At 46.5% G+C, this 72089-nt stretch overlaps 1 protein-coding gene and 1 pseudogene across 1 annotated transcript; one reads left to right on the top strand and one right to left on the bottom strand.

The window, feature by feature from the left end:
* The first annotated feature begins 28415 nt into the window (after window positions 1-28415).
* LOC123091095 (probable beta-D-xylosidase 7) lies at window positions 28416-33173 on the top strand. Its single transcript, XM_044512495.1, has 4 exons — window positions 28416-28914; window positions 30758-31212; window positions 31334-31431; window positions 31629-33173. Exons 1-4 carry the CDS (start codon window positions 28474-28476, stop codon window positions 32984-32986), a joined length of 2352 nt encoding a protein of 783 aa, XP_044368430.1. The 5' UTR covers window positions 28416-28473; the 3' UTR covers window positions 32987-33173.
* Window positions 32969-36995, bottom strand: LOC123091096 (thioredoxin-like protein 4B; annotated as a pseudogene).
* Between the last annotated feature and the right edge of the window lie 35094 nt (window positions 36996-72089).

Here is a 72089-nt window from a genome sequence, read left to right on the forward strand (position 1 = left end):
AACTTTGGTGATGATGAAGGGGCCTTCCCAAGTAGGGGTGAGTTTATGTGGCTTCTGTTGGTCCACTCGGAGGACCAAGTCTCCTTCTTGGAAGGATCGACTCTTCACATTTCTGGTGTAGAATTGGCGCAGGTCTTGCTGATAGATGGTTGGTCTGATCATGGCCATCTCTCTTTCTTCTTCCAGAAGGTCGACTGCATCCTACCGGGCTTGCTCTACTTCGACTTCAGAGTAGAGTTCGACTCGCGGTGCGTTGTGAAGCAGGTCACTTGGTAGAACCGCTTCAGCTCCATAGACCAGAAAGAATGGAGTTCTCCCAGTCGACTGATTTGGGGTAGTCCTCAATCCCCAAAGAACTGATGGAAGTTCGTCGACCCACGCGCCTGCTGCGTGCTTGAGATCACGCATCAACCGGGGTTTCAGTCCTTTGAGAATTAGGCCGTTTGCTCTTTCTGCTTGTCCATTCGACTGGGGGTGGGCGACTGAAGCGTAGTCGACTCGTGTGCCTTGAGAAGCGCAGAAGGCTTTGAATTGATCAGAATCGAAATTTGACCCATTATCAGTGATGATGCTATGCGGAACTCCATATCTGAATATCAATTCTATGATGAAGCTGATGGCGGTGCCAGCATCAAGATTTTTAATGGGCTTGGCTTCGATCCACTTGGTGAACTTGTCGATTGGCACCAATACATGGGTGAAGCCGCTCCTGCCAGTTCTCAGTGGTCCAACCATATCTAACCTCCAAACAGCGAAAGGCCAGACGATTGGAATGGTCTTCAAGGCTGAGGCGGGCTTGTGTGACATATTGGAGTAGAACTGACATCCTTCACACTTGTCGACTATCTCTTTCGCCATTTCATTTGCTCTGGGCTAGTAAAAACCCGCTCGGTATGCTTTAGCCATGATGGTCCGAGAGGACGCATGATGGCCACAGGTCCCCGAGTGGATGTCGTTGAGAATCATTCGACCCTCTTCCGGCGTTATGCATTTCTGGCTGACTCCAGTCGCACTTTCTCTATACAACTGTCCCTTCATGACAGTAAAGGCCTAGGATCGACGGACGATCTGCCGAGCCTCTTCTTCATTCTCTGGGAGCTCTTTCCTTAGGATACACTATGTAAGGCACTGTTCAGTCGAGAGTGATCACTTCCATGATTAGGTCGACCACGGCTGGGACCTCAACTTCAGTCGGATCCGTGGCACTTTTTGGCTGCGGGGCTTCTTCGGTGAAAGGATCCTCTTGAACTGATGGCACGTGGACATGTTCCAAAAACACGCCACTGGGAATGGCTTCTCTCTTGGAACCTATCTTCGCCAAGTCATCAGCTGCTTGATTTTTTAGTCGGGGTACGTGATGAAGCTCTAACCCCTCGAATTTCTTCTCCAGCTTTCTTACTGCGTTGTAGTAACCAGCCATAGCTGGGCTTCTGATGTCCCACTCCTTCATCACTTGGTTAACCACCAAATCCGAGTCGCCGTAGACCATGAGGCGACGGACGCCGAGCGAAATGGCCATACGCAACCCATACAAAAGTGCTTCGTATTCTGCTTCGTTGTTGGAGGAATCAAAGTGAATCTGGAGTACATACTGAGCTTATCTCCTCGGGGGGAAACCAACACTACCCCCGCACCGGAACCATTCAGCATTTTAGAACCATCAAAGAACATGGTCCAGTGCTCCGAGTGAACTTGAGTCGGCAATTGATGTTCAGTCCACTCGGCGAGGAAATCTGCTATTGCTTGGGACTTGATAGCTTTCTTTGCCTCAAATCTAATATCCAAGGGAAGGAGATCAATCGCCCATTTTGCCACTCGACCAGTTACATCCCTGTTGTGCAGAATCTCTGATAATGGGGCGTCGCTGACGACTGTGATGGTATGGTCAGAGAAATAGTGAGCAACTTTCTTCGTGGTCATATAAATCCCATATACAAGCTTCTGATAATGAGGGTATCTTTGCTTTGATGGGGTCAGGACTTCAGAAATATAATATACTGGGCGCTGAACTTTGAAGGCTTTCCCTTCTTCCCACTCGACCGTAAGTACTGTACTGACGACTTGTCCTGTGGCTGCAATGTAAAGTAGCAAAGGCTCTTTGCTAATCGGGGCAGCAAGCACCGGCTGGGTAGAAAGCAGGGTTTTTAACTCTGCAAATGTTGCATCAGCTTCAGGAGTCCACTCGAACTTGTCTGACTTCTTCATCAGTCGGTAAAGAGGCAATGCCTTCTCACCGAGACGAGAGATGAATCGGCTTAAAGCGGCCAAGCAACCAGTAAGCTTCTGAACATCGTGCACACGCACAGGTCGTTTGATTCGGAGTATAGTGCCCACTTTCTCTGGGTTTGCGTCGATTCCTTGTTTGGAAACGAGAAAACAAAGTAACTTTCCACCAGGAACTCTGAATGTGCACTTGGATGGATTAAGCTTGATATCATACCTCTTGAGGTTGGCAAATGTTTCAGCGAGGTCAGTCAGTAGGTCGGAACCTTTCTGTGACTTGACCACAATGTCATCCATGTATGCTTCCACATTCCGATTGATTTGAGTGAGCAAACACTTCTGAATCATCCTCATGAACGTGGCTCCGGCATTCTTGAGGCTGAATGGCATGGTGCCATAACAGAAGCACCCGAATGGGGTGATGAAAGCTGTTTTGATTTCATCGGGTCCATACAGACAGATCTGATGGTACCCGGAATAAGCGTCTAAGAAAGACAGTCGTTCACATCCCGCAGTAGAGTCGACTATTTGGTCGATGCGGGGAAGAGGAAAATGATCTCGCGGGCAGGCCCAATTGATATGTTTAAAGTCAATGCACATGCGAAGTGACTTGTCCTTCTTGGGGACCATGACAACATTGGCGAGCCACTCGGAGTGGTAAATCTCTTGGATAAACTCTGCTGCTAAGAGCCGAGCCACCTCTTCGCCAATAGCCTTCCTTTTCTGGATGGCGGACCATCACAGATGTTCCTTGACAGGTTTTGCCTTTGAGTCGACTCGCAGACGGTGCTCAGCCAGCCCCCTGGGTACACCCGACATGTCAGAAGGTTTCCATGCAAAGATGTCCCAGTTCTAACAGAGGAACTGGATGAGCGCTTCTTCCTATTTGGGGTCGAGTGTTATGGAGATATTGGTCGGAGCAGCGTTGGGGTCGGTCGGGTGGATGTGAACTAGTTTTGTCTCACCGGATGACTGAAACGCTGATTCCGTAGTGGGCTTCTTGGCTCGCAACAAATCACTCGGGTCTGCATTTCTCTGGTGTTCCTGCCACTCTTCTGCCACCATTTGAGCATCGGCGATCTTTGAGCCTTTCTGAAAGCACTCTTCCGCCTTCTTGCGATTACCAGTAACAGTGATCACGCCTTTAGGGCCAGGCATCTTCAATTTGAGGTACATGTAACATGGTCGAGCCATAAAACGTGCATAAGATGGCCTGCCCAAAATGGCGTGATAGGCAGTTTGAAAATCCACAACCTCAAATGTCAACTTTTCTTTGCGGAAGTTTTTGGAATCACCAAAAACCACATCGAGAGCAATCTGGCCGAGTGACGCGGCCTTCTTGCCAGGAATGACTCCATAGAAGCTCATGTTGCCTGCGCTGAGTCTGGACATCGGAATGCCCATCCCTTTCAGCGTCTCAGCCTACAGTATATTCAAACTACTGTCGCCATCCATCAACACTTTAGTCAGTCGAGTGCCTTCGATGACTGGGTCGACCACCAGAGCTTGCCTCCCAGGGGTGGCTATGTGCGTCGGGTGATCAGACTGGTCGAATGTGATGGCCGTCTGAGACCACTTCAGATAATTGGGTGTCGCCGGAGCGACCATATTCACCTCTCGGTTTATAACTTTCAGTCGACTTTTGCTCTCAACGTCAGCAAAAATCACCAAAGTGGAATTGACCTGAGGATATTCTTTGTCACTATCCTCCTTGTCCTCAACTTTATCCGACTCTTTTTCCTTATCCTTGGACTGTTTCCCCTGGAACTGCTATATCAGGAGTCGACATTGTCGAGTGGTATGCTTCGGGTAAATGAAATTACCCTCTTCATCTTTCTTCGTGTGGATGTGACATGGTAAATCCATCACGTCATTTCCCTCTTTATCCTTCACTTTCTTGGGGTTCCAAGGCCCTTTGGGCTTTCCTTTAACTTTCCTTGAGTCACGGCCAAGGCTTCTCCAGGAGCAGCTGGCTCGGCTTTCCGCTTTTGCTTCCGACTGGAGTTCCCTCCTCCGGTTTCCTGGGCGACTGACTTGTGCTTGCCACTCCGGAGCCTATCCTCTTCCTCACCATTCGCATATTTGGTGGCTATCTCCATCATTCAACTCAGAGACATGTCTCCGGTTCGACCGAATTTTAGGCTTAGCTCTATGTACTTAACGCCTTCCTTGAAGGCGCAGACTGCCTGGTGATCAGATACATTCTCCACCGTGTGATGTAATGTGATCCATCTCTGGATGTAATCCCTCAAAGTCTCATTCGACTTCTGCACACAAGATTACAGCTCTGTCAGTCCTGCTGGTCGCTTGCATGTTCCTTCAAACGTTCTAACAAACACTTGGGAGAGATCTTCCCATGTGTAGATGCTGCTGGGTGTCAACTGATTCAGCCATGCCCTGGCTGATCCCTCCAAAATAAGAGGCAGATGTTTCATGGCCACCTCGTCATTTCCGCTGCCAATCTGGACAGCCACTCGGTAGTCCTCAAGCCAAGTATCGGGCTTAGACTCACCGTTGAACTTACTGACTCCAGTCGCCAACCTGAAGTTGGGAGGAATCACTATAGCTCTGATGGCTCTGCTGAAACACTCTGGTCTGGAGAAATGCACTCGGCTGCTGGTGGGTACATCTCTGTCGTGACCCTCTCTGTGAGCTCTGTTCCGGTCGACCAAACCTTGAACGATGATGGATATTGCATCAAAGCCTGGTTCCCTGGGGTCGACTGGAATTCTTCGCCCGCCATTGTGCTGGCGTATATCATCCTGTTGTCGAGGTGCGTAGGATCCACCCCTTATGGGAGGGGTGGGCACTCGACGTCGATCATCGCGACCGAATCAGTGATCATACTGCTCACGGTTCCTGTACTGATCGTGCCGGTCTCCACGCCCCTCACGCCTCGGGGGCGATCTGGGGCTATGAGCCGACTGGACTGTATTCGCAGCCACGGATCTGTTGTGAATCCTGTTCCGCGACTATGATACAGCCAAATTCTGATCTCCTGCTGCATGGAGCAAATCTCTGATCTGCATCAAGCCTCTGCCAGCCTCTGACTGAAAAGGCTGAATTGACTCTGCTATATGGGCTGCTGCTGCTAGATTCTGAATCAGAGTTCGATATACCTGAGTCGGTGGTGAAAAGAGATGGCGTCGACTGGAGTCAGGAACCCGTTGCCGCGCGCGCTCGTCGAGTGCTCGCTGAAGGTTCTCCAGTCGAGTGCGCTCAGCCAGGTTGGCCAAGCGCGCGTCCTCTAAGGCGCGAGCCTCAGGGGTTTCTCCAATGATAGGAGTGTGAAGTGCATCCATGTTCCGGTGGCGAAGTTCTTCCCTCTGCAGCGAATTGAGGGGCTCGGGGAGGTATTCCTCATGGGCGTGCGACGGATCGCCTCCGCCGTCGCCTCCCTCGGCACCGGGAAAGTCGGGGGGACCGTGTGGTCCATTGACCATCAGGACCTCCGCCGCTGGATCATTGCTGTCGCACTCGGATGTAGTCTCTACGGAGCCAGTCGACAGGTCGAATAGGCCGTAGAGAGATTCGTCAGGCTCGATTGCCGCGACTTGGGCGGTGGTCGATTGGCGAGCCACCGCGTGCCTCACCCACCGCTGAAGCCTCGACCGGCCGGAGCGCTTGCGCCGGCGGGAAGCTGGGAGGGAGGATGACACAAAAACCGGCCGATGTTGGGTTGACGGTTGCCGCAGGAGGACGCCGCGGACGCACGTGTGAAAGTGCGTCGCTCCGTGGACTGGGAGCGCATCGACGTCGAGCGGAGCCTTCTGAAGCCAGGCAGAGTCGTTGGCGACGAACGTGAGCGCGCCGAGACGGATCTCGTAGCCCTCAACCAAAACTCCGCCTGAAACCATGATGAAGGAGATCGGAAAAAATTGCAACTTCTCCAATAAGTCGCTAAGACACCTGCCCCACGGTGGGCCCCAACTGTCGTGGTTCTAAGTCTGACAGTAGTGTAGGGGGGTACTAAAGGAGAGGCAAGATCCTAGCTATGGAGTAGTTGTACACGCAAGAGTTTTACGAGTTCAGGCCCTTCTCAGAGGAAGTAACAGCCCTACGTCTCGGAGCCCGGAGGCGGTCGACTGGATTATATGCGTGCGAACCCTTTATACTGAGGAGGGGTGTGGCTTATATAGAGTTCGCCAGACCCCTCCGGCCCTCAGTTATGCAGGGTTTAAAGTACATTAAGTCAGGGGGTTACTGGTAACGCCCTCATAAAGTGCTATGAAGACCATAAAGGCTACTTAATGACAGACCGTTACGTGCAGAGTGACTTTAGATCTCCTGGTTGTCGAGTGGTTAGCTTCATGGTCGAGTGGTTATCTTCATGGTTGAGTGTCCTCGAGTCCGTCGAGTGGATCACCTCTAGGTCGACTGACAGGTAGTTCCTTCTAGAGATGTCCTTGGGTAGGGTAGCTTAGACAGGTCCATGACCCTACCCTAGGTACATAGCTTCATCAGGGCTCCCGAGAAGTTTTTGGTGGCTACAGAGGCTTGCGGCGGCGGAACTCCCGATCTATCTTGATAATCGATGTTTTTAGGGTACGTAGGCTTATATAGGCGAAAGAAGTCGGTCGGGGGGGGGGTGCTCGAGGGGCCCACGAGACAGGGGGGCGCCCAGTAGGGGGGCGCGCCCTCCTATCTCATGGCCTCCTCGAGGCTCTTCTGACGTGAACTCCAAGTCTCCTAGGTGATATTCTTCCCAAAAATAATGCTGCCAAAGGTTTCATTCCGTTTGGACTCCGTTTGATATTCCTTTTCTTCGAAATACTGAAACAGGCAATAAAACAGCAATATGGGCCGGGCCTCCGGTTAATAGGTTAGTCCCAAAAGTAATATAAAAGTGTATAATAAAGCCCGTAATCATTCAAAACGGATAATAAAATAGCATGAATGCTTCATAAATTATAGATACATTGGAGACGTATCACAGCTAAGCCCCCGAGTGGAAGGATTGCTCTCCACTCAGAGTATTTTTTAACTTAGGCGATTACGGGGTCGCAGCTAAGCCTCCGAGTGGGAGGATTGCTCTCCACTCGAAGTGTTTTTAACTTAGGCGATTATGGGGTCGCAGCTAAGCCTCCGAGTGGGTGGATTGCTCTGTACTTGGAGTGTTTTTTAACTTAGGCGAATCGGATTCGCGGCTAAGCCACCCATTGGGGGATTTTAGACACGGATGTTTACGGGAAACCGATCATTATGATATTAAAAAATCTTGTCTTTGAAAAACAGACTAAAACACTTTTATTACAACTCGTCAGGTCGAGTAATCTATGTGTAGAAGTGATGAAGCAGCTCTGTGTTCCATGCTCGTGGCTCGTCTATCTTCTTGGCTATGTTGTAGATGTGGTAAGCTCCATTGTGAAGCACCTTGGTGATGATGAAGGGGCCTTCCCAAGCCGGGGCCAGTTTATGAGGTCGCTTCTGATCCACTCGAAGAACCAGGTCTCCCTCTTGGAATGCTCGTCCTTTGACGTTTCGGGCGTGAAGTCAACGCAGGTCTTGCTGATAAATGGTCGACCGGATCAAATCCATCTCGCGCTCCTCCTCTAGGAGATCAACGACATCTTCTCGTGCTTGTTCCGCTTCAGCTTCTGTGAATAGTTCCACTTTGGGGGCATTGTGTAGCAAATCACTCAGGAGCACGGCCTCTGCACCGTACACCAAGAAGAAAGGAGTCCGGCCAGTCGACCGATTTGGTGTTGTCCTCAGCCCCCATAAGACGGAAGGCAACTTGGTTAACCAGGCGCCAGTAGCATGCTTGAGATCACGCATCAGGCGGGGTTTTAATCCTTGGAGAATCAAACCGTTCTCCCTCTCTGCTTGTCCGTTCGACTGAGGGTGTGCAGCAGATGCATAATTGACCCGAGTGCCTTGGGTTGCGCAGAACGCCTTGAACTTGTCGGAATCAAAGTTGGAGCCATTATCCGTGATAATGCTGTGAGGGACTCCATATCTGAATATCAACTCCCTGACAAAACTGACAGCAGTGCTAGCGCTGAGGTTCTTGATGGGTTTAGCTTCAATCCACTTGGTGAACTTGTCGACTGCTACGAGCACATGGTTGAAACCACTCGTGCCAGTCTTGAAGGGGCCGACCATATCCAACCCCCAGACTGCGAATGGACAAACAAGAGGGATAGTCTTCAAGGCGGATGCTGGCTTGTGGGACATGTTGGAATAAAACTGGCAACCTGCACACTTGTCGACTATGTCCTTTGCCATCTCGTTTGCCCGAGGCCAATAGAATCCCGCTCGGTATGCTTTGGCCACGATGGTCCGATAGGACGCATGGTGACCACAGGTCCCCGAGTGGATATCATTTAAGATCATTCAACCCTCTTCAGGGGTGATGCAGCGCTGGGCTACTCCTGTGACACTTTCTCTATACAGCTGGTCTTTCATCACTGTAAAGGCTTTGGATCGGTGGACTATCTGACGGGCTTCGTCTTCGTCTTCTGGGAGCTCCTTTCTGAGAATGTACATAATGTACGACACAGTCCAGTCGGTCGTGATCACTAGAACTTCCATGATCAGGTCGACCATGGCTGGAATCTCAATCTCAGTCGGGTTGGTTGAACTTATCGGTTGTGGGGGCTCTTCCTTGAAGGGATCCTCTTGTATGGATGGGGTATGGAGATGTTCCAAGAACACATTACTGGGAATAGGCTTCCGAGTGGAACCTATCTTGGCCAGCTCATCCGCTTCTTGATTCTTGAGTCGGGGTATGTGGTGAAGCTCTAACCCCTCAAACTTCTTCTCCAACTTTCTCACTGCATTGCAGTAACCAATCATTGCAGGGCTCCTGACATCGCATTCTTTCATTATTTAATTTACCACTAAATCTGAGTCGCCGTAGACCATCAGGCGTTGGACGCCGAGTGAGATGGCCATACGCAACCCATATAAAAGTGCTTCGTATTCATCTTCATTGTTGGAAGAATCAAAGTGAATCTGAAGGACATAACTGAGCTTGTTTCCTCGTGGGGATACTAAAACCACTCCTGCGCCAGAGCCATTCAACATTTTGGACCCATCAAAGAACATGGTCCAATGTTCCGACTGGATTTGAGTCGGCTGTTGTTGTTCTGTCCACTCTGCGAGGAAGTCTGCAATTGCTTGAGACTTGATGGCCTTCTTTGCCTCAAACTTGATATCCAATGGAAGAAGTTCAATCACCCACTTTGCCACTCGACCAGTTGCATCTCTGTTATTCAGAATCTCTGACAAAGGAGTGTCGCTGACGACTGAAACTAAATGATCAGAGAATTAGTGTGCAACCTTTTTCATGGTTAAGTAAATCCCATAAACAAGCTTCTCATAGTGAGGGTATCTCTACTTGGATGGGGTCAAAACTTCTGAAATGTAATAGACTGGGCGTTGAACTTTGAAGGCTTTGCCTTCCTCTTCCTGCTCGACCGTGAGCATTGTGCTGACAACTTGTCCCGTGGCTGCGATGTAAAGCAAAAGAGGCTCCTTGCTGTCTGGAGCAGCAAGCACCGGCTGGGTGGAAAGCAGGGCTTTGAGTTCTTCAAATGCTGCTTCGGCTTCATCATTCCACTCGAACTTGTCAGACTTCTTCATCAGTCGGTAAAGAGGCAATGCCTTTACACCGAGTCTTGAGATGAACCGACTCAATGCAGCCAAGCAACCAGTAAGCTTCTGAACATCATGCACTCGCACTGGGCGTTTCATTTGGAGGATTGTGCCAATCTTCTCTGGGTTTGCATCGATTCCTTGTTCGGAAACGAGAAAACCGAGTAATTTTCCGCCTGGGACTCTGAATGTGCATTTTGATGGATTGAGCTTGATATCATACCTTCTCAGGTTGGCAAAGATTTCAGCAAGGTCAGTCAGCAGGTCAGAACCTTTGCGTGACTTAACCACGATGTCATCCATGTAAGCTTCCACGTTCCGACTAATCTGAGTGAGCATGCACTTCTGGATCATGCGCATGAACGTGGCGCCAGCATTCTTGAGGCCAAAGGGCATGGTGACATAACAAAAGCACCCAAACGGGGTGATGAAGGTAGTCTTGATCTCATCGGGTCCAAACAGTCGGATCTGGTGGTACCCGGAATAGGCGTCCAGGAAGAACAGTCATTCGCACCCCACAGTCGAGTCGACTATCTGATCGATGCGGGGTAGCGGAAAATGATCCTTAGGACATGCCTAATTGATGTGCTTGAAGTCAATGCACATTCTAGTGATTTCTTTTTCTTAGGAACCATAACAACATTGGCGATCCACTCGGAGTGGTAGATCTCGCGAATGAACTCTGCGGCCAGGAGTCGAGCCACTTCTTCAACAATGGCCTTCCTCTTCTCCGTGGCGGACCGGAGGAGATGCTCTTTGACTAGTTTTGCTTTTGAGTCGACGCGCAAACGGTGCTCAGCCAGCTCCCTGGGTACACCCGGCATGTCAGAGGGCTTCCATGTGAAGATGTCCCAGTTCTCACGGAGGAACTGGATGAGCGCGGCTTCCTATTTGATGTCGAGCATCGTGGAAATATGAGTCGGAGTGGCATTGGGGTCGGTTGGGTGGATGTGAACCGGTTTGGTTACCCCAGCCAACTGGAACACAGACTCCGATGCAGGCCTCTTGGCACACAACAAATCACTTGGATCTGCCGTCCTCTTATGCTCTTGGAACTCCACCGCTGCCATCTGCTCATCTGCTATTTTTGCACCATCTTGGAGGCAATCCTCCGCTTTCTTCTGGTTACCACAGACGGTAATCACGCCTTTGGGGCCAGGCATCTTCATTTTGAGGTACACATAGCATGGTAGAGCCATGAAGCTGGCATAGGCAGGTCTACCCAGAATGGCATGATACGCACTTTCAAAATCCACAACTGCAAATGTCAACTTCTCTTTGCGGTAATTCTTCTCATCACCGAAAACCACATCGAGAGCTATCTGGCCAAGTGACTCGGCTTTCTACCCAGGGATGACTCCGTGGAACCTCATGTTACTCTCGCTCAGTTTAGACATCGGAATGCCCATTCCTTTCAGAGCCTCGGCGTACAGAATATTGAGGCCACTACCGCCATCCATCAGAACTTTAGTCAATCGGGTGCCTCCGACAACTGGGTTGACCACCAGCGCATGTTGACCAGGGGTAGCCACTCATGGCGGGTGATCCGATTGATCGAATGTGATAAGAGTCTTTGACCATTTCAGATACCTGGGTGTCGCCGGACTGACCATGTTCACTTCTCGGTTAATGACTTTCAGTCGACTTTTGCTCTCGAGATCAGCAAAAATCACCAGGGTGGCGTTAACTTGGGGGTACCCACCCTCCTCTTCTTCTTTGTCTTCCTCCTGTTCAGAATCCTTATCCTTTTCGCGAGGTTGACCCTTCTTCTGGAAGCTCTGAATCAGGAGTCGACATTGTCGAGTGGTATGCTTGGGGAGGATCAGATTCCCCTCTTCATCTTTCTTGGTGTGAATATGACACGGTAAATCCATCACATCGTTCCCATCTTGATCTTCACTTTCTTGGGATTCCAGGGCCCCTTGGGCTTCCCCTTGAACTTCCCTTGGTTTAACACTGTTGCCTCGGCAAGCCCTGCTGCCTCAGCCTTTCGCTTCTGTTTCCGACCGGAATTCCCTCCTCCGGTGTCCTGGGCAACTGTTTTATGCTTTCCACTCCAGAGTCGGTCCTCCTCTTCACCATTATCATATTTGGTGGCAATCTCCATCATCCGAGTCAGAGTCATATCTCCTGTCCGACCGAACTTCAGATTGAGCTCTCTGTAGCGAACGCCTTCTTTGAAGGCACAGACTGCTTGGTGATCTGACACATTCCTCACTGTGTGGTGCAGAGTGATCCATCTCTGGATATAGCCCCTCAAGGTTTCATTCGGCTTTTGCACACAATGTTGCAACTCCGGAAGACCGGCTGGTCTCTTGCAGGTGCCCTCGAATGTTCTCGTGAACACTCACACCAACTCATCCCAACTCAAAATACTCCCAAGGGCCAACTAGTTGAGCCAAGCTCTGGCAGAACCTTCAAGCATCAGAGGGAGGTGCTTCATGGCCACCTCATCACTGCCGCTGCCGATGTGCACAACCACTCGGTAATCTTCAAGCCAAGTGTCGGGCTTCGACTCTCCCGTGAACTTGCTGACACCAGCTGCCAATCTAAAATTGTGGGGGATCTCCGCGGCCCTGATGGCCCTTCCGAAGCATTCGGGGCCAGATACGTGGACCCTACTACTGCCGGGTCTGTCTCTGTTCAACCCCTCCCTATATGCTCTGTTCCGGTCGACTAAGCCCTGAACAAGGACTAACCTTGCGTCGAACCCAGGCTCCCTTGGGTCGACCAGAACCCTGCGGTCATTACCGAATGGGTGCCTGTTTTCATACCGCCGGGGCACGTACGACCCGCCCCTCGGGAGGGGAGAAGGCACTCGGCGGTAGTTGTCGCGGGCAAACTCACGGTCATCATTTCCATGAACTCCTCCCAAATGCCGATCTTGACGGTGCTCACGATCTCTTTGCCTCAGCGGTGATCTAGGACTGTGTGCCGACTGAACGGTTCCTGTCCTTACCGACCGACTGTGAATTTTGTTCCGTGATTGGGACACCGCGGAGTTCTGATCTCCTTCTGCTTGGAGCAGCGCTCTGATCTGTTCCAGACCTCTCCCAGCCTCCGACCGGGATGACTGGATGGACTCCGTAATACGCGCAGCCACCGCGAGATTCTGGATCGGTGTGCGGAATACCTGAGTTTCCGGTGGAAACAGTTGTCCCGTGTGTCGACTAGATCCTGGGATCAGTCGACGGGCGCGTTCGTTGAGAGAATGTTGGAGATTGTCCAAACGGGCGTGCTCGACCAGCGTGGCCAGGCGCACGTCCTCCAAGGCCCAAGCCTTGGTGGTTTCCCCTATGATGGGGGTATGGAGAGCCTCCTCATTGCAGCGGCGTAGCTCCTCCCTCTGCTGCGAGCTGAGAGGCTGAGGCTGGTACTCCTTGTGGCCGAGTGACTTGCCGCCGTCTCTCTTCTCGCCATTGCGGCGAAAACCAGGCGGACCGCGATGGGAATCGACCATGAGAACCTCTGTTGCGGGGTCACAACTCCCGCTCTCAGAAAGTATGTCTGCGAAGTCAGTCAACAGGTCGACTGGTCCGCAGTGATATACATCGGGCTCGATCGCCGCGACCTGAGGGGTGAACGCCTGCCGAGCCAGCGCGTGCTTCACCCACCGCTGGAGCCATGAGCGGCCTGACCGCTTGCGGCGGCGTCCAGCGGAGCGAGAAGTCGACACGGGCGCCGACTGATACAGAGTCGACGGCTGCCAGAGGAGGACGCCTCGAGCACTCATGCGGAAGTGCGACAAACCTCGGATCGGCAGCGCCTCGACGTTGAGGGGGGCCTCCTGGAGCCAGGCCGAATCGTTGGCGAGGAACGTGAGCACTCCGAGTCGGAACTCGTGGCCCATGATCAAACCGCCGCCGGAAACCATGTTGATGAAGACTGAAGAAACTGCAACCTCGCCGGAAGTCGCTAAGACGCTTTGCCCCACGGTGGGCGCCAACTTTCGTGGTACTAAGACTGACAGTAAGAATAGGGGGTACGTAGGAGGAGGCAAGGCCCTAGCTACGGTGAGGTTGTACGCAAGTGTTTACGAGTTCAGGCCCCTCTCGGAGGAGGTAAAAGCCCTACGTCTCGGTACCCGGAGGCGGTCGACTGTATTTCAGTATATGCGTGTGTATTACAGGGGGTGCGAACCCTTGTCCAAGAGGAGGGGGTGGCTTATATAGAGTGCGCCAGGACCCTAGCTCCCCTCCGTTACAGAGGGTTCAATGTACATAATGGAGGGGCGTTATTGATAACGCCAGCTATAAGTGCCATCAATGTCCATGAAGACTACGGAGTAAATGTCCGACCGTTGTAGTTTCGTCTGAGTCCTGGTCTTCATAGGTCGAGTGGTTTCTTGTATGGTCTAGTGGTCTTGAGGAAGTTGGGGTATCCGAGTGATATGGTTGGTCGAGAGGTCTAACACTTGACGTCTTCCTTGGGTACTCCCTGTTATCTCTTGAGCTTCTTTGCTTCTGGGGTAGTGACCTTGGGTAGGGTACGTAGGTCAGGCCTATGACCCTACCCTAGGTCTATATCCTCATCAGCTACCCCAGATCCACTTTGGTGCTTTGCTTCCTATATCTCCAGAATTGATTGAACTGGTTGCTGGAATTTTGTCTATTTTAGGTTAGCCTAATAACAATTTCAGAAATTTCTAATAAATCCTAGAGACGCACACAGCCTATTCGTGCAAGGCAAGAGGTGAAACCAAAGTTTAGTCCACATTGCTAGTTTGGTGGGAGTTGGACCTCCTTATAAGGGAGGTTGTTTCCCACATGTATGAGCATGAGAATAAGAAGGACATTCACGCGCGCTCCTCCTCCGCCACCCGCCACGCCATGCACGACTGGTATACGAAAGGTCACACGGAAGTTGAAAAGATTTTTGCTATAGTGGAGACTGAATGCGAACGGTGCATCCCTTCGGCTGCTGGCTGTTCACTTCGTCTTCCTCTCTTCGTTTCACCTACCATCGCTGTCCTCTCGCCTACTTCTCTTGTGCCTGTAAAAGAGAGGTCGCTCCTCTCGAGAGATACACACCATAAGACCATCTCCCTTTCGCCACCAAGTTCCAATCTCTGAGTTGCTGCTACGATCTTCCTATCCCGGCTTGCGGCGTGCACCGCAGGTCGGGACAGTAGGCCTCCGAAACCGCACCTCTTTGAGTCATGTACGGGAGAATGGGTGATGAGATTTTCGGGGAGCGCTATGCGCGACTACTGACCGGTTCATCACGGATGCTCAAGACACGGACGACCACTTCCCCAACGACGACTTCTTCCCCGACGTCGACAACCTCTTTGACGACATGGCTGGCGAGGATGTTAACCCCAAGACCGGTGCTTCTGTTGCCGTACCGTACGTGTTCATCCTCTTTATGTTTGAGGTTCTGTCACAGTTTCTGGCTCTAGTGTCTGCTCTAGATATGTTTGGTTCTAGTTCATGTATACATATGCTATTTACCTTCTCTCTATCACATAGCATGGAGGTGTATCTGTCTCTCAGATCTTAAACTCAAAAGAAAGAAAAGAAAATTGAAGGTTGCATACATATGTACAAATTTAACTAGACTACATTCACATGTGACACACGGACAACGTGATACAAACTTAAGTCTTCCTCCACTTTTGGACTCTGGTCACCTTCTTCTTACTTTGACTCTAATGCCATGGTCCAACCGCCGGGCCCCGCCACCCATGGCCGGCGTCATGTTATTGCGCCCCTCACGCCCCATTCTGCCTGAGCCACTTCCTCCGCCAAGTTGCCGTCTTCCCGACCATCCCTTTATAACTCCCCGTGTTCTTCTGCGTCGACGAACACCTCCGCACCCACAACCACACCATCAACCCTAGAACTCGCTTCCTCTAGCGACTTCGTAGCCGGCTGTGCCTTCCCCATCACTTACTCGTCCCTGCTCGGACCCGCCGGCAACACCAGGGCTACCCCAGCTCCGCCTTGGTGCTTTGCTTCCTATCTCCGGAATCGATTGAATTGGTTTTTTTCTTTTCTCAGTTGCGCCTAAGGAATAGGAAATGTGTATTCTTTTTTCTATGAGAAAAGAAGTGGACAAATGCGCAAACACATACCTTGAACATTTTATTGCCAGCACTTTGGCTACAATAACATTGCAACAGAGCAGGGATGCATTTTCTTGCGTCGTTGAAAAAGAAGTGCATACGTACAAAATCTTCTCACGTGCATGCTAAGCTGCTAACCATGCATGACATGGAGGTGTATCTTTCTCTCGCGATCTTAGACTCAAAATAAAAAAGTTGAAGGTTGCATACATATGTACAAATTTAACTAGACTACATTCGCATGTGACATACGGACAACGGGACTGCAGCTTAAGGAAAACGGAGAAAAGACAGAATCGTGCAGAAGGTTTATGAGCCTAGCAAGGCTATTGGCATTGCATATGTCCAGTTTCTTGTTCTTTACCTGCTGTCACCGTTTGTATTTTTATCGCCGCATACGGACAAAGTAATCTCGAAAGTAATGACAATCAGTCTACTTGTTCTCTTCCCAAATGTCAACAGAGGAATCTGAATGCCCTTGCAATTGGACTCATGCACTGCTATATGCGAGACTTGGAAGCAAAAATGCTACTCCTACGCACTACTTCTACATAAAACTTAACGTACATGACCGTTCAGAAAAAAATAAGGATATAACCGTCAGCGATTTGAACTAGTGCTCTAGATTGTTTTGTGAATTCAGCACTAAGAGTACCATTGCTCGACTTCTCAAAATAGGCTTTCACCCTGCTTTATATAAAATAACATATCAAAGTACACGGTCGAACGATACAAACCTAAATCTTTTAGCGCCTAAGTCTTTGGAAGAGATAGTGCTTTTGCATTGCTCGACTTGGAAGAGACGGCGCGTACACACACGTAATTAAGTCTTTTAGCACCTTACGTACGGTGCCTTCAAATCAACATTGAACGTTCATATTTCTGTATATATCCAATGATAAAGGATTGATCAACACAATTGTTTATTTGTTTTCAAAAGCGATGGGAAAAAATCTATCTGGTTCAATTATAGTTAACACCAAACTTGTTCAAATAACTAGAGAAAAATGGGATAAAAACAAACATTGTGAAACATAAAGAATTTTAAAAACATGCAAAGGACAACAATATACAAAAAAGGCCATGGCACCGCAAACAAACACTCTACAAACACGCATGAAGAACCATGGCTATCGACGCTACCCATGAGCATCATCGTCATCATCCCACACTCATGGCTTGATGATTCCGACTCTGATGAGTCTCGACGCGGACACCACATAATACACACAAAGCCGACACATGACAACCAATTCCGCTTGCGACGGCCCGTGACACACCTTAGCTCTGACTTCTCCACATTGATAATTCTAGTTTGAAGCCAGTACATAATCTTATTAAAATGTAATGTGACCGATATATTTATACTACATTCTATATGTACATTGCTGGTGTCTTTGGTGGCAACCGCCATCTTCAAATGGATCCTCGTAGACTTATGGAATCAATGTCTTCTAGATATTTATCACATATTATTGAGGGTGGTCCTAGAGAATATGGTTGATTCCCTGGTGGGAACTTGGAAATGGGTTAGCAATCGTCATGTGATCGGTAGCACCCAAGGAACTTGTCCTAACCCCTTAGTACATCATTTGGCCATATATTTGCGGAATTATGCCCATGATAGGTGGCCCTATGGATTTCAAGGTAAGTGGTATCTGCTATTAAAAAAGGAATTTGTAAAAATAATTATTGTTGAACAATGCCAAATCAAATCTAAAAAAATATAAAAATCCAACACTCAAAAGAAAGTGAAGTAATTAATCCAATAAGAGAAGAAAAGGGACCAATACTTAGTTTTCGTGCCCAAGCGAATCTCATTCAGTCCTTTACTCATGGAAGGAATCGGTTCAAAGGTTTGGTATCGATCTTGTAATCGAGAGCCATGGGCCAACTTTCACGACTCGCCAACGATTATCGTTGTCTTGCTACTTACAAGCATTATGTTTCTAGTGTTTTCTCTACTTAATAAAATTGTCTAGACATGTGTTCTATTAAACAATGTTCACACCCGGTGTAGATGGGATATAACACAATGACTCATGTTCATGCACACACATTTTGATTAGGATCGTATCCTATGGTTACGATTCTACCAGATATGTCCTTTGCATCCATCAAAAAGCTATTTTAAGGTATAGGCGCTTATCACCTCCCTCTCTATGCCTTGCGATAATGACTCCTCTGAAGGAAATATGCCCTAGAGGTAATAATAAAGTTAGTATTTATTTCCTTATATCATGATAAATGTTTATTATTCATGCTAGAATTGTATTAACCGGAAACATAATACATGTGTGAATACATAGACAAACAGAGTGTCACTAGTATGCCTCTACTTGACTAGTTCGTTAATCAAAGATGGTTATGTTTCCTAACCATGAACAATGAGTTGTTATTTGATTAACGAGGTCACATCATTAGTAGAATGATCTGATTGACATGACTCATTCCATTAGCTTAGCACCCGATCGTTTAGTATGTTGCTATTGCTTTCTTCATGACTTATACATGTTCCTATGACTATGAGATTATGCAACTCCCGTTTACCGGAGGAACACTTTGGGTACTACCAAACGTCACAACGTAACTGGGTGATTATAAAGGAGTACTACAGGTGTCTCCAATGGTCGATGTTGGGTTGGCGTATTTCGAGATTAGGATTTGTCACTCCGATTGTCGGAGAGGTATCTCTGGGCCCTCTCGGTAATACACATCACATAAGCCTTGCAAGCATTACAACTAATATGTTAGTTGTGAGATGATGTATTACGGAACGAGTAAAGAGACTTGCCGGTAACGAGATTGAACTAGGTATTGGATACCGACGATCGAATCTCGGGCAAGTAACATACCGATGACAAAGGGAACAACGTATGTTGTTATGCGGTCTGACCGATAAAGATCTTCGTAGAATATGTAGGAGCCAATATGGGCATCCAGGTCCCGCTATTGGTTATTGACCGGAGACGTGTCTCGGTCATGTCTACATTGTTCTCGAACCCGTAGGGTCCGCACGCTTAAGGTTACGATGACAGTTATATTATGAGTTTATGCATTTTGATGTACCGAAGGTTGTTCGGAGTCCCGGATGTGATCACGGACATGACGAGGAGTCTCGAAATGGTCGAGACGTAAAGATTGATATATTGGAAGCCTATATTTGGATATCGGAAGTGTTCCGGGTGAAATCGGGATTTTACCGGAATACCGAGAGGGTTACCGGAACCCCCCGGGAGCTATTTGGGCCATAGTGGGCCTTAGTGGAAAAGAGAAGGGGCTGCCCTAGATGGGCTGCGCGCCACCCCCTTCCCCTAGTCCTATTAGGACTAGGAGAGGTGGCCGGCCCCCTCCTCCTCTTTTCCCCTCCGAGGAATCCTAGTTGGACTAGGATTGGAGGGGGAATCCTACTCCCAGAGGGAGTAGGACTCTCCTGCGCCTCCCCCCCTTGGCCGGCCAGCCTCCCCTCCTCTCCTCCTTTATATACGGAGGCAGGGGCACCTCTAAACACACAAGTTGACACAAGTTGATCCACGTGATCGATTCCTTAGCCGTGTGCGGTGCCCCCTGCCACCATATTCCTCGATAATACTGTAGCGGAGTTTAGGCGAAGCCCTGCTGCTGTAGTTCATCAAGATCGTCACCACGCCGTCGTGCTGACGAAACTCTTCCCCGACACTTTGCTGGATCGGAGTCCGGGGATCGTCATCGAGCTGAACGTGTGCTCGAACTCGGAGGTGCCGTAGTTTCGGTGCTTGATCGGTTGGATCGTGAAGACGTACGACTACTTCCTCTACGTCGTGTCATCGCTTCCGCAGTCGGTCTGCGTTGGGTACGTAGACAACACTCTCCTCTCGTTGCTATGCATCACATGATCTTGCGTGTGCGTAGGAAATTTTTTGAAATTACTACGAAACCCAACAGTGGCATCCGAGCCTAGGTTATTGATGTTGATGTTATATGCACGAGTAGAACACAAGTGAGTTGTGGACGATACAAGTCATACTGCCTACCAGCATGTCATATTTTGGTTCGGCGGTATTGTTGGACGAGACGACCCAGACCAACCTTACGCGTACGCTTACGCGAGACCGGTTCCCTCGACGTGCTTTGCACAGAGATGGCTTGCGGGCGACTGTCTCTCCAACTTTAGTTGAACCAAGTATGGCTACGCCCGGTCCTTGCGAAGGTTAAAACGGAGTCTATTTGACAAACTATCGTTGTGGTTTTGATGCGTAGGTGAGATTGGTTCTTACTTAAGCCCGTAGCAGCCACGTAAAACATGCAACAACAAAGTAGAGGACGTCTAACTTGTTTTTGCAGGGCATGTTGTGATGTGATATGGTCAAGGCATGATGCTGAATTTTATTGTATGAGATGATCATGTTTTGTAACCAAGTTATCGGCAACTGGCAGGAGCCATATGGTTGTCGCTTTATTGTATGCAATGCAATCGCGATGTAATGCTTAACTTTATTACTAAACGGTAGTGATAGTCGTGAAAGCATAAGATTGGCGAGACGACAACGATGCTACGATGGAGATCAAGGTGTCGCGCCGGTGACGATGGTGATCATGACGGTGCTTCGGAGATGGAGATCACAAGCACAGATGATGATGGCCATATCATATCACTTATATTGATTGCATGTGATGTTTATCTTTTTATGCATCTTATCTTGCTTTGATTGACGGTAGCATTATAAGATGATCTCTCACTAAATTATCAAGAAGTGTTCTCCCTGAGTATGCACCGTTGCCAAAGTTCGTCGTGCCCAGACACCACGTGATGATCGGGTGTGATAAGCTCTACGTCCATCTACAACGGGTGCAAGCCAGTTTTGCACACGCAGAATACTCAGGTTAAACTTGACGAGCCTAGCATATGCAGATATGGCCTCGGAACACGGAGACCGAAAGGTCGAGCGTGAATCATATAGTAGATATGATCAACATAATGATGTTCACCGATGAAACTACTCCATCTCACGTGATGATCGGACATGGTTTAGTTGATTTGGATCACGTGATCACTTAGAGGATTAGAGGGATGTCTATCTAAGTGGGAGTTCTTAAGTAATATGATTAAATTGAACTTAAATTTATCATGAACTTAGTCCTGGTAGTATTTTGCAAATCATGTTGTAGATCAATAGCTCGCGTTGTTGCTTCCCTGTGTTTATTTTGATATGTTCCTAGAGAAAATTGTGTTGAAAAATGTTAGTAGCAATGTTGCGGATTTGATCCGTGATCTGAGGTTAAATCCTCATTGCTGCACAGAAGAATTATGTCCTTAATGCACCGCTAGGTGACAGACCTATTGCAGGAGCAAATGCAGACGTTATGAACGTTTGGCTAGCTCAATATGATGACTACTTGATAGTTTAAGTGCACCATGCTTAACGGCTTAGAATCGGGACTTCAAAGACGTTTTGAATGTCATGGACCATATGAGATGTTCCAGGAGTTGAAGCTAATATTTCAAGCAAATACCCGAGTTGAGAGATATGAAGTCTCCAACAAGTTCTATAGCTAAAAGATGGAGGAGAATCGCTCAACTAGTGAGCATGTGCTCAGATTGTCTGAGTACTACAATCGCTTGAATCAAGTGGGAGTTAATCTTCCAGATAAGATAGTGATTGACAGAATTCTCTAGTCACCATCACCAAGTTAGTAGAACTTCGTGATGAACTATGACATGCAAGGGATAACGGAAACGATTCCCAAGCTCTTCGTAATGCGGAAATTGACGAAGGTAGAAATCGAGAAAAACATCAAGTGTTGATGGTAGACAAGACCACTAGTTTCAAGAAAAGGGGCAGAAGGAAGAAGGGGAACTTCAAGAAGAACAGCAAGCAAGTTGCTGCTCAAGTGAAGAAGCCCAAGTCTGATCCTAAGCCTGAGACTAAGTGTTTCTACTGCAAAGGGACTGGTCACTGGAAGCGGATCTACCCCAAGTGATTGGCGGATAAGAAGGATGGCAAAGTGAACATAAGTATATTTGATATACATGTTATTGATGTGTACTTTACTAGTGTTTATCGCAAACCCTCAGTATTTGATACTAGTTCAGTTGCTAAGATTAGTAACTCGAAACGGGAGTTGCAGAATAAACAGAGACTAGTTAAGGGTGAAGTGACGATGTGTGTTGGAAGTGGTTCCAAGATTGATATGATCATCGTCACACACTCCCTATACTTTCGGGATTAGTGTTGAACCTAAATAAGTGTTATTTGGTGTTTGCGTTGAGCATGAATATGATTTGATCATGTTTATTGTAATACGATTATTCATTTAAGTAAGAGAATAAATTGTTGTTCTGTTTACATGAATAGAACCTTATATGGTTACACACCCAATGAAAATAGTTTGTTGGATCTCGATCGTAGTGATACACATAATCATAATATTGAAACCAAAAGATGCAAAGTTAATAATGATAAGTGCAACTTGTTTGTAGCACTGCCGTTTAGGTCATATTGGTGTAAAGCGCATGAAGAAACTCCATACTGATGGAATTTTGGAATCACTTGATTATGAATCACTTGATGCTTGCGAACTGTGCCTTTTGGGCAAGATGACTAAAACTCCGTTCTCCGGAACAATGGAACGAGCTACTGACTTATTGGAAATAATACATACCGATGTATGCGATCCAATGAGTGCTGATGCTCGTGGCAAGCATCGTTGTTTTCTGACCTTCACAAGATGATTTGAGCAGATATGGGTATATCTACTTGATGAAACATAAGTCTGAAATAGTTGAAAGGTTCAAAGAATTTCAGAGTGAAGTGGAAAAATCATCGTAACAAGAAAATAAAGTTTCTGCGATCTGATCGCGGAGACAAATATTTGAGTTACGAGTTTGGTCTTCAATTAAAACAATGTGGAATAGTTTCACAGCTCACGCCACCTGGAACACCACATCGTTATGGTGTGTCCGAACGTCGTAACCGCACTTTATTTGATATGGTGCGATCTATGATATCTCTTTACCACTATCGTTTTGGGGTTATGCATTAGAGACAGCTGCATTCACGTTTTAAAATAGGGCACCATCTAAATCCGTTGAGATGACACTGTATGAACTATGGTTTAGCAGTAAACCTAAGCTGTTGTTTCTTAAAGTTTGGGGCTGCGATGCTTATGTGAAAAAGTTTCATCCTGATAAGCTCGAACCCAAATCGGAGAAGTGCGTCTTCATAGAATACCCAAAGGAAATTGTTGGGTACACCTTCTATCACAGATCCGAAGGCAAGACATTCGTTGCTAAAATGGATCCTTTCCAGAGAAGGAGTTTCTCTCGAAAGAAGTGAGTGGGAGGAGAGTAGAACTTGATGAGGTAATTATACCTTCTCCCTTATTGGAAAGTAGTTCATCACAGAAATCAGTTCCAGTGATTCCTACACCAATTAGTGAGGAAGTTAATGATGATGATCATCAAACTTCAGATCAAGTTGCTACCAAACCTCGTAGGTCTTCCAGAGTAAGATCCGCACCAGAGTGGTACGGTAATCATGTTCTGAAAGTCATGTTACTAGACCATGATGAACCTACGAACTATGAGGAAGCAATGATGAGCCCAGATTCCACGAAATGGCTTGAGGCCATGAAATCTGAGATATGATCCATGTATGAGAACAAAGTGTAGACTTTGATTGACTTGCCCGATGATCGGTGAGTCATTAAGAATAAATGGATCTTCAAGAGGAAGACGGACGTTGATAGTAGTGTTACTATCTACAAAGCTAGACTTGTCGAAAAAGGTTTTTGACAAAGTTCAAGGTGTTGAATACGATGAGATTTTCTTACTCGTATCGATGCTTAAAAGTCTGTCCGAATCATGTTAGCAATTGCCGCATTTTATGATTATGAAATTTGGCAGATGGATGTCAAAACTGCATTCCTGAATGGATTTCTGGAAGAAGAGTTGTATATGATGCAACCGGAAGGTTTTGTCGATCCAAAGGGAGCTAACAAAGTGTGCAAGCTCCAGCGATCCATTTATGGACTGGTGCAAGAATCTCGGAGTTGGAATATACGCTTTGATAAGTTGATCAAAGCATATAGTTTTTGTACAGACTTACGGTGAAGCCTGTATTTACAAGAAAGTGAGTGGGAGCACTACAACATTTCTGATAAGTATATGTGAATGACATATTGTTGATCGGAAATAATGTAGAATTATTCTGCAAAGCATGAAAGGATACTTGAATAAAAGTTTTTCAAAGAAAGACCTTGGTGAAGCTGCTTACACATTGAGCATCAAGATCTATATAGATAGATGAAGACGCTTGATAAGATTTTTCAATGAATACATACCTTGATAAATTTTTGAAATAGTTCAAAATGGAACAGTCAAAGAAGGAGTTCTTGCCTGTGTTGCAAGGTGTGAAGTTGAGTAAGACTCAAAGCCCGACCACGGCAGAAAATAGAAAGAGAATGAAAGTCATTCCCTATGCCTCAGTCATAGGTTCTATAAAGTATGCCATGCTGTATACCAGATCTATTGTATGCCATACCACTGAGTTTGGCAAGGGAGTACAATAGTGATCTAGGAGTAGATCACTGGAGAGCGGTCAAAATTGTCCTTAGTGGAATAAGGATATGTTTCTCGATTATGGAAAAAGGTTCGTCGTAAAGGGTTACGCCGATGCAAGTTTGACACTAATCTAGATGACTCTAAGTCTCGATCTAGATACATATTGAAAGTGGGAGCAATTAGCTAGAGTAGCTTCATGCAGAGCATTGTTGACATAGAAATTTGCAAAATACATGAGGATCTGAATGTGGCAGACCCGTTGACTAAGATTCTCTCACAAGCAAAACATGATCACATCTTAGTACTCCTTGGGTGTTAATCACATAGCGATGTGAACTAGATTACTGAATCTAGTAAACCCTTTGGGTGTTGGTCACATAGCGATGTGAACTATGGGTGTTAATCACATGGTGATGTGAACTATTACTGTTAAATCACATGGCGATGTGAACTAGATTATTGACTCTAGTGCAAGTGGGAGACTGAAGGAAATATGCCCTAGAGGTAATAATAAAGTTATTATTTATTTCCTTATATCATGATAAATGTTTATTATTCATGCTAGAATTGTATTAACCGGAAACATAATACATGTGTGAATACATAGACAAACAGAGTGTCACTAGTATGCCTCTACTTGACTATTTCGTTAATCAAAGATGGTTATGTTTCCTAACCATGAACAATGAGTTGTTATTTGATTAACGAGGTCACATCATTAGTAGAATGATCTGATTGACATGACCCATTCCATTAGCTTAGCACCCGATCGTTTAGTATGTTGCTATTGCTTTCTTCATGACTTATACATGTTCCTATGACTATGAGATTATGCAACTCCCGTTTACCGGAGGAACACTTTGGGTACTACCAAACGTCACAACGTAACTGGGTGATTATAAAGGAGTACTACAGGTGTCTCCAATGGTCGATGTTGGGTTGGCGTATTTCGAGATTAGGATTTGTCACTCCGATTGTCGGAGAGGTATCTCTGGGCCCTCTCGGTAATACACATCACATAAGCCTTGCAAGCATTACAACTAATATGTTAGTTGTGAGATGATGTATTACGGAACGAGTAAAGAGACTTGCCGGTAACGAGATTGAACTAGGTATTGGATACCGACGATCGAATCTCGGGCAAGTAACATACCGATGACAAAGGGAACAACGTATGTTGTTATGCGGTCTGACCGATAAAGATCTTCGTAGAATATGTAGGAGCCAATATGGGCATCCAGGTCCCGCTATTGGTTATTGACCGGAGACGTGTCTCGGTCATGTCTACATTGTTCTCGAACCCGTAGGGTCCGCACGCTTAAGGTTACGATGACAGTTATATTATGAGTTTATGCATTTTGATGTACCGAAGGTTGTTCGGAGTCCCGGATGTGATCACGGACATGACGAGGAGTCTCGAAATGGTCGAGACGTAAAGATTGATATATTGGAAGCCTATATTTGGATATCGGAAGTGTTCCGGGTGAAATCGGGATTTTACCGGAATACCGAGAGGGTTACCGGAACCCCCCGGGAGCTATTTGGGCCATAGTGGGCCTTAGTGGAAAAGAGAAGGGGCTGCCCTAGATGGGCTGCGCGCCACCCCCTTCCCCTAGTCCTATTAGGACTAGGAGAGGTGGCCGGCCCCCTCCTCCTCTTTTCCCCTCCGAGGAATCCTAGTTGGACTAGGATTGGAGGGGGAATCCTACTCCCAGAGGGAGTAGGACTCTCCTGCGCCTCCCCCCCTTGGCCGGCCAGCCTCCCCTCCTCTCCTCCTTTATATACGGAGGCAGGGGCACCTCTAAACACACAAGTTGACACAAGTTGATCCACGTGATCGATTCCTTAGCCGTGTGCGGTGCCCCCTGCCACCATATTCCTCGATAATACTGTAGCGGAGTTTAGGCGAAGCCCTGCTGCTGTAATTCATCAAGATCGTCACCACGCCGTCGTGCTGACGAAACTCTTCCCCGACACTTTGCTGGATCGGAGTCCGGGGATCGTCATCGAGCTGAACGTGTGCTCGAACTCGGAGGTGCCGTAGTTTCGGTACTTGATCGGTTGGATCGTGAAGACGTACGACTACTTCCTCTACATCGTGTCATCGCTTCCGCAGTCGGTCTGCGTTGGGTACGTAGACAACACTCTCCTCTCGTTGCTATGCATCATATGATCTTGCGTGAGCGTAGGAATTTTTTTTGAAATTACTACGAAACCCAACATCCTCTAGAATTACAACCTTCATCACAACGATGTCGTCCATCTTTTTCGAAATGCAAATTACATGGTGACCTCACCGAGCCGCCCGCCGGCTAGCCGGGAGGACCAACCGGCCAAGCAGACCCTCAGGGTGCACTGCATGCGCACGCTGTAGAATCTGTCGTCATCTTCTTCCGCAGTCCCATCTTTAGGAGCAATCAACACACTGATCTTGCCAGACTCTTCTGCTATCGATGGATCACATTATCTCGTGGATTGGATTTCACCTGACTGTCTATGGCTCCCTTGCATGTGCTTGGGATAGGCGTTTTGTATAAATGTTTCATTGTATTATTACGTATTCTCCTTTATTTTTTTATATGTATAGAAGTGGAATAGAATAACCCAGTTGAAGGGCAATGATCATACGCCTACAATGCACTATATAGTAGGCTATTGCATAGTATTCTTAGATATTGCAATTTGAATGTTGCAATAATTGATATTAAAAAAAGATAGGCAATTTACTTGCTAATTTGAATCCGACTATACAAATCGTAAAATTCTTATTGTTGAAGTCCAAAGTTCAAGTCTCTTAGCTCTTCTCAAGCTTTCTCACAAATGGGTTTAAATAGATTATTATTTTCTATTATATTAGAGTTTTCCCTTTTTTACATGTTAATGAATATTCATAGTATTATTATTTTTACAGAAGAATTTCATAGTATTGAAAGAGAACATGCCGCAATTCGGAATGCAAATTACATGACATCCATCAAGGCCCGGAACCTTTAAAGCACCAATATCAAATAGAGTCATACGGACATCCTTGCCAAAATAAGGGGCTAGGAGAGCATTGTTTCTTTCATTAGAAACCCTCCTACAAACAAGGGATAAGACATCCTGATTTTGATTCCAAAACTCCTTAGTGTACCTCTCTATTCCGGTATCCCCGCGACTAACACCTTAGTCACTATACCTGGCATACGATGTTGGATACCGTAATATCGGGTGGGCCCAGAGTGTATCTCTCCATCGCCGAAGGGTCAAATCTCAGTCTTGATCGTGTACCACATAATAGTTCCCTTCCACCTCCGGCGAGGTAGCTATCTAATTCGAGCAGGAGTCGGAGCTAAAAGGCCCTCCAATCACGTTGATCAAGTTTCTTCTCTGTCTCTGCTGGCTACACGGCAACAAGCCATGTCATTCCCATTACGGACGTAGTCTTAGCGAGGCCTTGCCGAGGAGTGAGGACACCATGGCCAGTTTACACCTACAATCTTTTTCAGGCAACTTATAAATAGTTGTTGCGAGCAGAAATTGCGTGTTTGGATATCTAGATTTTCTTTTGTGGGCATTTGGATGTTTAGATTGACAAGGATGCAAAGCAACGCATTCATGTAGATCCAACAACTAGCTAGCCTTACTTATCTCAATTAACCAAGGCCACGAAACGGATATGCCCAAACACCACCCCGCACGCAAGTTACATATCTCAATTCATGATCTACGCACCTAATTAATTAATCAAAAATCTACTAAATCCTCTCCTAAAGGAAAGAACAACGCGTACACGGGTGCAACATCACATATTCCACTTTATAGCATGCATGCGAAGGTGAGATTGTTCTTGCTGATGGGTAACACACTCCAGCAGCGTATCATATCATAGCATAATGGCATGGCAGTAGTATAATAGTTGTACGTCACACGCAACCCATGTCGATGACACGCGCCTCGCTCCCATTGGCCAGGAGCGCCTATTTAGGCGACCACTGCCTTGACCCATCCGTTCACGTGCCACCCTCCCCCCCTGCGCGGCTCCTAGCAAACTCGTCTCGCCATGGCCGTGCTGTCACACCACGAGGACGGCGCGGTGGTTGCACAGACGCTGCTTCTGCTGCTGACGGTGTCGTCGTCGTTGCTGGGGGCGGTGGTGCCGGCCCTCGCCGCCGACCCACCCTTCTCCTGCGGGCCGTCGTCCACCGCCGCGACGCAGGGGTACGCCTTCTGCGACGCGACGCTCCCGGTGGCGCAGCGGGCGGCGGACCTGGTGGCGCGGCTGACGCCGGCGGAGAAGGTGGCGCAGCTGGGCGACGAGGCCGCGGGCGTCCCGCGGCTGGGCGTGCCGGCCTACAAGTGGTGGAACGAGGCGCTGCACGGGCTGGCCACCTCCGGCAAGGGCCTCCACTTCAACGGCGCCGTCCGCAGCGCCACCAGCTTCCCGCAGGTCAGCTTCACCGCCGCCGCCTTCGACGACGACCTCTGGTACCGCATCGGCCAGGTAAGCTATCCGTACTGGCGCTCGCCGGCTCGTCCGTGAGGCCGGCCGGCCGGCGGACTGCTGGCGGTTTCTTTTCGCTTTTTCTCAACATAATGGCGTGCGGCAGTTTCATTATGGAATGTTGCGTTGGATCGCTGTCTCGGGCAGTTAGTTGTTCGGGTTGGGTTAGGATCGGGCCCAGGTATCATGCTGCATGCGCGCGTGCATGCGTCCATGCCATGCCATGCATCATGCACCGGCCATTTTCTTTCCTTTCACCGCGGGGGAGGGTTCCTTTTCTTGATCCGTGATTTGGGAACAGACAAAGAGCGCGGTTGTTTGTACAGTACGGGATGCTCGTGGGCTAAGGATTTGCTAGATGCTAGCTTTGTTTTCCAGTTTTAATCTTATTAGTATATAATGTATTACCCTCTTCTGCCTCAAAAAAAAAATATTACCCTCTTGTCAGGTGAGATGATTTTTCATGATTCTGTAGGGCTATTATGGTTTTTTTTTACTTGTACACTCTAGGAAAGAAATTATAGTGTCCTCAAATCTTCTATTATGGGTTTTTTACTTGTACACTCTAGTCCTTTTAGATATTTAACAAAAATCACATGAGATCTTCTTCCAACGTCGAAGGACGTGGCAAGAAGAAGAAAAGGCATACTTCAAGATATAATTTGAACAAATGTGATACTCCATACTCAGAGCATACTGCTGTATTTTACTTTGAACGAGTATGCATGATATATAAGGAATGCATGATTTGAAATGAGATAGCATCTAATCTGTCGAAGTTTTCCATTATCCATAAAAGCACGTCCACGGCTAGGTAAAGTGGCCGGAGCGTCTTCAAATTTCCCGACCCAAACAGGCTAAACTAATGAAGTATACGTCCAATTTCCAAAAAAAAATATGAAGTATACGTCCAAATTATCAAATTCCTTTAGTGTTTTTTCCCTAGAGACCGTAGGACAAACTGCCGTGTGTACATCAACACCGGAGGGCACCTAGAAAAGAGCTATAAAGGGTCAGCACGTGAGTACACGTAGTGCGGTTAGTGCCAACGACAGGGAGAAGAATGTTTGCGCGGGAAAGAAAAGTGGCGCCTTTTTGGTTGTGGGAAGCCGGCCACATGTGAGCTGAGCCACACACAGATCTGACACGAATAGATCGGGCCTTTTCCGTCGTACCCAACCTTTTGGTTACCCTGTTGTCCGTGGGTATGGACTATTGAGCGTGCCCACAATGCCACAAAGGTCATGCCTTACGGTACACAGCCCGTGCTTCTTGTTAGCAGGAGCTAGCTGGATCCATATGCATGTGATTTGATTCTGGCACGACTAATTTAAGATGGACATGTCGTTAACTTCATGTTGGAGTTCTACCAACTATATGTTAGGCCTTCCTGATCACTAATTGTTAGGCCGTATAAAGTCTGCAAAATCAACTAATTATTAGGTTTGTTCAGTCAAGCACCACTTGTTCAGTCATATATACCCGTGGTTCATGCAGGTGCTCGAGTAGTACTCCCTCCATTTCGAATTATAAAATGTTCAAACATTTTTCTAAATCGGATGTATATATACGTGTTTTAGTGTGTTTGGTCGCTCATTTTAGTCTGTGCATAGTTTATATTGAAATACCCAAAACGTCTTATAACTCGGAGGGGAGGTGGTAGCATACTTTGAGAAAGGTGTCGCCAACTTGATGGTCACCATGCAATGCAAGTTTGTGTTGCAAGCATGTCTTAATTATTGTCCAGTACGTGTATCTATATCTATATCTTTTCCTTTTCACGTTACCTTTATTGTTCACTGCCCATTGCCTGACACGTACACGTCGGCGCGCATGCGTGTAGGCGATCGGCAGGGAGGCTCGGGCGCTGTACAACCTGGGGCAGGCGGAGGGCCTGACGATGTGGTCCCCGAACGTGAACATCTACCGGGACCCGCGGTGGGGCCGCGGGCAGGAGACCCCGGGGGAGGACCCGACGACGGCGAGCCGCTACGGCGTGGCGTTCGTCAAGGGCCTGCAGGGGAACTCGTCGGCGTCGCTGCTGCAGACGTCGGCCTGCTGCAAGCACGCCACGGCGTACGACCTGGAGGACTGGAACGGCGTGGCCCGCTACAACTTCGACGCCAGGGTGACGGCGCAGGACCTGGAGGACACGTACAACCCGCCGTTCCGGAGCTGCGTGGTGGACGGCAAGGCCAGCTGCGTCATGTGCGCCTACACCGGCATCAACGGCGTCCCCGCCTGCGCCAACTCCGACCTCCTCACCAAGACCGTCAGAGGAGACTGGGGCCTCGACGGGTACAGCAATTTTTTGTTTTTGTTTCGATTGGAAGTCACATGCGGGACGGGAGTGCGGTCGTCTTCACGCGCTACTGATGCCATGGTCTACTCTTTTGGCTGCTTGCTTGCGTGCGTGCAGGTACGTCGCCTCCGACTGCGACGCCGTGGCCATCATGCGTGACGCGCAGCGGTACGCGCCCACGCCCGAGGACGCGGTTGCACTCGCGCTCAAGGCCGGTAAGCATTTGCATGGATTTGCATTGTATTCAGTGAGCACACGACTAAAACTCATCCACTTTCCTGACCTGTCAATTCTACTCTGGCTTCTATGTACTACAAGATACTAGTAGTTCACTATAGTATTGGACCCCGGTACGAGTTCATTCTTCAAAACGATAGTGACGTGGATAATTGTGTTTGTGCGTATCACCCAGGACTGGACATCGACTGCGGGACCTACATGCAGCAGCACGCGGCGGCCGCTGTGCAGCAGGGCAAGATCACGGAGGACGACATCGACAAGGCGCTCAACAACCTCTTCGCCGTCCGGATGCGCCTGGGCCACTTCGACGGCGACCCCAGGGCCAACATCTACGGCGGCCTCAACGCCGCCGACATCTGCACCCCGGAGCACAGGAGCCTCGCCCTCGACGCCGCGCAGGACGGCATCGTCCTCCTCAAGAACGACGCTGGCATCCTCCCGCTCGACCGGGCCGCCGTCGCCTCCGCCGCCGTCATCGGGCCCAACGCCAACAACCCCGGCCTGCTCATCGGCAACTACTTCGGCCCGCCCTGCGAGTCCGTCACGCCGCTCAAGGGGGTCCAGGGCTACGTCAAGGACGCCAGGTTCCTCGCAGGGTGCCGCTCGGCGGCCTGCGACGTGGCCGACACGGACGAGGCGGCCTCCCTGGCGGCCTCGTCGGACTACGTGCTCCTCCTCATGGGACTGAGCCAGCAGCAGGAGAGCGAAGGGCGCGACAGGACCAGCCTCCTGCTCCCCGGGCAGCAGCAGAGCCTCATCACCGCCGTCGCCGACGCCGCCAAGAGGCCCGTCATCCTGGTGCTCCTCACGGGCGGGCCGGTGGACGTGACCTTCGCCAAGACCAACCCCAAGATCGGCGCCATCCTCTGGGCCGGTTACCCCGGCCAGGCCGGCGGGCTCGCCATCGCCAGGGTGCTCTTCGGCGACCACAACCCCGGCGGGAGGCTGCCGGTGACCTGGTACCCGGAAGAGTTCACCAAGGTGCCCATGACCGACATGCGGATGCGCGCCGACCCGGCCACCGGCTACCCCGGCCGGAGCTACCGCTTCTACCAGGGAGAGACTGTCTACAAGTTTGGCTACGGCCTCAGCTACTCCAGCTACTCTCGCCGGCTGGTCTCATCCGGCACCCCCAACACGGACTTGCTCGCAGGCCTGAGCACAATGCCATTGCCAGCGGCGGAACAAGGCGTCGCGAGCTACCACGTCGAACATATTGGTCCCCAACGGTGCGAGCAGCTCAGGTTCCCAGCCGTGGTCGAGGTGGAAAACCACGGCCCCATGGACGGCAAGCACTCGGTGCTCGTGTACCTCCGGTGGGCCAACGCAACCGCCGGCCGGCCGGCGAAGCAGCTCATCGGGTTCAGGAGACAGCACCTCAAGGCAGGGGAGAAGGCCAGACTCACATTTGATATCAGCCCGTGTGAACATTTTAGCAGGGTGAGGAAGGATGGCAGCAAGGTGGTAGACAGAGGATCTCATTTCCTCATGGTTGACAAGCATGAGATGGAGATTACGTTCGAGGTTTGAGCTTTACTAGATTGATTGACTTGCAGGGAAGGGGTAGAGGTGGATACATAGAGTGTAATTCCCCCATTGTAGTACGTATAATTTTTATTTGCATTGGAGTGAGTTGAGTACCCTTGGAAACTAGGCTGTTGTAAGGGATGATGAGTTCGCTGCTTCTTCTAATAAAGATAAGATCAATCTAGTCCAACAAAAAGGCATGTCCTTTTTCCCCAATATCGTCCAGATGTAGAATGCCATGCAAATGTCAATTTTAATAATTGATTATATCACAAACAAAATATAACCAGACTTGTACCAAACTAACAGGGGTGCACCTAGTTGACCATTTAGTTTGTGAAATACAGAACTTTACAGACTAGAGAGGGCAAAACACCAATTGTTGTATTATTATGCTATAAGAACATAGAGAAACATAGTTGATGCAAACCAGTGCAAACGCCAACTCTTGATTGTTCATCACCAAGCTCATGCAAGCACATCTCCATATCCGCCTGCAGTGCATCCCTTGTGATCATTCATGTTGCAGAAAAACGAAAAAAGGAATAAGGAATGCACCAAGCTGGCTCAAGTACAACCTTTTTTGCTTACCACGAATAGTTTATTCTTTAGGTCTGGCTGCATGGATATGTATGCAGAGGATGGGGGGATGAAACTCTTCCATTATCTAAAAGACCATTACATATGTTGAGAATGTGCGCTTCTTGTGATTAGACATCCTTGAAAAGAAGCTGGAATCTGGGTATCCTCTCTGGTGGAAGTGGGCAAGACACTATCAGTTTGCCTTTCATCGCACCCCTGAATACTGCCTGCCATCAATACATCACAAAGAGGTGAAATGAAAATAAGTACTTGTCTAGAAATGGTGTATAGAAGAACCTGTGATACAGAAGGCAAACCATCACAGATGAGCTCTTCTGCTGCCTTGAATCAACTAATTTTTTTGTTGGGCAGAGACAATTGCATACCAAAAATCTCAGATAAAGGCAGTGTTAAGAAATAAGAATCAAGCCCAATGGACCACCATCCCTCATGGACTAAGGTCACCCACCTCCTCCATGGACCAAGTGCATGGACCAAATAAGACTAGTTTATCCTTGTTCTTTTCCTTATTGAAGGTTATTTTGAACTTTTCAAAAATACTGCCTCCATACTTGAAAAGAAGGCCTACAAGCAAACGGTGCAAAGTTTGACCAAGTTTACAGGGAAAACTATTAATACATACAATACTACATAGGTATAATATGAAAATATGTTTATTATGTATTTAGTCATACTAAATTGGTATTATAGTTGTCGATAGTTTTTTTTATGAACTTGGTCAAACTTGCCACCGTTTGACCTTAATCAAAATTTGCAGTCCTTTTCAAGCATGGAGGGAGTAGATTACAAAGGCTCTGTGTTTCCCTTCCCACCAACGGTTTGGTGATCATTTTTACAAGGCCAATGGCCTATAAAAGGCACCTATGGATCGTTTGTACGCCATCTCTCATATGGAACAAGAGCTCTCCTTAAAGGTGTGGTCCATAACTTCTTTCAGATGATCCATTTGGACAACTAGAGGTGCAAGTGAATTTCCCCTGAGCATTGGTCTTGGACAGAGGACCACTAAGGAAATCGTTTCGTGTCGATGGACTGGCCGCCGACACGTCTCAGGATTGACATCTCGTACCCACAGCTACAACCTTCAACAGAACTATGACACGCTCAACTGGGAGACGGGTCAAAACTGGTTAAAAAATATCATGTGCGGCGAGACATCTGACAAGTATCCATGTTGGTAGTTGGACCCTTGTTGAGAAGGTTGATTTATACCATGCCATTTTGTTTCCATCAAAAGGAAACAGGGTACTGATGTTATTACTAAGTATACCTTTTGAGAAGTTATAGTATGCCTTTGGGTTCTTATGTGGTCTTCTCCAATTTTGAAAATAGGTTCCAGTAGAGGACACGTATCCACAGATTAAAAAAAGCATTTTCATTCAGCTTTCTTTTGTTATCCAAGCATGTACTCCAATCAACCGTTTGCAAGAGATTACACAAAAATGTATACGATATCAGCCCAATCATGAAAGGCTTATCTATTCTCTTCACATATATTCTTGGTCATGTGGATTCTAAACAAAAATTCACACATGTATGGACAAATATCAATAATCTGTATTTGTGTATGATCTGCAGCTAACTATAATCAGTTCCCCTTTTTAGTTTGAACTGATTAACATTAATGGATTCCATGTACAGATTTAATATTAGAATTATCTCATGATAATCTGCATTTACCATGAAAGCACAAGAATTATGTTGTTCACATGGTTAACTTGCCATTGTCAATAGTCGAATCTGATAACTGAAAGACTTGGAGAAAGTACATCACTTATTGCCCACTCACCTCAACAACATCAATGAAGTCTTGCTTGCTGCTGAAAGAGCCTATCCATTTTGTGTGATCAGGTGTCCTGTACATAACAAGTTCACCATTTATTTTGCAGCTAGATTATGTCATCAAATGTAACTAGCATGATATCCATGTTGGTGCATACAATTCAGTATCAACTTAACCAACTCTATGAAGTTCGGATCGAAGCCACACATACATTTACACAAATGTTTGAAAGTTTATTCATAAATCTTTCATGTAATCTATCTACTTGAAATACCAAATGAGACGTTTTAATCTTTTGTTGATCTTCCATGTAGTGGTTAATATAAACTCGGTTGTCAGTAGTTTCAGAGGAAAATGGATGTCTCTTAGATTTTTACATCATGATACATATCTATGTGAAATAAACATGAACACAGCGTGCCAAATATTTGGAAGTAGTATATCAGCTAACCAGGCATTATTTGAAATACATTATAGACTGTGATAACTTTAGGTCGGTGTCATTCAGATACACACAGCTCATTTCAAACTTTGAAGGAAAAGGCTTGAACGGTATCAACATGAATTTATATATAAGTATAAAAAGTAAGACAGATATCTAAATAGCATCATAGCAAAGAAATTAACAGAGAAAGAACAATAACATGCCCTGAATCCATTTTCATGTGATGAGCATTGAAGAAAAAAATGATTGCTGGGACCAACGTGATATCAAAATAGTCAACATACACTTGAATCTCCTCAGAATCCATGTCAACTAATGCTACTGCTGCAAATTTGGATATGTCCCAAGAAGCTTTTGCGAGCTGTTGAAACAGCAAGAAGAGGATAAAATTAAGAAAATGGCATACATATTACAGAGCTCATAAAATTCAATACAGAAAAGGACGTGAATGAAAAGCTTGCCATCAATAATTTCAATTAATTTACAAACTATCCTGTCAAACAAATGAGGTGGAAGTCACGAGGAGTTAGGCAGGATCACCTAGGAATGTCCAAGCATTCTTTTCCTTTGCTTCTATTTTGTTCATGTCGCGTCACTGTAAGACATGTGTATCAACAATCTAGCTTTTACCATGATTGGCAAATTCTGCTTAGAATATACTCCCTCCGTTTCAAAATAGATGACCCAGTTTTGTACTAACTTTAGTACAAAGTTGGGTCATCTATTTTGGGACGGAGGGAGTACTCAGTAATCCAGTTTAAGGTTAAATCATTTGAATATCAGGATTTGCCTCTTAACCCTACCCTGCTCAAGCGACCAAGTTCCTAATCGCATATGAAGGCCCTCCAAGAACTTAATCAGACTGAACCAACTGTTCCCAGCTAGTATCAGATTGGACTCGCCTACCAATCCAATCACATCGGCACAGAAGAAAATAAGGAACCCCTAGTGGAGTATTCATGGACCGACTTGACGAGAAGCGGTGGAATCAGATGGTAGCTACGGGGAGAGGCGAGGCGCGGCGGCGGCGATGTGCTGCGCACTTACGACGTCGTCGAGCTGGAGGCAGGCGGCGTCGGAGGCGCGGCCGAATCGGAGGACAAGGACCTTGTCGAGGGTGTCGCGGATGGCGTGTCGACCTCCCGCTTCCGCCGCAGCGTCGGCAGCACCACCGACCCCATCTCGCCCTTTCTCTCTCTCCTCGCCGGACCTTTTTTTTTTTTTGAGAATTCCCCCGCCGGACCGCTGCAAAGAAGGAAGGAATCAACTGATTCCCTCCACCTATCTTCCGCAAACAGGTCTGTTGTGGCCTGCCCATGAAGCGGCCCAGAAACGAATATGCGCCTGTTTCGGCCCTCGATTAGTCTTCAGCCCAGGTTAACTGCCCACACATCGTTTTTCTTTTCAGAAAAATAATTATTTGCTGCTTTGTTTTTTTAGGAAAAATCATCCTGGCTAATTTTTTTTGCGAAAATGATCACATCTATTATAAAAGTTCACTGGGATCATCTTAAACATAATAAAAATTACAGCAAGATTTCGAGACCACAAAACGACCACTACTGCCACCAGAATGAGCCGCTGACGCGCCGCTGTCACCGCTCCCCTACCGAACCTAGCTTATCTTATCGACGATAGCCGGGAAGTCTTCATGCACACGTTGAACCCTTGCATAGATCTGAAACACCTAATACCAAATCTTGCCACACGATGAGAAACCCCAACCTCCTCGTGCAAAGGAGACGCTGAAACCCAAACAGACGGACTCGAGGAAGATCGAACCCCAAAAGACAAACTTGAAGAAAAAGTGCCGCTATCTGTCCAGCGTTGCGCCTACGAGGACTAAAAAAATACTGACCTAAACTACTAACAAGAGTGGAGACACCAAAATGCTCCTCCCTGCTACCAGCCGTTGGAGCAGGAGGCAAAGGGGAGGCGAATCCACATACTCGTTGGTGAAGACTGGATGATGGAAGGAGAATCAACAGTCCACTATCCTAGTGATTTGTTTCCCACACCCTAACACAAGGATGCCCAGAATTGCAGCCGAATCCTACCAAATATGACCTGACAGAGTTATTTCTTCTCATGGCTACTATGAAGCCAGGTTTGAAGGGGAACCTGGGATCTCATGTGACAAGATATGATTACGAGATGTTTTTCCTACTTCCAACCATCACGGAAGGGGGTTCTGAGATGAAATATATAGCAATATCCATATATTCCAATATATGTGTAACATTCTTTTCTTGTCACGGGGAAAGATTTCACATGAGCATATATGCATGTGTCGCAAGGAAAAAAATATGTTACAACTTTGCCACAAAATAAGGAATTTAATATTCTATCACTTGTTAGTCAACTTTGGGCAAATTTCGGGCTGCAATAGACGCGGCAAGACTGAAGGAGATCAAGTGCAAAAACAGAAAATTTACATGGAGCAACGAACGAGCGACACCAACCCTATTTAGTATAGACAAATTCTTCTGCAATATGGCCTGAAGCTCCATGTTCCCGTCATACCTCCTCCATGACACCTCAACATCATGCTCCGACCACTGCCCCTTGTTGCTGTCTGAAGCTTCTGCACCTCGTTGCGCGGCTCGTTTTCGCTTCGAATCCTTCTGGTCGTGCTTTCCTCGCTTCCACGTCACGGTGCAACGCGCATGGAACCGTCCGATCGCCTCCAGTTGTGCCTTCCAGCGGCTCAACGTCAAGCTGGCTAGAACGGCAAAGGGCCTGAAGATTTGGGCAAAAGGCTTCTTCAGCGAGACGAGGATCCAGATGCACATGGCCAATGAGATCATCCTGCTCCTTGACATTGCCCAGGAGCGCAGGCAGCTATCGAGCAGAGAGCTAAAGCTACGGAAGCAGCTTAAGCTGCGCATCCTCGGCCTTGTTGCGATTGATAGAGCCCGGAAACGGCAGGCGTCGCTTGTCACCTGGCTCCATGCGGGTGACGCCAAGATGGCGTTTTTCCAGGCCAAAATCAACTCCAGGCGACAGAAGAACTTCATCCACGCCCTCCGCAGCGGTGACGCCATAGCCACCTCCCACGGTGACAAGGAATAGATCATCCATGAGCACTTCAACTCCACTTTGGGGACGGCGACGCCTCGAAGCTGCACTATCAACTGGGACGCCATCCATTTGCCAACCCTGCCCGCGGCCGGCCTCGACAACCCGTTCACCGAAGAGGTGTGGACGGCGATCTGCAAGTCTCCACAGGAGAAATCCCCAGGGCCGGACGGCTTCAACGGCACCTTCTTTCGCTCCTGCTGGCCCATCATCAAGGGCAACGTCATGGCAGCCTTTCACCAATTCTACAACCTCGCGGGGCGAGATATGTCGATGATCAACAACGCGGCAATCATCCTGCTGCCAAGGAAGGCCGGGGCAACGAAAATCACAGATTACAGGCCCATCAGTCTGATCCACTCGATCGCGAAGCTCATCTCCAAGGTCTTCTCCATTAGGCTAGCTTCCATCATTGGCTTGATCATCTCTCTCGCGCAGACGGCGTTCCTGAAGACAAAGTGCATCCACGACAGCTTCCTCTACGTACAAAACTCCGTCCGTGCCCTGCATCGCCGCAAACCACCGTGTCTCCTTATGAAACTAGACATAGCAAAAGCGTTCGACACCGTGTCTTGGGAGTATCTCCTCGAGCTGCTACAGAAACTAGGGTTTAGCGCGCACTAGCTGGACCGGGTAGCCTTCTTCTCGCCACAACTTCCTCTTCAGTTTCCCTCAACAGCATGGCCGGCCCAAGGATTCTCCATCTCCGGGGGCTGCGGCAGGGCTGTTGGAGATATGCCCTAGAGGCAATCATGTATGATGATATTTCCTATGTGTTTATGAATAAAGATAGTCCTTGGACATTATCAATGATGTGTATCAGCAAGTACGTGACTTGTTTGTGGGACTATGCATTGTATGATGACTGTCCTAAAAGGTCCCTAGTCGAAAGGGCTGTGTGGACGCGCAACCGACTAGACTAGCATATGACATGGTCGATGGCTTGGTCTCACTAGCCATGGAGCATTGGATGCTAACCGGATAATATGGACTTGGAAAGGTCTGGTCAGATTCGACGCAGTCAGATGCGAGTCGAGATAAGGTCCGAGTTGGACAGACCCAGCTATGAGACGCAGCGATATGTCATCTGTGAGTCTCTAGTACAGCATACGTTCTATGTCCTAAGACCTAAGCTGGCGCATGTACTCGGGATGGTGACAGACTTGCTTTGGGCCGACCAAACGCTACTCCCTGACTGGGTAGTTACAAAGGTAGGTTTCGGGTTTGTCCAGTCCCATGCTGCGAGACATTGGTCGAGCAAGATGGGATTTGCCCCTCCGATCAGGAGAGGTATACTCTGGGCCCCTCGTGTGATCCGACCAGGATAAGCACGGCCATGCGACAAGGATTATGAGATAATCCGGGTAGTGGTCGGGATCACTGGAATGAGAAAGATGTTGTGCTAGCACAAGGATGACAGTCTCGCCTTGAACCCGACAACATATATTGATATTGTTCCTGTTGTTCTGCGCGTAGGAAATTTTAATTTGCAGTCGACGCACCCTACCGTAGAACCCAACAGTGGTATCAGAGCCTCTGCTATAGGATTTGGATTCAGATCGTATGCATATTAGATATGTGGAGGCAGCAGATGAGATCTGTTGTTCTTGATAAGATTGGCTATGTGCACGGTTGATGTGATCAACTGCACATGGGGATTGAAGAGGCTATGTTTTCTGTCAATTGGGATCGATGAGGTCGTGACATGATCTACCCCTACCGGTCGGTCATCCGCCATCGGGGTTAACAGTGAAACATAAACCCGAATCGGATTCGCGATGATCGATAAGATCGGTCAGATCAGAAAATTCGGCGTGAACGGAGTTCAGATGCGATCTGTGATCGGGACCGCCGTGTGCGTAGCGCCGTGTATTTTGTACCCGACACACAAACCGATAGAATGCGATTCTATGCATAACTTTGTTTTGCAGGTTTGATGTGAATAGTATGGCTCATGTGTATGTGATGCATGTGTGTAATTTATACGTGGCCTGCGTGTCATGTTTGTCAGCCGGCAGGAGCCAAAGTGCTGTCATTATATTGTATAACGACATGCGTGTCGACTTGTGACTCTATGTAAAATTCATTACTAGTTGTAATAGTTGGATAATAGAGATCAGGTTGGTGGCTTGACGTCCCGGCGTGACAAACAAGATGGAGTTCGTAGATGGTCATCAGAGTCGGAGCCGACCTGGAAGAACGTCCATGAAGGAGCCATACCATTTCACAATATATCTCTATATGTGATTGTTATGCTTCTTTATTTCTATGCATGTTAGAATGGTAGAAAGATCCCTCATAAATATCAAGTAAATTGCCATTCCCGATGTTGCACCTTCGCACGTCAAGTACGTCTAGTAGTGGACTCATAAAATTGGGGTGCTGCTGGGTGTCCTTGAACTGAAGGGTTCGTGTCGGACACGGACATGCACTGAATCAGGTTAACTTGACAAGGCTATCAAAACGGTTTTGGGACTTGTGGCAAAGAAGGTTGGGAGCCGGGGTATGAGATACCTTCCCGACCGACAGGAGTCGTATAGAGATACGATTAGCAAAGAGTTGCTTACCGGATAGGTATGTTGGCTAGCAGTGATGCTAAAGCTCACTAGTCGCATGTGCTAGTCAGATCCTGAATCATTGAGAGTTTGCGGAGGGATGCTGACTTCAGTGGGAGTATTTCTATTTAGGCGAATTACTCTACATAAACACATTGCTTAGTGATTGCATATTTTCTGTTGTAGATCAATGGCACCACCTGCTCAACCCAACTTTGCATTGAAATCAATTCTGGAAAAGGATAAACTGAATGGAACAAACTTTACCACCTGGTATAGAAATATGAGAATTGTTCTCAAGCATGATAAAAAGGAACATGTTCTAGAGGATCCACTTCTAGAGGAACCTGCCGATAATGCTAATGCCACAACTAAGAATGCCTATCAGAAACTCATTGATGAATCAATGGAGATCAGTTGTTTGATGCTGGCTTGTATGGATCCTGATTTGCAACAGCATTTCGAAAATGTTGAGGCTTATGATATGATCGAGAGTCTCAAGAGCATGTTTCAGACGCAGGCTAGGACCAAAAGGTTCAACGTCTGGCGATCCTTGATGGATTGCAAGCTGAAGGAAGGTGATCCACTGAGCCCACATGTGATCAAGATGATTGGATATGTGCAAACTTTGGATCGTTTGGGCTTCCCGCTCTTGGATGAGCTGGCTATTGATGCTGTTCTAGGTTCTCTTCCGCCCAGCTATGTGACGTTCATCTCGAACTATCATATGCATGGCATGGATAAGAAGCTCACTGAATTGCATGGGATGCTCAAAGTGGCAGAGCGGGATATTAAGAAAGGCACGCATCCAGTGTTGATGGTGCAGAAATCGGCTAAGTTCAAGAAGAGTTGGTCCAAGAAAAAGGCTAAGGCAAAGGGCACGGAGACGGTAACCTCCGCCGCTGCGCCAAAGTCTGGACCGGACTCGAAGACCGTTTGCTTTCACTGCAAGGAGACCGGTCACTGGAAGAGGAACTATAGCAAGTGGCTTGCAGAGCATGGCAAGAAGGTCGGAAATGCTGCTTCAGGCAAAGGTACACTTGTTGCATATGTTATAGACATTTACCTTGCTGACATACCTAGTAGCTCTTGGGTATTTGATACCGGATCGGTTGTTCATATTTGCAACTCGATGCAGGGGCTGGTAAGAACTAGGCATGTGGCACAAGGGGAGATTGACATCAGGGTCGGCAACAAAGCAAGAGTAGCTGCGTTGGAGGTCGGCACGATGCAGCTCCAACTTCCTTCTGGATTCATTATGGAATTTAATAATTGTTATTACATTCCTGCACTTAGTCAGAACATTATTTCTACCTCATGTTTGATGAGTCAAGGTTATGAATTCAATTTAAAGGACAATGGTTGTTCGATATTTTTGAATGGTATGTTCCACGGCTATGCACCCATTGCTAATGGGCTATTTATATTGAATCTAGAACAGGAACCGGTCTATAACGTGAATGTCAAGAGGCATAAGCCTAATAAGATAAATCCAACATACTTCTGGCATTGCCGGCTTGGACACATTAGTCTGAAACGCATGAAGAAGCTCCATGATGATGGGCTCCTAACTTCGTTCGACTTCGGGTCATTCGAGACATGTGAATCATGCTTGCTCGGCAAGATGACTAAGTCTCCTTTCGCAAAGAGTTGCGAGAGGGCGTCCGAGCTATTGGAGCTTATACACAGTGATGTGTGTGGTCCAATGAGCACAACTGCCAGAGGTGGCTATCAGTACTTCGTGACTTTTACCGACGACTTGAGTAGATATGGATATATCTATTTGATGAGGCACAAGTCGAAAACTTTTGAAAAGTTCAAAGAGTTTCAGAATGAGGTTGAGAATCAGCTCGGCAAGACTATAAAGCTTCTGCGATCTGATCATGGAGGTGAGTACATGAGTCAGGAGTTTGATGATCATCTGAAAAGTGGAGGTGTAGTACCTCAGCTCACACCTCCGGGTACGCCACAAAGAAACGGCGTGTCAGAACGGAGGAATAGGACCTTGTTGGACATGGTCCGGTCTATGATGAGCAAATCGGATTTACCTTGTCATTTTGGGGACACGCTCTAGAAACTGCAGCTTTCACACTTAATAGGGTACCATCAAAATCCGTAGACAAGACACCACATGAGATGTGGACCAGGAAGAGTCCCAGTTTGTCTTTTCTAAAGATTTGGGGTTGTGAAGCATTTGTCAAGCGACTTATGTCAGACAAGCTTACACCCAAGTCGGATAAATGCATATTCGTGGGATATCCGAGGGAAACCTTGGGATATAGCTTCTACAACCGGGAAGAGAACAAAGTGTTTGTTGCTCGGAACGGGGTTTTCCTTGAGAAAGAGTTTCTTAGTCAGGAGGCTAGTGGGAGGACGGTCCGACTCGAAGAAATTCGAGGACCACTCGGGGACGGCTTGGCTAGTGATGAGATCATACCGGAGTCAGTCAGGAAACCTGTAGTGGAAGCGGCACCAGAACCACGGAGGTCGGAAAGATTGCGCAGAGTGCGCGATGTATTGTTGCTAGAAAGCAACGAGCCGGCCACATATGCGGAAGCAATGGTGAGCCCAGATTCCGAGGCATGGCTGGAGGCCATGAGATCCGAGTTAAAGTCCATGGATGACAATCAAGTCTGGGACTTGGTTGATCCACCACATGGCATAACAGCCATTGGTTGCAAATGGGTCTTTAAGAAGAAAACCGATGTGGATGGAAATTTTCAGATCCACAAAGCTCGGCTTGTCGCTAAAGGTTATGGACAAGTTCAAGGCATTGACTACGACGAGACTTACTCGCCGGTAGCGATGCTGAAATCGGTGAGGATCATACTAGCTATAGTTGCATATTTTGATTACGAGATATGGCAGATGGATGTCAAAACGGCTTTCCTTCATGGAAATTTAACCGAGGACGTGTATATGATACAACCCGAGGGTTTTGTCGATCCGACTAGCACTAGTAAGGTATGCAAGTTCAAGAGATCCATTTATGGGTTGAAGCAAGCATCTCGGAGTTGGAACATTCATTTTGATGAGGTCGTCACTGGTCTCGGTTTCATCAAAAGCGAAGAGGACTCTTGTTTATACAAGAAGTTAAGTGGGAGCTCGATAGTATTTTTGATCTTGTATGTGGATGACATATTGTTGATCGTGAACAATGTTTCGATGCTAAACTCAGTCAAGGAATCATTGAATGGCAAGTTTTCGATGAAGGACCTTGGTGAGGCAGTCTATATTTTAGGCATTAAGATCTATAGAGATAGATCAAGGAGGCTGCTCGGCTTAAGCCAGAGCACGTACATAGATAAAGTGTTGAAGCGGTTCAACATGAGTGAGGCGAAGAAAGGGTTCTTGCCGCTCTCACATGGTATAAAGCTAAGCGAGACTCGGAGTCCTTCGACATCTGATGAGCGAAGCAGGATGAGTAGGATTCCGTATGCCTCGGCAATCGGATCCATCATGTATGCCATGATATGTACAAGGCCTGATGTTGCTTTTGCAATAAGCCTAACAAGTAGATACCAGGCAAACCCAGGTGAGAGTCACTGGGCAGCGGTAAATACTATTTTGAAGTACCTGAAAAGGACTAAAGAGATGTTCCTAGTTTATGGAGGTGAGGAAGAGCTCGTCGTAAGGGGTTACGTTGATGCTAGTTTCCAAACCGACAGAGATGATTGTCGATCACAGTCTGGATTCATGTACGTCCTAAATGGAGGAGCAGTGCACTGGATGAGTTCCAAGCAGGATACAGTGACCGATTCTACCACAGAAGCCGAATACATTGCGGCTTGTGAAGCTGCAAAGGAAGGTGTTTGGATCTGGCATTTTCTGGATGATCTTGGTATTTTCCCAGCCTCGGTGAAACCGTTGGACCTTTATTGTGATAATTCTGGTGCCATCGCACAAGCCAAGGAGCCGGGGAATCACCACAAGGTCAGACACATAGACTGGAAATATCGCCTGATACGAAAGATCGTAAAGAATGGTGATGTAGAGTTATGCAAGATTCACATGGATGCAAATGTTGCAGATCCGTTGACTAAGCCGCTTCCACAACCCAAACATGAGGGGCACGTTAGAGCTATGGGCATTCGATGTCTATTTGATTGACTCTAGTGCAAGTGGGAGACTGTTGGAGATATGCCCTAGAGGCAATCATGTATGATGATATTTCCTATGTGTTTATGAATAAAGATAGTCCTTGGACATTATCAATGATGTGTATCAGCAAGTACGTGACTTGTTTGTGGGACTATGCATTGTATGATGACTGTCCTAAAAGGTCCCTAGTCTAAAGGGCTGTGTGGACGCGCAACCGACTAGACTAGCATATGACACGGTCGATGGCTTGGTCTCACTAGCCATGGAGCATTGGATGCTAACCAGATAATATGGACTTGGAAAGGTCTGGTCGGATTCGACGTAGTCAGATCCGAGTCGAGATAAGGTCCGAGTTGGACAAACCCAACTATGAGACGCAGTGATATGTCATCTGTGAGTCTCTATTACAGCATACGTTCTATGTCCTAAGACCTGAGCTGGCGCATGTACTCGGGATGGTGACAAACTTGCTTTGGGCCGACCAAACGCTACTCCGTGACTGGGTAGTTACAAAGGTAGGTTTCGGGTTTGTCCAGTCCCATGCTGCGAGACATTGGTCGAGCAAGATGGGATTTGCCCCTCCGATCAGGAGAGATATACTCTGGGCCCCTCGTGTGATCCGACCAGGATAAGCATGGCCATGCGACAAGGATTATGAGATAATCCGGGTAGTGGTCGGGATCACTGGAACAAGAAAGAGGTCGAGCTAGCACAAGGATGACAGTCTCGCCTTGAGCCCGACAACATATATCATGTGGCAAAGGGAATAGAAGTGTGACACGTTGTACAGGTTCGCCTAACCAGCTTCATAGCCTGCTTGGTGGTCGGCACGCCTTGCTAGAGGCTGCTACCAACCGTGCAGTTCGGAGGTGATCCGAACTGCGACCAAGCTGACTTGAACCTAAGGGGTCGCGCGCTTAAAGGAAGGAACCTACGAGGTCGGTTCGTAGGACACTGGTCGGATGTGATCCGAACTGGACTAGGAACGTGACCGAGTAGACTTTGGGCTTTAGGGCCCGTGTGAGGCCGAAGTGTTGAGCCCGCGACGGACGCCTATATAAGGTGGAGGTGCAACGCACTTATTTGATTGATCGCTTCGGCGCTGCGACTAGGTTTTGCATGTGTTGCGAATAGCCACCTCCACTCGCCGCCGACTGTGTGGTCGGACCTAGCAGTCCGCCGCACGGTGTTCCTCCTGCACGCGCGAATACCGTTAGAGGCGGTGCACTTGCGCCGCTCTGGCGAACTTGTACGTGGGATCGGTCGACCGGCTGTTCGAGGGAGATCGGACGAGGAGGAGACGATCCACACGGACGCGCTACCTCAACTCTACTTCCGCTGCACGGCACTGCGTGTCTAGTGGTAACGAACTGTGATCCATCTCCCGTAGCATGTTCCTGTTGTTCTGCGCGTAGGAAATTTTAATTTGCAGTCGACGCACCCTACCGTAGAACCCAACAAGGGCGACCCGATGTCCCCCTTCCTCTTCATCCTAGCCATCGATCCACTGCACCACCTCATCGCCGCAGCAGTGGAGCAGCAGCTCCTGCACCGCCTCCCTGGTCGTGACCTTGCGCTACGGGTGAGCCTATATGCTGACGATGCCGTCATCTTCTTAAACCCTAGCTGCGACAAAGTCGACTCCTTGTTGCGAATCCTAGGTGATTTTGGAAAGGCAACAGGGCTCTGCATCAACCCGGCCAAATTGACAATCTCTCTGATCCGCTGCGAGAACATCAACATTGGAGAAGCGCTGCAGGGTTTCGTGGGCTTCGTCGCCCCCTTCCCCATTAGATGTTGGGGAACGTAGTAATTTCAAAATTTTCCTACGCACATGCAAGATCATGGTGATGGATAGCAACAAGAGGGGAGAGTGTTGTCCATGTACCCTCGTAGACCGAAAGCGGAAGCGTTAGCACAACGCGGTTGATGTAGTCGTACGTCTTCACGATCCGACCGATCAAGTACTGAACGCACGACACCTCCGAGTTCAGCACATGTTCAGCTCGATGACGTCCCTCGGACTCCGATCCAGCCGAGCTTCGAGGGAGAGTTCCATCAGCACGACGGCATGGTGACGATGATGATGTTCTACCGATGCAAGGCTTCGCCTAAGCACCACTACGATATTACCGAGGTGGAATATGGTGGAGGGGGGCACCGCACACGGCTAATAGATCTCAAGGATCAATTGTTGTGTCTAGAGGTGCCCCCCTGCCCCCGTATATAAAGGATCAAGGGGGAGGGGGCGGCCGGCCAGGAGGAGGTGCGCGAGGGAGTAGTCCTACTCCCACCGGGAGTAGGACTCCCTCCTTTCCTAGTCCAAGTAGGAGAGGGGAAGGAAGGGAGAGAGGAGAGGAAGGAAAGGGGGCGGCGCCCCCCCTCCTTGTCCTATTCGGACTAGAAGGGGAGGGGGCGCGTGGCCTGCCCTGGCCGCCCTCCTCTTCTCCACTTAGGGCCCATGAGGCCCATTAATCGCTCGGGGGGTTCCGGTAACCCTCCGGTACTCCGGTATTCATCCGATAAACCCCGAAACCATTCCGGTGTCCGAATATAGTCATCCAATATATCAATCTTCATGTCTCGACCATTTTGAGACTCTTCATCATGTCTGTGATCACATCCGGGACTCTGAACTATCTTCGGTACATCAAAACACATAAACTCATAATATAACTGTCATCTAACTTTAAGCGTGCGAACCCTACGGGTTCGCGAACTATGTAGACATGACCGAGACATGTCTCCGGTCAATAACCAATAGAGGAACCTGGATGCTCATATTGGCTCCCACATATTCTACGAAGATCTTTATCGGTCAAACCGCATAACAACATACCTTGTTCCCTTTGTCATCGGTATGTTACTTGCCCGAGATTCGATCATCAGTATCTCAATACCTAGTTCAATCTCGTTGCTGACAAGTCTCTTTACTCGTTACATAATGCATCATCCCGTAACTAACTCTTTAGCTACATTGCTTGCAAGGCTTATAGTGACGTGCATTACCGAGAGGGCCCAGTGATACCTCTCCGACAATCGGAGTGACAAATCCTAATCTTGAAATACGCCAACTCAACATGTACCTTCGGAGAGACCTGTAGAGCTCCTTTATAATCACCCAGTTACATTGTGAAGTTTGGTAGCACACAAAGTGTTCCTCCGGTAAACGGGAGTTTCATAATCTCATAGTTATAGGAACATGTATAAGTCATGAAAAAAGCAATAGCAACATACTAAACAATCAAGTACTAAGCTAACGGAATGGGTCAAGTCAATCACATCATTCTCCTAATGATGTGATCCCGTTAATCAAATGACAACTCATGTCTATGGTTAGGAAACACAACCATCTTTGATCAACGAGCTAGTCAAGTAGAGGCATACTAGTGACACTATGTTTGTCTATGTATTCACACATGTATTATGTTTCTGGTTAATACAATTATAGCATGAATAATAAACATTTATCATGATATGAGGAAATAAATAATAACTTTATTATTGCCTCGAGGGCATATTTCCTTCAGTCTCCCACTTGCACTAGAGTCAATAATCTAGATTACATAGTAATGATTCTAACACCCATGGAGCCTTGGTGCTGATCATGTTTTGCTCGTGGAAGAGGCTTAGTCAATGGGTCTGCAACATTCAGATCCATATGTATCTTGCAAATCTCTATGTCTCCCACCTGGACTTGGTCCCGGATGGAATTGAAGCGTCTCTTGATGTGCTTGGTTCTCTTGTGAAATCTGGATTCCTTTGCCAAGGCAATTGCACCAGTATTGTCACAAAAGATTTTCATCGGATCCGATGCACTAGGTATGACACCTACATCGGATATGAACTCCTTCATCCAGACTCCTTCATTTGCTACCTTCGAAGCAGCTATGTACTCCGCTTCACATGTAGATCCTGCAATGACACTTTTTTTAGAACTGCACCAACTGACAGCTCCACCATTCAATATAAACATGTATCCGGTTTGTGATTTAGAATCGTCCGGATCAGTGTCAAAGCTTGCATTGATGTAACCATTTACGACTAGCTCTTTGTCACCTCCATAAACGAGAAACATATCCTTAGTCCTTTTTAGGTATTTCAGGATGTTCTTGACCGCTGTCCAGTGATCCACTCCTGGATTACTTTGGTACCTTCCTGCTAAACTTATTGCTAAGCATACATCAGGTCTGGTACACAACATTGCATACATGATAGAGCCTATGGCTGAAGCATAGGGAACATCTTTCATTTTCTCTCTATCTTCTGCTGTGGTCGGGCATTGAGTCTGACTCAACTTCACACCTTGTAATACAGGCAAGAACCCTTTCTTTGCTTGATCCATTTTGAACTTTTTCAAAACTTTATCAAGGTATGTGCTTTGTGAAAGTCCAATTAAGCGTCTTGATCTATCTCTATAGATCTTGATCCTAATATATAAGCAGCTTCACCGAGGTCTTTCATTGGAAAACTTTTATTCAAGTATCCTTTTATGCTGTCCAGAAATTCTATATCATTTCCAATCAACAATATGTCGTCCACATATCATATCAGAAATGCTATAGAGCTCCCACTCACTTTCTTGTAAATACAGGCTTCTCCAAAAGTCTGTATGAAACCATATGCTTTGATCACACTATCAAAGTGTTTATTCCAACTCCGAGGGGCTTGCACCAGTCCATAAATGGATCGCTGGAGCTTGCACACTTTGTTAGCACTTTTTGGATCGACAAAACCTTCTGGTTGCATCATATACAACTCTTCTTCTAGAAATCCATTCAGGAATGCAGTTTTGACATCCATTTGCCATATTTCATAATCATAAAATGCGGCAATTGCTAACATGATTCGGACAGACTTAAGCATCGCTACGGGTGAGAAAGTCTCATCGTAGTCAACCCCTTCAACTTGTCGAAAACCTTTCACAACAAGTCGAGCTTTGTGGACAGTAACATTACCATCAGCGTCAGTCTTCTTCTTGAAGATCCATTTATTCTCGATGGCTTGCCGATCATCGGGCAAGTCAACCAAAGTCCACACTTTGTTCTCATACATGGATCCTATCTCAGATTTCATGGCCTCAAGCCATTTTGCGGAATCTGGGCTCACCAACGCTTCCTCATAGTTCGTAGGTTCGCCATGGTCAAGTAACATGACCTCTAGAATAGGATTACCATACCACTCTAGTGCGGATCTTACTCTGGTTGACCTACGAGGTTTGGTAGTAACTTGATCTGAAGTTTCATGATCAATATCATTAGCTTCCTCACTAATTGTGTAGTCGTCACAGGAACCGGTTTCTGTGATGAACTACTTTCCAATAAGGGAGCAGGTACAGTTACCTCATCAAGTTCTACTTTCCTCCCACTCACTTCTTTTGAGAGAAACTCCTTCTCTAGAAAGGATCCGAATTTAGAAACAAAAGTCTTGCCTTCAGATCTGTGATAGAAGGTGTACCCAATAGTCTCCTTTGGGTATCCTATGAAGACACATTTCTCCGATTTGGGTTCGAGCTTATCAGGTTGAAGTTTTTTCACATAAGCATCGCAGCCCTAAACTTTAAGAAATGACAATTTTGGTTTCTTGCCAATCCATAGTTCATAAGGCGTCGTCTCGACGGATTTTGATGGTGCCCTATTTGTTGGAAATATCCTAGAGGTAATAATAAAAATGGTTATTATTATATTTCCTTGTTCATGGTAATTGTCTACTGTTCATGCTATAATTGTATTAACTGGAAACCGTAATACATGTGTGAATACATAGACCACAACATGTCCCTAGTGAGCCTCTAGTTGACTAGCTCGTTGATCAATAGATGGTTATGGTTTTCTGACCATGGACATTGGATGTCATTGATAACAGGATCACATCATTAGGAGAATGATGTGATGGACAAGACCCAATCCTAAGCATAGCACAAGATCGTGTAGTTCATTTGCTAAAGCTTTTCTAATGTCAAGTATCATTTCCTTAGACCATGAGATTGTGTAACTCCCGGATACCGTAGGAGTGCTTTGGGTGTACCAAATGTCACAACATAACTGGGTGGCTATAAAGGTGCACTATAGGTATATCCGAAAGTGTCTGTTGGGTTGGCACGAATCGAGATTGGGATTTGTCACTCCGTATGACGGAGAGGTATCTCTGGGCCCACTCGGTAATGCATCATCATAATGAGCTCAATGTGACTGAGTAGTTAGTCACGGGATCATGCATTACGCAACGAGTAAAGTGACTTGCCGGTAATGAGATTGAACGAGGTATTGGGATACCGACGATCGAATCTCGGGCAAGTAACGTACCGATTGACAAAGGGAATTTTATACGGGATTGATTGAATCCCCGACATCGTGGTTCATCCGATGAGATCATCGTGGAACATGTGGGAGGCAACATGGGTATCCAGATCCCGTTGTTGTTTATTGGCCAGAGAACATCTTGGTCATGTCTGCATGATTCCCGAACCCGTAGGGTCTACACACTTAAGGTTCGGTGACGCTAGAGTTGTTATGGGAAATAGTATGTGGTTACCGAAGTTTGTTTGGAGTCCCGGATGAGATCCCGGACATGACGAGGAACTCCGGAATGGTCTGGAGGTGAAGATCTATATATTGGATGAAGGGTATTGGAGTCCGGAATTGTTCTAGGAGTACCGGGTGACGACCAGCGTGACCGAAAGGTGTTTCAGAGGCCCCGACAAGCATTGGGGGGCCTTATGGGCCAAGTGGAGGGGGCACACCAGCCCACTAAGGGTCTGGGCACCCCTCCCAACCCCTCTCATGTAACTTGGAGAGGTTGGGGCGCCTCCCCTAGGGCAGCCGCCCCTCCCGGCTTGGGGGGCAAGTTTCCTAGGGGTGGGGGCGCCCAAACCCATCTAGGGTTTCCCCTGTGGCCGCCACCCATCCCCTAGGGAACCCTAGGGCGCCTCCTCCACCCCCTTCCCCCTATATATAGTGAGGGAGAGAGAGAGGGCAGCCGCACCCTTCCCTTGGTGCAGCCCCTCCCTCCTCCAACTCTTCCTCCTCCTCCAGAGTGCTTGGCGAAGCCCTGCTGGAGAACCACGAGCTCCACCATCACCACACCGTCGTGCTGTCGGAGTTATCACTCAACTTATCCTCTCCCCTTGCTGGATCAAGAAGGATGAGATGTCCTCGGGCTGTACGTGTGTTGAATGCGGAGGCGCCGTCTGTTCGGCGCTAGATCGGATCTTCCGCGATTTGAATCACCGCGAGTACGACTCCATCAACCACGTTCTTGTAACGCTTCCGCTTAGCGATCTTCAAAGGTATGAAGATGCTCATCCTCTCCCTCTCTTGTTGCTAGAATCTCCATAGATTGATCTTGGTGTTGCATAGAAAATTTTGAATTATTGCTACGTTCCCCAACAGTGGCATCATGAGCTAGATTTATGTGTAGATTCTATGCACGAGTAGAACACAAAGTAATTGTGGGTGATGATTTGTTCAATTTGCTTACTGTTACTAGTCTTATCTTGATTCGGCGGCATTGTGGGATGAAGCGGCCCGGACCGACCTTACACGTACACTTACGTGAGACAGGTTCCACCGACTGACATGCACTTGTTGCATAAGGTGGCTAGCGGGTGCCAGTCTCTCCCACTTTAGTCGGATCGGATTCGATGAAAAGGGTCCTTATGAAGGGTAAATAGCAATTGGCATATCACGTTGTGGTTTTGGCGTAGGTAAGAAACGTTCTTGCTAGAAACCTATAGCAGCCACGTAAAAACTTGCAACAACAATTAGAGGACGTCTAACTTGTTTTTGCAGCATATGCCGTGTGATGTGATATGGCCAAAAGGATGTGATGAATTATATATATGTGATGTATGAGATTGATCATATTCTTGTAATAGGAATCACGACTTGCATGTCGATGAGTATGACAACCGGCAGGAGCCATAGGAGTTGTCTTAATTTATTGTATGACCTGCGTGTCATTGAATAACGCCATGTAATCACTTTACTTCATTGCTAAACCGTTAGCCATAGTAGTAGAAGTAATAGTTGGCGAGACAACTTCATGGAGATCATGATGATGGAGATCATGGTGTCATGCCGGTGACGATGATGATCATGGCGCCCCGAAGATGGAGATCAAAAGGAGCAAAATGATATTGTCCATATCATGTCACTATTTGATTGCATGTGATGTTTATCATGTTTTTGCATCTTATTTGCTTAGAACGACGGTAGCATAAACAAGATGATCCCTCATAAAATTTCAAGAAAGTGTTCCCCCCTAACTGTGCACCGTTGCGAAGGTTCGTTGTTTCGAAGCACCACGTGATGATCGGGTGTGATAGATTCTAACGTTCGCATACAATGGGTGTAAGCCAGATTTACACATGCAAAACACTTAGGTTGACTTGATGAGCCTAGCATGTACAGACATGGCCTCGGAACACAAGAGACCAAAAGGTCGAGCATGAGTCCTATAGTAGATACGATCAACATGAAGATGTTCACCGATGATGACTAGTCCATCTCACGTGATGATCGGACACGACCTAGTTGACTCGGATCATGTATCACTTAGATGACTAGAGGGATGTCTATCTGAGTGGGAGTTCATTAGATGAACTTAATTATCCTGAACATAATCAAAAGGTCTTTGCAAATTATGCCATAGCTCGCGTTTTAGTTCTATTGTTTTAGATATGTTCCTAGAGAAAATTTAGTTGAAAGCTGATAGTAGCAATTATGCGGACTGGGTCCATAAACTGAGGATTATCCTTATTGCTGCACAGAAGGCTTATGTCCTTAATGCACCGCTCGACGTGCTGAACCTCGAACGTCGTCTGTGGATGTTGCGAACATCTGACATACACGTTTTGATGACTACATGATAGTTCAGTAATGTTAAATGGTTTAGAATTGAGGCGCCGAAGACGATTTTCAAACGTCGCGGAACATATGAGATGTTCCAAGGGCTGAAATTGGGATTTCAAGCTCGTGCCCACGTCAAGAGGTATGAGACCTCCGATGAGTTTTCTAGCCTACAAACTAAGGGAGAAGATCTCAATCGTTGAGCATGTCCTCAGATTGTCTGAGTACTACAATCACTTGAATCGAGTGGGAGTTAATCTTCTATATGAGATAGTGATGTTTCTCCAAAGTCACTACCACCAAGCTACTAGAGCTTCATGATGAACTATAACATATCAAGGATAGATATGATGATCCTTGAGCTATTCGCGATGTTTGACACCACGAAAGTAGAAATCAAGAAGGAGCATCAATTGTTGATGGTTAGTGAAACCACTAGTTTCAAGAAGGGCAAGGGCAAGAAGGGATACTTCATGAAAACAGCAAAATAGTTGCTGCTCTAGTGAAGAAACCCAAGGTTGAACCCAATCCCGAGACTAAGTGCTTCTGTAATAAGAGGAACGGTCACTGGAGCAGAATTACCCTAGATACTTGGTAGATAAGAAGGCTGGCAAGGTCGGCAGAAGTATATTGGATATACATTATATTAATGTGTACTTTACTAGTACTCCTAGTAGCACCATGGTAATAGATACCAGTTCGGTTGCTAAGTGTGTAACTTGAAATAAAAGGCTACGGAATAAACGGAAACTAGCTAAAGGCGAGGTGACGATATGTGTTGGAAGTATTTCCAAGGTTGATGTGATCAAACATCGCACGGTCCCTCTACCACCGGGATCGGTGTTAAACCTAAATAATTTTTATTTGGTGTTTGCATTGAGCATAGACATGATTGGATTATGTCTATCGCAATACGGTTATTCATTTAAGGAGAATAATGGTTACTCTGTTTATTTGAATAATACCTTCAATGGTCTTGCACCTAAAATGAATGGTTTATTGAATCTCGCATAGTGATACACATGTTCATGCCAAAAGATATAAGATAGTAATGATAGTACCACCTACTTGTGGCACTGCCATTGGAGTCATATTGGTATAAAACGCATGAAGAAGCTCCATGTTGATGGATCTTTGGACTCACTCATTTTTTTTGAAAAGATTGAGACATGCGCACCATGTCTATTGGTATATATGCATGAAGAAACTCCATGCAGATGGATCGTTTGGACTCACCTGATTTTGAATCACTTGAGACATGCAAATCATACCACATGGGCAAGATGACTGAAAGGCCTCATTTTCAGTGAGATGGAACAAGAGAGCAACTTGTTGGAAGTAATACATTTGATGTGTGCAATCCAATGAGTGCCGAGGCAGGCAGTGAATATCGGTATACTCTTGCTTCACAAATGAGTTGAATAGATTCTGAGTATATTTACTTGATGAAACACAAGTCTGAATTATTGAAAGGTTCAAGTAATTTTAGAGTGAAGTTGAAGATCGTCGTGACAAGAGGATAAAATGTCTATGATATGATCACAAAGATGAATATCTGAGTTACGTGTTTGGTACACAATTAAGACATTGTGGAAATTGTTTCACAACTAAAGCCGCCTGGAACACCATAGTGTGATGGTGTGTCCGAACGTCATAGCTGCACCATATTGATATGGTGCATGCCATGATGTCTCTTATCGAATTACCACTATCATTTATGGGTTAGGCATTAGAGACAACCGCATTCACTTTAAATAGGGCACCACGTAATTCTATTAAGATGACACCGTATGAACTATGGTTTAGAGAAACCTAAGCTGTCGTTTCTTAAAAGTTTGGGCCTGCGTCACTTATGTGGAAAAGTTTTGTCCTAATAAGCTCAAACCCAAAAACTGATAAATGCATCTTCATAGGATACCCAAAATAGTTGGGTATACCTCCTATCTTAGATCCAGAAGCAAAAGTGATTGTTTCTAGAAAAGGTCCTTTCTTAAGGATGGTTTCTCTCAAAAGAATTGAGTGGGAGGATGGTGGAGACTTGATAAGGTTATTGAACCATCACTTCAACTAGTGTGTAGCAGGGCACATGAAGTTGTTCCTATGGCGCCTACACCAATTGAAGTGGAAGCTGATGATAGTGATCATGAAACTACGGATCAAGTCACTACCATACCTCGTAGGTCGACAAGGACGCGTACTGCTTCAGAGTGGTACGGTAATCCTGTCTTGGAGGTCATGTTGCTAGATAACAATGAACCTACGAGCTATGGAGAAGCGATGGTGGGCCCGGATTCCGACAAATGGCTCGTGGCCATAAAATTCGAAAGAGGATCCATGTCTAAAAACCAAAGTGTAGACTTTGGAAGAACTACTTGATGGTCGCAAGGCTGTTGGGTGCATATGGATTATAAAAGGAAGACGAACAATGATGGTAAGTGTCACCATTAAGAAAGCTCGACTTGTCGCTAAGATGTTTTTCGACAAGTTCAAGGAGTTGACTACGATGAGACTTTCTCACTCGTAGCGATGCTAAGAGTCTGTTGGAATTATATTAGCAGTTACTGCATTATTTATGAAATCTTGCACATAGGATGTCAAAACATTGTTTCCTCGATGATTTTCTTGAGGAAAGGTTGTATGTGATACAACCAGAAGGTTTTGTCAATCCTAAAAGATGCTAACAAGTATGCAAAGCTCCAGCAATCCTTCTAAGGGCTGGAGTAAGGATCTCGGAGTTGGAATATATGCTTTGATGAGATGATCAAAGATTTTGGGTTTATACAAAGTTTATGAGAAACTTGTATTTTCCAAAGAAGTGAGTGGGAGCACTATAGAATTTATAATGAGTATATGTTGTTGACATATTGTTGATCAGAAATGATGTAGAATTTCTGGAAAGATATAGGGTTGCTTGAAAAGTGTTTTTCAATGGAAACTCTGGATTAAGCTACTTGAACATTGATCATCAAGATCTATAAGGGTAGATCAAAAACGCTTAATAGTACTTTCAGATGAACACATATCGTGACAAGATTTTGAAGGAGTTCAAAATAGATCGACAAAGAAGGAGTTCTTGGCTGTGTCATAAGGTGTGAGTATTGAGTAAGACTCAAGACTTGACCACGACAGACAAGAGAGAAAGGACGAAGGTCGTCCCCTATGCTTTAGACGTAGGCTCTACAGTATGCTATGCTGTGTACCGCACCTGAAGTGTGCCTTACCATGAGTTAGTCAAGGGGTACAAGAGTGATCCAGGAATGGATCACATGACAACGGTCAAAGTTATCCTTAGTAACTAGTGGACTAAGGAATTTTCTCGATCATGAAGGTGGTAAAAGAGTTCGTCGTAAAGGGTTACGTCGATGCAAACTTTGACACTTATCTGGATGATTCTGAGTAGTAAACCAGATTCGTATAGTAGAACGGTTATTTGGAATAGCTCCAAATAGTGTGTGGTAGCTGCATCTACAAGATGGCATAGAGATTTGTAAAACACACACGGATCTGAAAGGTTCAGACCCGTTGACTAATAACCTCTCTCACAAGCGAGATATGATCAAACCCCATGGGTGTTGGATTCATTACAATCACATAGTGATGTCAACTAGATTATTGACTCTAGGGCAAGTGGAGACTGTTGGAAATATGCCCTAGAGGCAATAATAAAAATGGTTACTATTATATTTCCTTGTTCATGGTAATTGTCTATTGTTCATGCTATAATTGTATTAACTGGAAACCGTAATACATGTGTGAATACATAGACCACAACATGTCCCTAGTGAGCCTCTAGTTGACTAGCTCGTTGATCAATAGATGGTTATGGTTTTCTGACCATGGACATTGGATGTCATTGATAACGGGATCACATCATTAGGAGAATGATGTGATGGACAAGACCCAATCCTAAGCATAGCACAAGATCGTGTAGTTCGTTTGCTAAAACTTTTCTAATGTCAAGTATCATTTCCTTAGACCATGAGATTGTGTAACTCCCGGATACCGTAGGAGTGCTTTGGGTGTACCAAACGTCACAACGTAACTGGGTGGCTACAAAGGTGCACTACAGGTATATCGGAAAGTGTCTATTGGGTTGGCACGAATCGAGATTGGGATTTGTCACTTCGTATGATGAAGAGGTATCTCTGGGCCCACTCAGTAATGCATCATCATAATGAGCTCAATGTGACTAAGTATTTAGTCACGGGATCATGCATTACGCAACGAGTAAAGTGACTTGCCGGTAACGAGATTGAACGAGGTATTGGGATACCGATGATCGAATCTCGGGCAAGTAACATACCGATTGACAAAGGGAATTGTATACGGGATTGATTGAATCCCCGACATCGTGGTTCATCCGATGAGATCATTGTGGAACATGTGGGAACCAACATGGGTATCTAGATCCTGCTGTTGGTTATTGGCCAGAGAACGTCTTGGTCATGTCTTCATGATTCCCGAACCCGTAGGGTCTACACACTTAAGGTTCGGTGATGCTAGAGTTGTTATGGGAAATAGTATGTGGTTACCGAAGTTTGTTTGGTGTCCCGGATGAGATCCCGGACGTGACGAGGAACTCCGGAATGGTCCGGAGGTGAAGATCGATATATTGGACGAAGGGTATTGGAGTCCGGAATTGTTCTGGGAGTACTGGGTGACGACCAGCGTGACCGAAAGGTGTTTCGGAGGCCCCGACAAGCGTTGGGGGGCCTTATGGTCCAAGTGGAGGGGCCACACCAGCCCACTAAGGGGCTGTGCGCCCATCCCAACCCCTCTCATGTAACCTGGAGAGGTGGGGGCGCCTCCCCTAGGGCAGCCGCCCCTCCCGGCTTGGGGGGCAAGTTTCCTAGGGGTGGGGGCGCCCAAACCCATCTAGGGTTTCCCCTGTGGCCGCTACCCATCCCCTAGTGAACCCTAGGGCTCCTCCTCCACCCACTTCCCCCTATATATAGTGAGGGAGAGAGAGGGAAGCCGCACCCTTCCCTTGGCGCAGCCCCGCCCTCCTCCAACTCTTCCTCCTCCTCCATAGTGCTTGGCGAAGCCCTGTTGGAGAACCACGAGCTCCACCATCACCACGCCGTCGTGCTATCGAAGTTCTCCCTCAACTTCTCCTCTCCCCTTGCTGGATCAAGAAGGAGGAGACGTCCCGGGCTGTACGTGTGTTGAACGCGGAGGCGCCGTCCGTTCGGCGCTAGATCGGATCTTCCGCGATTTGAATCGCCGTGAGTACGACTCCATCAACCGCGTTCTTGTAACGCTTCAGCTTAGCAATCTTCATAGGTATGAAGATGCTCATCCTATCCCTCTCTTGTTGCTAGAATCTCCATAGATTGATCTTGGTGTTGCATAGAAAATTTTGAATTATTGCTACATTCCCTAATACTATTTAACATGAATGCGTCCGTCTCTAAAGCATAACCCCAAAACGATAGCGGTAAATCAGTAAGAGACATCGTAGATCACACCATATCTAGTAAAGTACGATTACGATGTTCGGACACACCATTACATTGTGGTGTTCTGGGTGGCGTGAGTTGCGAAACTATTCCGCATTGTTTCAAATGTAAACCAAACTCGTAACTCAAATATTCTCCTCCACGATCAGATCGTAGAAACTTTATTTTCTTGTTACGATGATTTTCCACTTCACTCTGAAATTCTTTGAGCTTTTCAAATGTTTCAGACGTATGTTTCATTAAGTAGATATATACCCATATCTGCTCAAATCATCTGTGAAGGTGAGAAAATAACGATACCCACCGCGAGCCTCAATGTTCATTGGACCACATACATCAGTATGTATAATTTCCAACAAATCTGTTGCTTGTTCCATAGTTCCGGAGAACTGCGTTTTAGTCATCTTGCCCATGAGGCATGGTTCGCAAGTACCATGTGATTCATAATCAAGTGATTCCAGAAGTCCATAAGTATGGAGTTTCTTCATGCGCTTTACACCAATATGACCCAAACGGCAGTGCCACAAATAAGTTGCACTATCATTATTAACTCTGCATCTTTTGGCTTCAACATTATGAATATGTGTATCACTACTATCGAGATTCAACAAAAATAGACCACTCTTCAAGGGTGCATGACCATAAAAGATATTACTCATATAAATAGAACAACCATTATTCTCTGATTTAAATGAATAACCATCTCGCATCAAACAAGATCCAGATATAATGTTCATGCTTAACGCTGGCACCAAATAACAATTATTCAGGTCTAAAACTAATCCCGAAGGTAGATGTAGAGGTAGCATGCCGACCGCGATCACATCGACTTTGGAACCATTTCCCACATGCATTGTCACCTCGTCCTTAGCCAATCTTCGCTTAATCCGTAGTCCTTGTTTCGAGTTGCAAATATTAGCAACAGAACTAGTATCAAATACCTAGGTTCTACTGCGAGCATTAGTAAGGTACACATCAATAACATGTCTATCACATATACCTTTGTTCACCTTGCCATCCTTCTTATCCGCCAAATACTTGGGGCAGTTCCGCTTCCAGTGACCAGTCTGCTTGCAGTAGAAGCACTCAGTCTTAGGCTTAGGTCCAGACTTGGGTTTCTTCTCTTGAGCAGCAACTTGCTTGCTGTTCTTCTTGAAGTTCCCCTTCTTCTTCCCTTCCTTTTTCTTGAAACTAGTGGTCTTGTTGACCATCAACACTTGATGCTCCTTCTTGATTTCTACCTCCGCAGCTTTTAGCATCGCGAAGAGCTCGGGAATAGTCTTGTTCATCCCTTGCATTATAGTTCATCACGAAGCTCTTGTAGCTTGATGGAAGTGACTGAAGAATTCTGTCAATGACACTATCATCAAGAAGATTAACTCCCAGTTGAATCAAGTGATTATTATACCCAGATATTTTAAGTATATGTTCACTAACAGAACTATTCTCCTCCATATTGCAGTTATAGAACTTGTTGGAGACTTCATATCTCTCAATCCAGGCATTTGCTTGAAATATTAACTTCAACTCCTGGAACATCTCATATGCTCCATGACGTTCAAAACATTGTTGAAGTCCTGGTTCTAAGTCGTAAAGCATGGCACACTAAACTATCGAGTAGTCATCAGCTTTGCTCTGCCAGATGTTCTTAACGTCGTTAGTTGCATCTGCAGCAGGCCTGGCACCCAGCGGTGCTTCTAGGACGTAATTCTTTTGTGCAGCAATGAGGATAATCCTCAAGTTACAGACCCAGTCCATGTAATTGCTACCATCATCTTTCAACTTAGCTTTCTCAAGGAACGCATTAAAATTCAACGGAACAACAACAAGAGCCATCTATCTACAACAAACATAGACAAGCAAAATACTATCAGGTACTAAGTTCATGATAAATTTAAGTTCAATTAATCATATTACTTAAGAACTCCCACTTAGATAGACATCCCTCTAATCATCTAAGTGATCACGTGATCCAAATCAACAAAACCATGTCCGATCATCACATGAGATTGAGTAGTTTTCAATGGTGAACATCACTATGTTGATCATATCTACTATATGATTCATGCTCGACCTTTCGGTCTCAGTGTTCCGAGGTCATATCTGTATATGCTAGGCTCGTCAAGTTTAACCTGAGTATTCCGCGTGTGCAACTGTTTTGCACCCATTGTATTTGAACATAGAGCCTATCACACCCGATCATCACGTGATGTCTCAGCATGAAGAACTTTCGCAACGGTGCATACTCAGGGAGAACACTTATACCTTGAAATTTAGTGAGAGATCATCTTATAATGCTACCATCAATCAAAGCAAAATAAGATGCATAAAGGATAAACATCACATGCAATCAATATAAGTGATATGATATGGCCATCATCATCTTGTGCTTGTGATATCCATCTCTGAAGCAGCGTCATGATCACCATCGTCACCGGCGTGACACCTTGATCTCCATCGTAGCATTGTTGTCGTTTCGCCACCTATTTCTTCTACGACTATCGCTACCGCTTAGTGATAAAGTAAAGCAATTACAGGGCGATTGCATTGCATACAATAAAGCGACAACCATATGGCTCCTGCCAGTTGCCGATAACTTGGTTACAAAACGTGATCATCTCATACAATAAAATATAGCATCACGTCTTGACCATATCACATCACAACATGCCCTGCAAAAACAAGTTAGACGTCCTCTACTTTGTTGTTGCAAGTTTTACGTGGTTGCTACGGGCTGAGCAAGAACCGTTCTTACCTATGCATCAAAACCACAACGATAGTTCGTCAAGTTAGTGTTGTTTTAACCTTCTCAAGGACCGGGCGTAGCCACACTTGGTTCAACTAAAGTTGGAGAAACTGACACCCGCCAGCCACCTATGTGCAAAGCACGTCGGTAGAACTAGTCTCACATAAGCGTACGCGTAATGTCGGTCCAGGCCGCTTCATCCAACAATACCGCCGGACCAAAGTGTAACATGCTGGTAAGCAGTATGACTTGTATCGCCCACAACTCACTTGTGTTCTACTCATGCATATAACATCTACGCATAAAACGAGGCTCAGATGCCACTGTTGGGGAACGTAGTAATTTCAAAATTTTCCTACGCACACGCAAGATCATGGTGATGCATAGCAACGAGAGGGGAGAGTGTTGTCCACGTACCCTCATAGACCGAAAGCGGAAGCGTTAGCACAACACGGTTGATGTAGTCATACGTCTTCACGATCCGACCGATCAAGTACCGAACGCACGACACCTCCGAGTTCAGCACACGTTCAACTCGATGATGTCCCTCGAACTCCGATCCAGCCGAGCTTTGAGGGAGAGTTCCGTCAACACGACGACATGGTGACGATGATGATGTTCTACCGACGCAGGGCTTCACCTAAGCACCGCTATGATATTACCGAGGTGGAATATGGTGGAGGGGGGCACCGCACACGGCTAATAGATCTCAAGGATCAATTGTTGTGTCTAAAGGTGCCCCCTGTGTCACATCCCTCGTCCTGTTATGCACTAGGCTAGGCCTCATGTGAGCATCATGTTTTAATTCAAATGAAATTTGAATTGAGGGATTTTTAAAGCCTCAGAAACCTTCTAAAAATAATCAACATTAAAATCTTCTCAAAGAAGTCCAAGAAAATGTTCCTGTTATTCCATGGAAATATTGGTGAGAGGTAAAATTTAAACCAATATTTTTGGAGTCACAGAGATATTTATTTTGGCCATTTGAATTAATCCAATAACTATTTGCTTTGGATTTTTATTTAATATATATTAAATATGACTCCAAATAATTCTGGAAGTTTGTGAGTGGCTTTGTATATATTTTAGCAAGCCACATAATAAACTACAGAATTTATTAAAATGGTTTAGTTGCTAAACTAAATCAAAACAGAGACAGAAAAAAATAGAAAACAGAAACTAATAAAGAGAGGGAGAGAAGGCCACCAGGCCACCTACCTAACTTACCTGGCGCCCACTTACCTGGCCCAGCACGGCCCAGCCCATCTCCACTTCCCCCCTGCCGCCTTCCTCCTCGCGCCAGTAGGCACAGGCGCGTGGCCGACGCACGCCGGCGCACGCCCCGGCCACCTCCTCCCTGCCTGTCTGCCTCCTCCTCCTCTGGACGCCTCCCCCGAGCGCCACGCACCTCCCTGCCTCTCTCCCTCACTCTCCCCCGCCCTTATCCTCTCCCCTGGACCCCTCTCTCTCGCCACCGAACACGCCCATCGCCGCCGTTCGCCGTTCGCCGCGGCCACAGCCATCCCCTCGCTCCCTCTCCACATCCCTGAGCTCCGTCCCGACCCCATGGAGCTGCACACCGACGCACGCGACCAGAGGAGGCCCCAGTCGACCGGAGCGTCGTCGTCTTCATCTCCGGTGCCCGGAGACCGCCGCCGTAAATTCACGTCGTCCAGAGCTTCCCCGACCTCGTCGTCGACTCTGCTAGTCCCTACGTGAGCCACTCTCCATTTTCCCCCTGGAATCCCCGTTGTTCCCCTCCCCTAGCTAGCTTCCCCACCTCCGCCGAGGCTCGCCGCCGCCATGGTCAACGAGCTCCGCGCTCGTGAGCTCGGCCGCTTGCCCGAGCATCACCAGCGTGCTCACCGCGCTCCTGCGAACCCGAAACACCCACGGGTGCTTCCTGCCATGCCCCATAGCGTCATCCCCGCCGTTGCCCGAGCTCCGGCCGCCGCTTTGGAGCTCGCCGTCGTTAGCTCCGGCCTCCCCACGACCCATCAACCGCACCGTTCGACGCACGGGAGCAAGAGCTCTCCAATGAGCCCAAGCACGGCCTCGCTCGTGCCCTGTAGCGTGTTTCCGACGGCCGCCACCGTCCCGGGCCTCGCCGGCGTCGAGACGCCGGCAGGATTGACCCTACCGACCAGGGGTTTGACCTCCCCTGGGTCGATGACAGGTGGGGCCAGCCCCTGTTAATTAGTTTAGGTGTTCGATTAGTTACCACTAATTAATTTAGTTAATTATTTAAGCCATTGACATGTGGGCCCAGCCCTGCTGACATTTTCGTTAGTATTAGTTTAACCCTAATCAACCCAGTTAACCAACTGAGTCACTGACATGCGGGACCCACTGTCAGGTTTGACCTGGACCCGCCTAGTTGACCTGCTGACATCAGCATGACCTAGTGCTGACGCAATAAATCATTTCTGGATTTATTATTATTTCAGGAATTTTAGAAAATGCCCTAAACCTCAATAAATCATAGAAATTCAACCGTAACTCCAAATTAAATAAATTATATATGAAAAATTATCAGAAAAATTCAAGGAATCCATCTGTACCATTTTCATGCATGTTAGAACAACTTATAGCTGCTGTTTAGCACAAATAAATTAAATTGCATTTGAATAATCACATATGGAGTTTGAATTTGAATCTTGTATTCAAACCAACTTCATTTAATCTGTTGCTAGTTGCATTATCTCAAAACACATTCATATTGCCATGTTATAGCATGCATCATATTGCGCATTGCATTGATTGTATTTCTTCTTTGTTGCCGGTATCTGTTCCCTCCCGGTAGACGATGTTCCGACGTTGTGATCGTTGACACTGATGGAGACTCAATGTTATCTTCAGAAGTGCCAGGCAAGCAAAACCCCCTTGTTCATTCCGATACAATCCTACTCTCTCGCTCCTGCTCTCTTTTAATGCATTAGGACAGCAACGATTCAACTGTTACTTGCTGCGGTAGCTGAACCCCTTTATCCTTTGCATGACCTGTCATTGCCACAGTAAATAGATGAAACCCACTAGCATGAGTAGGAGTTGTTTGAGCCCTGTTGTGCCTACTCATTCATGCTTGTTTGTCATGCCTGCTACTGCTTAGAGTTGTGTCAAGTCTGATTCATCCGGGATGAATCAGAGGTGTGTGAACATGTCCTACTATGTGTGAGCTAAGTGTGTGAACACGATTTGGTAAAAGGTGTCGGTGAGAGGCCATGTAGGAGTACATGGTGGGTTGTCTCATTGAAGCCGTCCTTAGGAACTGAGTTCTGTGTTTGTGATCCATGATTCAGCTACTACCATACATTGGGCCCTGAAATATGACCCCGCTCGACTTCTTATTCACCCTTGTCCTCTGTCCAGGAGTTGCAAGTAGTTTCTGGTGTTTGTAGTATGCTGGAGGCCGTGGACAGCGCTGACCGTAGGGGTGGGCTATGATGCGGTAGGCATGTGGCCGGGTATACCGGGCGCCCGTTTGGTGTCACGGAACCCTGTTCACATCGTTTGGGGCTGTGAGCGAAACTCCGGCCGGATCTCCTCATGGATGGAACCCGAATAGGCGATAAACCTGGACTAGAGACTTGAGTGTTTAGGTAGGTCGTGGTCTACACCCACGTCGGCTTTCGCTTGAAGTCTGCCGAGCACATGTCGTGTGCAGACGCTAAGTGGTGGAAACATGTATGAAGAAGTACACCCCTGCAGGGTTAACATCATCTATTCGAATAGCCGTGTCCGCGGGAGGACTTCTGGGTTGCTTATATCAGTTCATAGACAAGTGAAAGTGGATACTCTAAAATACGCAAGATAAGCGTGAGTGCTATGGATGGCGTTCTCGTAGGGAGACGGGAGCGGATCCATAGTGGTGTATTGATATGGTGAATATGTGGACTCGTGTGCGCCACCTCAAAAGAGTTACTTGCAGTCGTAGTTCAGGATAGCCACCGAGTCAAAGCTGGCTTGCTGCAGTTAAACCCCACCATCCCCTTGTTGAAAATGATGCATATGTAGTTAGTTCTGATGTAAGTCTTGCTGGGTACATTTGTACTCACGTTTGCCTATTTTATGTTTTTGCAGAGAGACTTCGGTCTCACTAGTAGTTCCACGTGGACTTCGACGTTTAGCTTGTTACCTCAGCTACGGTCTTGTGCCTCGGCAGGATTTGGTAGATAGTCAGGCTTCTCAGCCTTTTTCATTTATAGATGTCTGTACTCAGACATGATAGCTTCCGCTTGTGCTTTGATATGTATGCTCTGAATGTTGGGTCATGAGACCCCTGTTTGTAATATCTCGCTCCTCGGAGCCTATTGATTAAATACTTGAGTTATAGAGTCATGTTGTGATGCCTTGTTGTATTTGCACATATCGAGCATATTGTGTGTATGTTATTGAAATGCTTGGTATGTGTGGGATCTGACTATCTATTTGTTTATTCTTAGTAGCCTCTCTTACCGGGAAATGTCTCCTAGTGTTTCCACTAAGCCATGGTAGCTTGCTACTGCTCCGGAACACTTAGGCTGGCCGGCATGTGTCCTTCTTCGTTCCTGTGTCTGTCCCTTCGGGGAAATGTCACGCGATGAATACCAGAGTCCTGTTAGCCCGCTACAGCCCGGTTCACCGGAGTCCTGCTAGCCCAGTGCTACAGCCTGGATTCACTCGCTGATGACCGACACGTTCGATGTTGGGTCATGGATGCCTGTCCCTGTAAGTTTGTGCCACTTTGGGTTTACGACTAGCCATGTCAGCCCGGGTTCTTTGTCATATGGATGCTAGCGACACTATCATATACGTGAGCCAAAAGGCGCAAACGGTCCCGGGCCAGGTAAGGTGGCACCCGTGGGAATACCGTGCGTGAGGCCGCAAAGTGATATGATGTGTTACATGCTAGATCGGTGTGGCATTGAGTCAGGGTCCTGACAGCGTTGGTATCAGAGCTTGACTGCCTGTAGGATTACCAAGCCAAACTGGTCGAAGTTGAGTCTAGAAATGCTTTAGTTATATAAGGGAATTGATTGTGGGATGGAACGTAAGGCTCTTTTACTCCTTGTACCTCATGCCTTCTGATCTGAGTCATTATCTTCTCTTCTACAGGGATTAAGAGCTAGGCTATCTCTTATTTCTATCAGGATCACGCGTTACTAATCCGTAGACTTATAAGATTGTTGGATTTAAGCTTGAGTTCAGTTTCTACTACTTCTGTATGTTAATTGTTGATCTCGAAACCTTGATATTGTGTTTCTGAGTGGTTATGCCACCATTTTTGTGAATGTCTCAAATCTCTTCTGAGCATTTACAGCCGTTATGCTGTCCGAGTCATTCCAGGTTTCTAAATAGTCTGATGCATTTGCAAAATCCTTTCCCTCTGGTTTCGATGCTCCTTTATGCCAGCTCAATCACACTAATTGTTGAGTTGAGGTATTCTACTGCCTCGACCTTTATGTTGGAATAATTATTATGACCCTAGGTGTCTCAGGGGATCATCTAGTGGTCTAGCCATGATTTGTGTCCTAGTGTGATGATTCTGGCCTTTATTCTCGAAAGCATTCCGTGATGCTACTTAGTAGTAGGTATTCTACTCCTGGGTTTTGAACCCGAGATTCATTCTACTTACTTCATGTTGATAGGGTTTGCTAGTTCCTTTAGGTTATTAGTAACCTTTGCGATAGTCCTCGAGGTTCGTGGTACATCCTTCTTCCAAATACTATGAACCACTTATGGCAGTAGTTTGTTGGATCAAAAGATCATAACAAGAGTGCTCTCGATGAGTTCTCCATGCTATATTGTGACTCTGCCAGTTCTACCTTTCCGCATGGATTGTCCGGAAGAAATATGTCGAACTCGTTCGACATGCTAATCCATGCATCCACAACTCAGAAAGTCGTATGTTCCTTTGAGTTGTCCCTCTTTAGTTGTCCTCTGACCCTCGTCTATCAATTGATAGTCAAGAGTATGCGTGCGTTCGTTTATCGATGCCTATTACTCTTGTGGTCCGTCAAGCCATTCTATCGCGGAATGACTAGGAGAAACAAACTCCAGTACCTCTTCCATATCCAGGATTGGGTCAAAGAAGTTGTACTCCGCAGATCAAATTGCTAATCTTGCTTTTGCTCTGTTCTACCTTGGAGTATTACCATCTTTTATATCGGGATTGTTATAGGAACTGCATACCATCCTATGAACTCTTGGTAGTGATACTTCTCACCATTATTAGTCATTCCTCGGTCCTCGTGTTGATGCAACCGGAATACCGACAAATGAATTGTGATGTGTGAAATCAATACTGCTAGTAACTCCGTTGCTTGGTAGTTAAATGGACGATAACCTCATTCTTAGCGTGTTGATTATTGAATCGTCACCCTAAGGTTGATTGTGCTACCTAGTCCTTATTTCTGGTGCACTCTCCGATCAGTGAGTTAGGATAGTGCCAATCCTTGCTTATTTGATCATATCGTCTTGCCCTGGAAAGCAAGATTGTTCTCGAGCTTAGTAACATACCGGTGGTTCGTGATTTTCCGAAGATCTTCTCGGAAGTATTACCAGGTTGTCACCTGACCGCTGTGTTGAGCTCGTGATCAAGTTGGTTTCTTGTGAACCACCCTTTCTCCAAGAATCTGTGTTGGATATCCCTGAGCTAGTTGGTTAAGCTAGACAACAACTTGGAGAATTGGAAGATAAAAGCTTGCCAATTTAGTTCGTTCCAAAGTCATATTCTTGTGTAGAGTGTGTTGAAGAAAGATGATATCTTCATCAATTGATCCTTGAGACCAGTTGCTGGAGCTATTGTCTTGCCAAAACTTTGATTTGGGTGTGGGCTATCCTCAAATCAAATCAGTACCAACGATGCTCGTAATGTTGTCTTATGTGTGGTTGATTCCTCGAGCATACACCATTATATCTTTTGGGTCTGACCAATGCTATCACTTGTTCACATAATTATGGAATTCCATTTACATGGAAATCTCGATGAGTTGTTTTGAGCCCATCAGCAGCATTTTGTCTCTCCCATGAGTCATGTTGAACATCAACCTAGTGTTGGAAACTTTTGAAAGCATTATCTTCATGCTAGCTCATGAAGTATTTGTTTGATGAAAGGAGTGACTTCCTCTTATACACGTGCATTTGGTGAAAGTTGCCGCCGTGAATTTGAGAAAGTTAATGTTGTTTCCTTTGGAATCATCCCAAATCAGTCATGCACACGTGCGAAGAATTCTGTGGTTTGGAGACTTGCAACCTCCATTCTATATGTGTCCCTAGCACACCAAGCCACTGATTGATTTGTTCAAGGTTAATAAGTTCTAAGTGCTAGTCCCGAAGGTACCAGACGGATTTGTACAAAACTTCGATATCCTCAATGATGGTTCCCCAACCAGAACTCGGTAGTGTTTTATTATAAGACTACTTTGTGGTCATGCTTGTCTTGGACAGCGTGTTCACATGTTTGTAGCAGAACCAACTCATGTTTTGAAGCTTACTATCGTAGTTCATTCCCCGAGAATCTCGCAACGTCGTTTAGTCGATTTGTGTTGCAAACTTTCATTTTCTTCCTAGACTCGATGAGTCTGGAATATCCTGACACCAACCAGATCTGAATCTCAGGCAGATATGATGGTTGGAACATTTCCCAAGAACTATAATATCGGTCCCTCGGAAACCGGTAAAGTGGATGTCGTGGCCAACACACCCAGCCGGAAGACCTGTTATTATAGTATCTTGATTGAGGAAGTTGGCCACCTCCCCATAAGGATCTCGTAGAACTTATTCTAGTAGTTGTTCCTTATGGATTCTTGTGCTCCCGAAGTCCGACCTTTTACTTGATGTTCTAGATATCAAACCATAATTATCTATGGATTACGCTAGCACATCAAGGAGAACATTAGAAGCGGAGTGCTAAATGTCTCTCGGTCGATCATCCAGATTTTGTTTCCTTGGCCTCGCTAAGGTGAAATCTGAGAAGGTGTTATCTTCCTTTGCATCTGCATCTTCCACCGGTATTCATCATGGTAGTAAGTTGTGTTGCCAGGATCCTTGACACGGATGTTGGTAAAACCTTGATGAATATGGAAATGCTCAAGTTCTTGAGAGCACGCGCAAGCGCTAGGTGTTATCATCGGCACTAACTGGGATGCTCTCAGTTTCCTCGGCAATGCTATGACCTTTTCAAACAGTGAATCCACTCTCTATTGTTGGGTTCTTCCCCAGTTACCAGAGTCATTCCTAGCATTTGCATTTTGTTCCCAGCTTGCACCGCCAATGTGCCATTCTACCACGGGTCTCTTCCATTTCCGGTGATAAGCAAAAATCATCCATTACGTTGTCTTCAACAAGGTAATCCACATCATCCAAGTCCGAGTATGCCATTCTACCGACCCCCTCCAAATGATCGCTTGTGATTGCCTTAGGCTGGTATAAAGAGTTTCAATGATCTCTGAATCAAAGGTAATTCTTTTTGCCACTTGGATATTTCTACGAGTCACCTTCCCTAAGGTGCATCGTTATGGTATCATGGCAATTCAACTCCTCGCTACGTTGACAACCGGTCACCACATTCTTAAGTCTGAAATTGTTGTCTACCTAGTGAACCTTTATCATCTGCTTCACTCCATTCCTATGGATGTATGCTTCATCTCTCAGCTCGAGAGATGTTGCTATGTCTCATTCCGTGAGTTAATCCTGAGTTGTTCGATCTCCGAGAAGAACGATTCTTTTAGGGTCTTTCCTTTCCTCTCATTGTCATGTTAGTTGGAGTTCTCAAGGCAAGACTTCAAGATAATGATGGTGAACGAATCAACATTCAATTGAAGTGCAACCTGGATCGTGAAGATTGTGCTAGTTGCGTTCCCCCTTCACCTTACCCTACACTTGAATCTCGGGTCGAGATTCTTGTTTAGCGGGGGTGAGTTGTCACATCCCTGGTCCTGTTATGCACTAGGCTAGGCCTCATGTGAGCATCATGTTTTAATTCAAATGAAATTTGAATTGAGGGATTTTTAAAGCCTCAGAAACCTTCTAAAAATGATCAACATTAAAATCTTCTCAAAGAAGTCCAAGAAAATGTTCCTGTTATTCCATGGAAATATTGGTGAGAGGTAAAATTTAAACCAATATTTTTGGAGTCACAGAGATATTTATTTTGGCCATTTGAATTAATCCAATAACTATTTGCTTTGGATTTTTATTTAATATATATTAAATATGACTCCAAATAATTCTGGAAGTTTGTGAGTGGCTTTGTATATATTTTAGCAAGCCACATAATAAACTACAGAATTTATTAAAATGGTTTAGTTGCTAAACTAAATCAAAACAGAGACAGAAAAAAAATAGAAAACAGAAACTAATAAAGAGAGGGAGAGAAGGCCACCAGGCCACCTACCTAACTTACCTGGCGCCCACTTACCTGGCCCAGCACGGCCCAGCCCATCTCCACTTCCCCCCTGTCGCCTTCCTCCTCGCGCCAGTAGGCACATGCGCGTGGCCGACGCAC

This window comes from Triticum aestivum, chromosome 4B, assembly GCF_018294505.1.
Source record: "Triticum aestivum cultivar Chinese Spring chromosome 4B, IWGSC CS RefSeq v2.1, whole genome shotgun sequence".
Lineage (NCBI taxonomy): Eukaryota > Viridiplantae > Streptophyta > Magnoliopsida > Poales > Poaceae > Triticum > Triticum aestivum.

Coding starts and splice junctions, on each gene's coding strand:
- LOC123091095 (XM_044512495.1), top strand. CDS start 28,474: ATGGCCGTGCTGTCACACCACGAGGACGGCGCGGTGGTTGCACAGACG. Junction 31,213..31,333: donor GGAGACTGGGGCCTCGACGG/GTACAGCAATTT, acceptor GCGTGCGTGCAG/GTACGTCGCCTCCGACTGCG. Junction 31,432..31,628: donor TGCACTCGCGCTCAAGGCCG/GTAAGCATTTGC, acceptor CGTATCACCCAG/GACTGGACATCGACTGCGGG.